The sequence below is a fragment of the Triticum aestivum genome, chromosome 2A (genome assembly GCF_018294505.1).
Source record: "Triticum aestivum cultivar Chinese Spring chromosome 2A, IWGSC CS RefSeq v2.1, whole genome shotgun sequence".
Classification (NCBI taxonomy): domain Eukaryota; kingdom Viridiplantae; phylum Streptophyta; class Magnoliopsida; order Poales; family Poaceae; genus Triticum; species Triticum aestivum.
In genome coordinates this window covers 752,062,314-752,134,402 of record NC_057797.1, presented here as the reverse complement: position 1 = coordinate 752,134,402, position 72,089 = coordinate 752,062,314, and the positions used below count along the sequence as shown (strand labels likewise).

Genomic DNA, 72,089 nt, shown 5'->3' with positions numbered 1-72,089 from the left:
CGGGTGTTCTATCGCAAGCAAACAATAGCATACATAAGTAACAAGCAACGATGCATAAGCAAAACTCAAACAAAAGAGGTTGACCAGAAGTTTCAACTTAAGAACTCCGGTTCGCAAAAAGAGTTAAATCAAATGGAGCAACGAAACTCAAACGGTGAAAGAAAGAAGCTTCGTTTACTAATCTGAAACTAGGTCAAACTTTACAGTAGAGAAAACTTGTTTGAGTTGGTTAAACGGAAAGAGGGTTTCGAGACAAAACTCTAGGTGCTTGAATCGCCTGATTCCGACTAACGAGCGAAAAGAAAAACAAAACCTAAGATCGGATCAGAAATCACGATCAGAGAAAAATCGCGGAATAAATCCGATAAAAGAAAAATCACGAGCAGACTAATGAACGAGCTTTCGTTAGCTGTAACTAACGGGCGAAGAACCGTTCGTTAAAACGAACGTTCGGACGAACGTCCGCTAACTAGAAGAACCGAGAAAAACCGTCGAATCCAAAAAAACGAATCTAGGTATTCTAAAAAAAACAGAACGGTCTTTATAAAAAAACCGGTGGCGGGGCGCGGCGGCTACCTCTGGCGAGAGGTCCGGCGGGGCGGCGGCTTAGGGGCGGCGGCGGTGGCTAGGCGGCGCGGGCGGCGGCGGCGGTGGTGTGGTGTTTGGGCGGGGTGGCGGCGTATATAAAGGGGCGGGGGCGGCGACTTGGAGGAGGGGGCAAGGCGCGGCGGAGGCGGAGTCCAACTCGGACTCCGGTCCGAGTGGCGGCGGCGGCGGTGCGCGCGCTCGCAAGAGGCGTCGGCGGCCTGGCGCGGCTGGGCCTTAGGCCCAGTCGGCGCGGGAACCTTTTTTTTAAATAATTTCGCCGACCGAAATAAAATCCTAAAATATAAAAAAAAATCTAAAAATGCCAAAATAAATTTTCCCCGTCTAAATAAAATATTTAGAACGAGATGAACATTTTCTTGGCCCTAAAATGCAATTTTGAAAAACATGCAATTTTTCTAATGCAAACAAAATTGCAATAACATCCAAATAAACAAATATTTGATTTTAATATTTTCCTCCAATATTTCAGTTATCTTGGAGAAGTCATATTATCTCCTCTCATATATTTTAGTATGAAATATTTTTGGAGAGAAAATAATTAAAACCAAAAATCCTCATTTCAAAATTTGATAAAATCAAATTTGAAAACCGGGTAATCTCCAACTCTCTCCGAGGGTCCTTGAGTTGCTTAGGATTTTGAGGACCGCGAGACGAATTGCGAATAAAATATGATATGCATGGATGACTATGTATAACATTCCATATTTGAAAATTTGGGATGTTACAATAATCATCATCATCACTATAATCAATGACGGGCTCATAGGGTTCAGTGGCATCAACATGTGGAAGGCCACCTTGACGTAATCGGTCAAGCATTGACAGGTCATCCGCAGCAGTAACCTCTCCTTGTTCCAGCTCTTCTTGTTCCTCCTCTGGGGTGATGTCGGATTCACTGTCGCTGTCTACTTCAATGTTTTGGGGTGAAGTATAGTGATTCTTGAAACGCCTTCTGGAAAGACGTGTCTCTTGGAAGAATTCTCCTTCATATGTGTCTGGGTTAATGTGAGGTTCATAATCCTCTTCCTTTGGGGGAGATAGTCTAGCACGTGGCGGCACTTCATAAACGACATCCCAACCTTTCAGATTTGGATTAGTTTGGCAGGCCCACGGTAGATAGAATACTTGGGTCGCCTGTTGAGCCGTAATATAGACATCAGGAACATCTAAATGGGTGCTTTGGTTGATTTCAACTAGCCCTATATGTTCATGAGTCCTTCTAGTCTCCTTCGGCTGAAACCAATAACATTTGAAGACTACGACATTCGGTGGGTTTTCACCATAGAATAGAAGTTCATAAATTGCTTCAACTCTCCCATAATACTTGGTACCTCCTTCGCCGATAGCAGATACACAACAATTTGTAGACTTTTGGTCGGCCATAGATAGCTCTTTGCCATAGGTACGAAAGCGATACCCGTTGATGTCGTATTTGTCAAATGAACGGACCTTATAGTCAAAACCATTAGCGACTTGTCTCAATTCGGCGTCCATAGACTCTGAATTAGCCTACAAGTTTAATACGAAAGGATTGTTGCATTACGCACAAATTAGCGAATGAAATGAAATTGTCTAATAGAAATTACCGTTTGTTTGAACCAAGAGATGAAACCGGGATAGCCGCCTCCTTGCTTTGCGAGAAGCTCATACACTTCGACGGAATCCTTTTGGATCACCGCTCCATACGAGAATATGGCGACATATCGACTGTATGAAATATCCAGGAATAAGAGCAGTTCAAATGAAATAGAGGTTGCGAAACAATGTACCAAGAACTTACTCGATGTACAGCCGCACTTCTATCAGGTTGTTGAAATATACAATGAAATGGTCCGCCATTCTTCGTTATCCAAAGATACTGAATTTGAAACACTGGCTGGTGCGAGATTCCCTTTGAATAGGCTGAGGTTGGATCCACCCTTTTTAGGGTCGTCGGCATTGTACCGAGGCTTCGGATTATGCAAATGACGATTTTTGGCTTCGTAGTGTGCTGTCACGAAGTTTGCCGCCTCCTCAGTGATGAATGACTCAGCCATCGATGCTTCAATTCTACGTTTATTTTTACATTTTTCTCAAAGCGTCTTCTGCATCCTCTCAGTTGGGTAGCACCAACGATTTTGCACGCCCCCCCCCCAATCTGGCCTCGGTCGGGAGATGCAAAATCAAATGCTGCATTGGATTAAAGAAGCCCGGTGGAAAGATCTTCTCTAACTTGCAGATCAACTCTGGCGCCAACTCTTCCATTTCTTCTAGCACGCCAGGCGATAGTTCTTTCGCACAAAGAACATAGAAGAAATAGCTGAGTTCTGCCAGTACTAGCCATTCATCCTCAGGGATGAAGCCACGCGACAGCACCGGCATTACCCGCTCAATCCATATGTGCCAATCATGACTCTTGAGACCAAATATCTTCAATTTTTCAAGACTCGCTCCCCTCTTTAGATTCGCTGCATACCCATCGGGGAACATCAACTGCATTTTCACCCACAAGATAATTTCCCTCATAGCTGGCCTTCCAAGATTGAACCATGCCTTTGGCTTCGTCCAGTTCTGCTTTCCTTTCGGTTCTTTCATGTTTTGTAACGGCTTATCACATAGCGCCTCCAGATCGACTCTAGCCTTAGTATTATCCTTTGACTTCCCATCTATGCCGAACAATGTACCAAAAAGTGCCTCGGCGATATTCTTCTCAGTGTGCATCACGTCGATGTTGTGTGGGCAAAGGAGGTCTTTGAAGTAAGGCAGATCCCATAAGCATGTCTTGTGAGTCCAGGCGTGCTTAGAATTATACCCCTTGAAGTACCCTAGACGCTCTGGATCTGGCTCGAGAGCGTTTAACTGATCCAGGGTCTGTTGGCCTGTCAACACAGGTGGTGCAGAGTTTTTGACAACTCTACCTCTGATGAAGTTCTTCTTGTCTTTCCTGAACTTATGGCGAGGATTCAGGAACTGTCTATGCATGTCGCAGCAAGAAAACTTGCGACCGTCCTGAAGCCAATGAAACTCAAGAGCTCCCTTGCATGTGGGGCACGGGAACCTTCCATGCACACACCAGCCAATGAATAGCGCATACGCCGGCAAGTCATGCGTCGAGTACATGTACCAGACACGCATTATGAAGTTCCATTTGCTATAGGCGTCGTATGTCTTGAACCCATTATCCCAGGCTTCTTGCAATTCATCCTTAAGTGGCTGCATGTACACATTCATATTTTCCCCGGATAGTTGGGCCCTGGAATTATCAACGTTAGGAAAATGTTCTTTCTTTGCATAATCTACCCGGGGGGGGGGGGGGGAATTGAGTGGAAAGACAAATACGGGCCAACAACTGTATTGGGCTGCTGTCATACCAAACACACTGAACCCATCCGTGCTGATGCCGACTCGAGGATGCCTCGGATCTGCCGCTTTGTCAGCATGTAATTCATCAAACTTTTTCCACGCAACACCATCCGATGTGTGTAGCATCATCAGATTCCCATCTGCATCTAGTTCGGTTCTTTTGCCTGTTTTGTGCCATGTCATCTGTCTGGCCGTCTCTTCGACCATGAAAAGACGTTGAGGTCTTGGTACGATTGGCATATACCGAAGAACACTAACGGGAATTTTGGTCTGTGTCTTCTCACCCATATCATTGTCTACCACAACATACCTGGATGACTTGCAAATGGGACAATAGTTCAAGTCCGCATAGTCAAGCCTAAATAAGGCACATCCTTTCTCACATGCATGTATCTTCTCATAGGGCATCTTTAGTGCACGGAGGATTTTGTCCGACTGGTACAGGTTTGCAGGCATTACATGGACTTTGGGTAGAAAGCGTCCAAATACTGTCAGCATTGCGTCGTAGCATTCTCTACTCAAGTTGAACTGAGCCTTCAGATCCATTCCTTGTGAGATGGCATCCAACTGACAAAGCTCAGTGTGCTCCTGGAGCGGACATGTTGAAAACTCCAACATTTCATTGAAGGCCTTTGCAGATTCCTCCATCTCCTCGTCCGAATCCCGAGCATCATCATAGTCTTGCATCATGTTTTCCATCCCGGTACCATGCTCGTCGGTGCGACGACGATCCACCTCAGCTCGGTCACGTTGGGCAGACTCACCATGATATGTCCACACCGTATAATCGGGCGTAAAACCACTCTTCTATAGGTGTTTGCCCATTTCAGCCTCTATCCTCTTTTCCCAATTGCCGCACCGGAAACAGGGGCACCAGGTTTTCCTCTGGCCATTTGCAAATGCGGCTTGCACAAACCCCTTGGTTTTTGTGAACCATTCAGCGCTCCATTTGTTCTGACCAGTGTGAACGGTATACATCCACACACGATCACTCATCTTGACTTTCAGAGCTACTGGACACACAACAAATATATATATATATATATATAATTCACCATGTATATATATTCATCAGTTGATCTACTTTGTCAATTTTATTTCTTCTTCTTCTTTCTACTTCTTTTACTTCTTTTCGTCTTTTTTCTACTTCTTTCTACTTCTTCTTTTTTCATCTTTTTTCTACTTCTTTTCTTCTTCTTCTTCTTCTTCTTTCATCTTTTTTCTACTTCTTTTCTTTTCTTCCTTTCTTCTTCTTCTACTTCTTTTCTTCTTCTTCTTCTTCTTCTTCTTCTTCTTCTTCTTCTTCTTCTTCTTCTTCTTCTTCTTCTTCTTCTTCTTTTTTCATCTTTTTTCTACTTCTTTTCTTCTTCTTCTACTTCTTCAACTTCTACTCCTTCTACTTCTTCTTTTCTTCTACTTCTACTTCTTGTACTTCTAAATCTAACACTAACAATTAAACAACAAAAAATATGAAAAAACAGAAAAAAGAAAAAACTCACTGGAGCAATGGGACGGTCGGGGCAGTGGGGCGGGTGGGCCGGCTACATGGCGGCGCGCCGGGGCAGTGGAGCGGGTGGGCCGGCGACGGGCGGCAGGGGCGGCGTCGGGCGGTGGGATGGTGGGGCGACACCGGGCGGCAGGGGCGGGGGCGGTGGCGGGGGCGGCGCCGGGCGGCCGGGGCGTCGGCGGGTGGGGTGGGGGTGGCGGGGTGGTGGGGCAACGGGGCAAGCGGGGCGGGGGCCGAGGCGAGCGGCGGGGGCGGCGCCGGGCGGCGGGGGCCGCAGTGGGTGGGTCTGGTGGCGGCCGGGCGTCGGGGAGGAGAGAGGGAGAGAAGAGAGAGTAATGGGCGGGGGTGGGGCTCGATCGACCGGGTGTTAGGTTAGTGGGGCCACCGAACCTGTGCCGTCCGTCGAACCTTTGCCGTCCGCTTGCTTTTTATCTTTGCCGTCTGCTAGCGGACGACAAAGAGAGGGGCCGTTAAGTATTTCTAATCGGCTCGTTGGTGGGGGCCACCTCCCTCTTTGCCGTCAGCCGGTTGGCGGCAAAGAAGTAACAGATGGCAAAGACCTTCTTTGCCGTCTGCCAGTTGTTTGTCGTCTGCTTTTTGGTAGCTGATGGCAAAGACCTTCTTTGCCGCCAGCTAGCAGACGACACAGAACCGGCAGACGGCAAAATCCCTGATTCCAGTAGTGCCTCCACCATATTCCACCTCGCTTATATTGTAGTGGTGCTTAGGCGAAGCCCTGCGTCGGTAGTAACATCATCACCGTCATCACGCCGTCGTGTTGACGGAACTCTCCCATGAAGCTCTGCTGGATCGGAGTTCGCGGGACATCATCGAGTTGAACGTGTGCTGAACTCGGAGGTGCCGTATGTTCGGTACTTGGATCGGTCGGATTGTGAAGACGTACGACTACATCAACCGCGTTGTGCTAACGCTTCCGCTTTCGGTCTACGAGGGTACGTGGACACACTCTCCCCTCTTGTTACTATGCATCACCATGATCCTGAGTGTGCGTATGAATTTTTTTGAAATTACTACGTTCCCCAACAGGTTCTGACCGAGAGAGAGGGGGGGGGGGAGGTGAGAGGAACTTGACAAGGGGGCCCCACCCAGGTCAAAACCGCCGTTGACTAGTTGCCACATTAGCATCGGGTGGAGAAAAACCAGTCTGGGGGTGTTTTGTCCGGTTTAGGTTTGTTTGGGGGGGGGGGGGTAAAAGAAGTTAAAAAATAGATTAAGGGTAAAGTGAACCACCCATTTTATTCAAGATAGTAAAATGAACTTTTTCCTTCGCAATGTAACTGTATGGATTTTTGTTAAATTTATAGGTGGAAATTTGGAATTATATGAGCACATTTTTTTATAATTTTCTTAATTTATATGTACATTATTTATAATTAGGATTTGCATGTAGGGTAGCTAGCTGAACGTGCGAGACGACCCGTTAGGAGCTTTTCCCTGTGAAAAAGGTAATAATTGAGGGTGATTTAGCAAACAAAAAATGCCACAAGCTTGGTCTACACCGTCCGATCACTGACAATGGGCCCCACACCATCCTGTCATATGTCTCGTCAGCATTTTATGCGTATTCAAACGAGTTTTGCACCGTATTTGCACGCTCGAGTCAAGTTGTAACATCAGTTCAATGTATGCCGCAAGTTTAGGCACTAAAATGACCTATCTCGCCAAGTTCAGCATCGATGGTGTAATTGACTCTTTAGTTATAGCACAAAGTTGTTTTGTCCGTTGTAACCAGACCAAATCGAAAAAAAAAGATATAGATCGCTATGGCAAGATTTATAAGCATAACTGAATTAGCTTTTGCAAAATGTACAATGCATTTCTGTCTAGCTTCGTTTTCTTCTTGGTGCTTGTGGAATTTAAGTCATGTGAATTAACTATTGAGTTTCTTCTCGGTTCACGACGGTGCGCGTCCGCTGGGATGGTACTTAGGAGTGAGAGTGGTAAGTTGATCTTCGCTGCCTACAGATACATCTTCAACTGTAATGACGCCTTAGAAGCAGAGATCCATGCGTTGATGCAAGGTATGGCCTTGGCTATTCAGCACTCGGACAAGCCTATCATTGTCCAATCAGATTCTGGCCACTTATGGAGGAAACACTTTGGTTAGATCGGCCTACGGTCACTTAGATGCTGAGATTAAAGCTCTTATGGTTAATCGAGAGTTTGTTCCACTTAAGATTACTAGAGATCAAAATAGGGTAGCACATCAACTCGGTTTTTATAGCCGTACCATGGCTTGTACTGCGGTATGGTTGAATTCGACTCCTCCGTGTTGTGAGGATTTGGTGGCTCGAGATTGTAACCCTATCATTATGGAATGAAACTCTTTTTTACCCCGCAAAAAAACTATAGAGTTTCTTCACATTAAAGACCAAATTCCACTGCTTATCCACAACGACCAGATGGGAGGTATTTATGCAAAACCACCACATTTCAGGATGGAGTAACAACTTCGAGCATTTACAATGGCATCTAACTAATTTGACCCCTCAAACATCCGCGGATACGCCCGAACGCATCCGTTTTGACCCCTTATTTTTCCTGCAAAATAACCACACCCCCTACTTTGAACCTCCACTTTTGTTTCTACATGCGAACATCGAATACTCTGTGTGCGACACTGTCGGGGCAAGTTGAGAGCACACACAATAACAACATCACCTCAAGAAGGCATTGCAGCTCACACGGTTAGCCAGCCAGCGCGGCTACAACCACGCGGCGGCGGCCAGCCATCCAGTGCACTCAGCGGCTCGCCATCCCGTCGGAAGAACATAGAGCAGCGGCGACCAGCGGCTGGCTAGCTAGCATGCAAGGAGAACGACCATCATGCGTGCTTGCTCCTAGGCGCCCAGGCGTGGCAGCCATGTCGTGCTCTGGCACGAGCGCGGTGCGGCGGGCACAGGAGCCGGCTGCACGCGGCGCTCACGCACGACGGCTGAACTGCGGCACCAACGTGACTCAGCACGCCCGCCGCGCATGCACGACGGCTAGCACGGGGCAGCTGCATAGCGGCCCAGCCTGCGTGAACCCCAGCACGACACAACTTTTTTGAATTTGATCAATTAATATATATATGTTTTGAATTCAAAAAAATGTTCACCACACATAAAAATATATTTATACAATATGTTCTTCAATGGACTCGACGCAGATCAGGAGCGGGGCCTACGCAACATCCTCAAGAAGAAGCTCCTTGGCTTATGCTCGTTAGAGCGCCCGGATACTCCAACTGAAAGAAGGGGAAGCCAATACGGCCTTGTTCCACCGCCAGGCAAGCCACAGGCAAAATGAAAAACGTGATCCTTTCCATCGCCTCAGAGGGGAAGGTGCGCACGAGACATGAAAGTATTGCAATGTGGTGGACGCGTATTACATGAAGCTACTTGGATCGGCCACCGAACGGACACAAGCCCTAAATATGGAGCTGCTCCAGCTGCCAGTTCGAGACTTGGCACACCTAGAGGAGCCGTTCTCAGAGCAAGAGGTGGAACGGGTGATCAAGAATATGCCCCTGGATAAGGCGCCAGGGCCAGACGGATTCACAGGGCGTTTCTATGCTATCTGCTGGTATATCATCAGGGAGGATTTCATGAGGGCCCTGCACGAGTTCCATGGTGGAGATATACGTGGGCTACATGCAATAAACAGGGCCACGGTCACGTTGCTACAAAAGAAAACCGGGGCGGTGGACATTCGCGATTTCAGACCGGTGAGCCTCAACCATGGTGCAATCAAGATCTTTGACAAGATACTTGCCACGTGGCTTGCTGATGATCTCCCACATCTGGTCAGCAACCACCATATTGCTTTTATCCGGGGCCGCACTCTACACAACAACTTCATGCTCGTTCAAGGCACGACACGCAGACTACATGCACTAAAGGACCCAACGGTCCTCTTCAAATTGGACATCTCGAAGGCTTTCTATACTGTTCAATGGCCGTTTTTGGTGGAGGTACTTTTGACGCTGGGTTTTGGACCAAAATGGCTCTCCTGGATCTGTGGACTATTGGCAACCTCGACTACCAGAATCGTCGTCAACAGAATAGCAGGGGACACGATCTTCAATTGCCAGGGCATGAGACAAGGCATCCCTCTCTCCCCATGCTATTCATTCTCTACATGGAACCAGTGTATCACCTGTTCGAGTGTGCGGCCACGACCGGACTCCTCACCCCACTGGCCAGGACAGGGCTGCAGCAGCGAGTATCCATGTACGCCGACGACGTCAAGGTATTCTTAAAACTAACAGAGGGGGACCTGAGGGCCTGCGTCGCCGTGCTGGACCTGTTTGGTCACGCGTCAGGCCTACATATAAACCTATAGAAAAGATCAGCCCTGCCAATTCGGTGCACGCAGGATCATATGCAGCTGGTGACTGGGCTGCTGGGCTATACATGTGGCGTTTTCCCTTGCCGGTACCTCAGACTCCCTCTTTCGTTAAGGAAGCAAACAACTGCGCAGTTTCAGGAGTTGGTCGACCAAATGGCGGCGCGCCTGCCTACCTGGAAGGCCGCGACTCTGCCCAAGAGCCGCCTGTTTCTGGTCCAATCAGTTCTGAGCGCTATCCCGGTGCACTCTATGCTCGCTATGGGATTGCCGCCGAAGACTATCAAGGCGATGATCAAAATCTGCAGGGGCTTCCTATGGTGTGGAAAGGAAGATGCTGGTGGCGGCAAATGTGTTGTGGCATGGGAATCGTTGAGTCGGCCGAAGTGGGCAGGAGGGCTTGGAGTGCTCAATCTAAGGTGGATGAATGTTGCCCTACAGACTAAGTGGCTATGGCTACAGCGAGCGGATCAGTCCAGGCCATGGGTGGAATTCAAGTTAAACATCCCCGAGGAGGCCAGATGGCTCTTTCGGGCGGCTGCGAGGATGGTGATCAGTGATGGATGCACCGCTCTCTTCTGGGAGGACCGGTGGCTGTGTGGGTACCGCATATAGGAGCTCGCTCCATCTACGTATGAGAGAATACCCAAACGAACAAAGCAATCACGAACTGTTGCCGGGGCCCTAGCGGAGGCCACTTGGGCCCGGGGCATCGGGCCTGACATGGACGGAAATGCGCAGACCCAGTTCCTCAGGTTGTGGCCTCAGGTGGAGGACGTGAGACTAGACGACCACACACCAAATTGACATGGTCATGGGAGAAGGACAGGGCTTTCTCGGCACGCTCGGCCTATTGGCCAAAAGTCGCAACACTTCAGGCTTCTCCCACGACAGGCCTATGGTCATCGCATGCACCCCTATGATGTCGCTTCTTTGCATGGTTGGCCCTTCGAGATCGGGTGTGGACCTCGGATAGACTCGCGAGGAGGGGTCTTCGACACCATGCCCACTGCCCGTTTTGTGATCAAGGTGATGAAAACATCAACCACCTATTGATCTAGTGCGTGTTTGCTAGAGAGGTCTGGGCCAGGATATGCCAGTCTTTGGGCACAATTGAAGATGCTCCAACGGCGGAGGAGGACCTACTGGCTTGGACTGCGAGGCCTGCATTAGCCGGAAGACACGCCGAATCTCTACGTGCACTACACCTCTTGGTCATGTGAGAGTTGTGGAAACATAGGAATTCGATAGTGTTCGAGGGGATGACACCGGACGTGCAAGTACTCCTACGGAAAATAGCCTCCGAGTGCGCGGTGTGGACGAAGGCCGGGATCATCCATAGTGATTTTGAGCCCTTGGCGGCCGGGATAGGAGTGTGGGCAGCTAGTGAGTAGTCCATGTATTTTTCGGGTGGAGTGCGTTTACTTCTGTAAAATGCGTATGTAAACCGTGGATGGGGCTTCTTTCCCCCTCTCTTCTTCAATATATGATACGTACACTCGTACGTATTCAAGAAAAAAACTTTCAAAAATGTGGATAGCATTCAAAATAAAATATTTTTCACATTTTAAAAATATGCATGCAATGAAAAAAATGTTATTTACATTTATAAAAAGTGTTTATACACTATAAAAAGCATTCGTGTAATTTAAAAAATATTTCTTACCATTCAAAGAAATGGTAGTCACATTTCAAAAATAATGTTCACGTATTTCACAAAATATGTTCCTAAATAATTTTTTAAAATGTATACAATGTAAGAGAATGTTCGTGTAATTTTAAAACTTGCTTCATACCATTTGAAATTTTTATAACTATTTGATTTGGACATCAAAAAAATCTTAATTGTGCCTTTTCATATTATTGGTGACGGTATAACAAAGGCACAAATGTTTCAACTATGAAAAAGATTTTTTAACTTTGGAATGCGCAAAAGATTTAAAAGTGAAATATTCTGGACAAGGAAATATTTCCATATGTTGGAGAGGATAATTTTCACGGTGACGAATTATGAGTAATGAAACTTTAGCATCTTTGAACGGTGTACATATTCCTGATGTGAAAATATGCACATTTTATTAGAGGTGGCTAAACTGAGCTCGAACTCATGTGATCTCAGATGAACAGTAAAATAATAGTACAAAATAACAAATCTGATATTTTGTACCAAACATTGACAAAAAAATTGAGCATTGATTTTTTTCTGGCCATGTTTTCCATGAATGTCATTCCATAATGACACTTTGAAAGCAAATAAAACATTTGTCAATGTTTGATGCAAATGAAAATTCTGATTTTTTTTATTTTACTGTCCACTCGAGCTCATGTGTGCTTGAGCTTAGAAAAGCAATTTCGCATTTTATTGTTTCTCTGAGAACAATTACTATTGCTCCAACACAATACATAAGGTGTAAAGGTCAAATTTCCATATTAAGTTAATCATTTGTCTTCTCTTTAATGCTCTCAATAATATCTCATTGAATGATCATCCACCATCCATCGCATGTGAATGAAATGTTGTATTTTTAAGCAACACATTTACTTTTTTGCAACATGGTGTTATACAAACCTAAAAAGTTAATCTGGGTGGCTAGGATGGCATGTATGAATACCTTTGTAGGATCAGCAACTTTATAACACAACATATCTCCGCGTAAAAACAACATATCATTCAACATGTGCACTGCGAGGAAGTCAAGTTTTGTAAAAGTTTAACTGTGACATAAATAATTGTATAAATTCCATGGGTAATACATTTGAATTATTACATAATAAAAACATTTAAAATAGTCTTAGTAGGGACACATTTTGTTTCTAATTCGAATCGGTGTTGGTACAATACGAAGAGGCACGACCTTGGTAAGTGATAGGCCAAACTTTTCTTCCATATCAATCCCATCCCTTTCAAGCTCAATAGGGAGACTCCACTTAAATTGATTTAACAACGAAGAGAGGACCAAATGCACCATCCTAATAGCCAATGGCATTCCAGGGTAGATCCGACATCCGGCACCAAATGGAAGGAGCTCAAAATCGGCACCCTTAAAATCAACTGCTGAACCCAAGAATCTCTCTGGCATAAACTTCTCAGGTTCAGTCCATACATCATTATCTCGACCTATCGCCCATATGTTTATGAGCACGCGTGAATCTTTAGGTATTGTGTAACCTGCTATTTGCAATGTTCTCTCGGGTTTGCGTGGCAACAAGAGCGGGCCAGGAGGATGAATTCTAAAAGTCTCTTTTATAACAGCTTGGAGATAGGGCAACCGAACAATATCATCTTCGGCAATGTTTATTTTGGATCCTATAACTTCTGCAAGCTCGTTGCAAGCTCTAGACATTGATGATGGGTTTTGGAGAAGCTCCATGATTGCCCATTCCACCGTGCTAGAGCTTGTGTCACTACTAGCAGAGAACAAATCCTAACATGCAAATATAATGTCACGTCAATTGTCTAGTCAATATAGCTATTTAGATACACTAAACAAACACAACAAAGAGAGTACAAATGATTGTTTTCTATAGAAGAACTTAAATTCTCTTTGAACTACACATAGAGGTACTGTTTGGATGAACTATATAAGAAACAACTCATTGATTTGTGTTATAAGATTTTATACTCATTTCATTGCAGTATAGTAAAAAATACAAAAAACATGGTTTGAAACAAAGGAAAAACATAGGAATTCTTGTTTTAAATGATTCAGTTCTTATATAGACGAAAATTCTAGTGTACTCTTTGTAACACATGAGTAGCCTACCATGCATGATTCTTGTAAAAATATTATGTGTGACTATTCTGTCTGAATTTTAGAGGCATAAACATGATTACATGAGTATCCAAATGGTACTTTCGATGATATCACTATTAGTGTTCCTATAGCATCAATAGAGTGGATAGTAGTACTGCAAAATTTCACCAAAATGTTGTCCATACATAGGGAAATAACAAAAAGTCTGATACTCCCTCTGATCCATATTACTTCACTAGTAGAAAAAGGGGCTTTCGTTCGGGCCTGGCCAGCCCATTAGTCCTGATTCTGCCACGATCGAGGACCAATGGATGCATTCGTCCTGGTTCGTGAGCCCAGGGGCCGGCCGGGGCCTCGTGTGCATTGGTCCCGGTTCGTCTTGGCCCATTTGTCCTGGTTCTTTGCACGAACCGGGACCAATGGGCCTCGCTCCTGGCCCACAAACATAGGTCCCGGTTCTTGGCTCGAACCAGGACAGAAGGCTGGGCTTTAGCCCTGGTTCCAGCCACGAACCAGGAGCAATGAGTTTCCTATACATACCCCACTGCCGGCGAGCAGAGCACTCCACAGTGCTCTGTTTTTTGCTAGCCGACGAGGAAGGGCATTTGGGTGCTCTAGCTCACCTCTTATGCATGTGAGGTGTTCGATGAAATGCCCGAGCCACATTAGTTAAGCTTTCTCCTCTTGAATCTCGACCTCGGAGCTCCATTTTTTCCGAGATTTGTCTAGGTTTAGCGGTCCGTCACGCCCCATCTTCGTCTTCACCGCCGTCAATCGCCCGCGCCGATCTTGTTGCCGGTACCACCGTGGTGAGCCTCTTGTTCTTATCTTCTTTCTGAAAGAAAAAAATCTTACTTTAGATAGATACTTGTCTAATTTTCTTACTTTTGACACACATAATTATATATAATGCACGCAGATGAACCCGTAATGGATGTACGGTGACAGACACACCTCCGTGTACATTAAGGGCGTCCGTAAATTTCTTGAAGTGGCTGAGGCAAACAAGCATAATGGTTTTATGTGTTGTTCATGCCCTGATTGTGGGAATACGAGGTCTTAATCTGACAAGAAAATTCTTCACACCCACTTGCTTTATAAGGGTTTCATGCCACACTATAATGTTTGGACCAAGCACGGAGAAATAGGGGTTATGATGGAAGACAACGAAGAAGAAGAGGACGATGACAACTATGTGCCCCCTGAATACAGTGATGCTGCAACGGGGGAAGCTGAAGATCAAGAGGAACCAGACGATGTGCACGATGATGATCTCCGCCGGGTCATTGTTGATGCAAGGCAAAAGTGCGAAAGTGAAAAGGAGAAGCTGAAGTTCGATCGCATGTTAGAGGATCACAAAAAAGGGTTGTATCCCAATTGCGAAGATGACAACACAAAGCTCGGTACTGTACTGGAATTGCTGCAGTGGAAGGCAGAGAATGATGTTCCTGACAAAGGATTTGAGAAGCTACTGAAAATATTGAAGAAGAAGCTTCCAAAGGATAACGAATTGCCTGACAGTACGTACGCAGCAAGGAAGGTCGTATGCCCTCTAGGATTGGAGGTGGAGAAGATACATGCATGCCCTAATGACTGCATCCTCTAGCGCGATGCGTACAAGGATTTGAACGCATGCCCGGTATGTGGTGCATTGCGGTATAAGATCAGACGAGATGACCCTGGTGATGTTGAGGGCGAGCCCCACAGGAAGAGGGTTCCTGCGAAGGTGATGTCGTCTGCTCCTATAATACCACGGTTGAAACGACTGTTCAGAAACGAAGAGCATGCCAAGTTGATGCGATGGCACAGTGAGGACCGTAAGAAAGACGGGAAGTTGAGAGCACCCGCTGATGGGTCGCAGTGGAGAAAAATCGAGAGAAAGTACTGGGCTCAGTTTGCAGGTGACCCAAGGAACATATGGTTTGGTTTAATCGCGGATGGCATTAATCCTTTCGGGGAGCAGAGCAGCAATCACAGCAGCTGGCCCGTGACTCTATGTATGTATAACCTTCCTCCTTGCATGTGCATGAAGCGGAAGTTCATTATGATGCCAATTCTCATCCAAGGCCCTAAGCAACCCGGCAACGACATTGATGTGTACCTAAGGCCATTTGTTGAAGAACTTTTACAGCTGTGGAATGGAAACGGTGTACGTGCGTGGGATGAGCACAAACAGGTGGAATTTAACCTGCATGCGTTGTTGTTTGTAACCATCAAGGATTGGCCCGCTCTTAGTAACCTTTCAGGACAGACAAACAAGGGATACCACTCATGCATGCACTGTTTAGCTGACACCGAAAGTATATACCTGGATAGATGCAGGAAGAATGTGTATCTGGGCCATTGTCGATTTCTCCCGACCAACCATCAATGTCGAAAGAAAGGCAAGCATTTCAAAGGCGAGGCAGATCACCGGTAGAATCCCGCCATGCGTACCGGTGATCACGTACTTGATATGGTCTCTGATTTACATGTAATATTTGGAAAGGGTCCCGGCGGACTAGCTGTTCCAAATGACGCTGAGGGACGCGCACCCATGTGGAAGAAGAAATCTATATTTTGGGACCTACCCTACTGGAAAGAGCTAGAGGTACGCTCTTCAATCGACGTGATGCACGTGACGAAGAATCTTTGCGTGAACCTGTTAGGCTTCTTGGGCGTGTATGGGAAGGCAAAAGATACAACTGAGGCACGGGAGGACCTGCAATGTTTGCACGAAAAAGACGGCATGCCACCAAAGCAGTATGAAGGTCCTACCAGCTATGCTCTTACCAAAGAAGAGAAGGAAATCTTTTTTGAATGCCTGCTCAGTATGAAGGTCCGGATTGGCTTCTCGTCGAATATAAAGGGAATAATAAATATTCCAGAGAAAAAGTTCCAGAACCTAAAGTCTCATGACTGCCACGTCATTATGACGCAACTACTTCTGGTTGCATTGAGGGGGCTTCTACCGGAAAACGTCTGATTAGCCATTGTGAAGCTATGTGCATTCCTCAATGCAATCTCTCAGAAGGTGATCGATCCAGATAACATACCAAGGCTAAGGAGTGATGTGGCGCAATGTCTTGTCAGTTTCGAGCTGGTGTTCCCACCATCCTTCTTCAATATCATGACGCACGTCTGATACGTCTCCAACATATCTATAATTTTTGATTGCTCCATGCTATATTATCTAATGTTTTGGACATTATTAGGCTTTATTATCCACTTTTATATTATTTTTGGGACTAACCTATTAACCGGAGGCCCAGCCCAGAATTGCTGTTTTTTTGCCTGTTTTAGGGTTTCGAAGAAAAGGAATATCAAACGGAGTCCAAACGGAATGAAACCTTCGGAAACGTGATTTTCTCAACGAACAAGACCCAGGAAACTTGGACCCTATGTCAAGACACAAAAGAGGAGGCCACGAGGTAGGGGGCGCGCCTACCACCCCCAGGCGTGCCCTCCACCCTCGTGGGCCCCCTGTTGCTCCACCGACATACTTCTTTCTCCTATATATACCTATGTACCCCCAAACGATCAGATACGAAGCCAAAACCCTAATTCCACCGCCGCAACTTTCTGTATCCACGAGATCCCATCTTGGGGCCTGTTCTGGAGCTCCGCCGGAGGGGGCATCGATCACGGAGGTCTTCTACATCAACACCATAGCCCCTCCAATGAAGTGTGAGTAGTTCACCTCATACCTACGGGTCCATAGTTAGAAGCTAGATGGCTTCTTCTCTCTTTTTGGATCTCAATACAATATTCTCCCCCTCTCTTGTGGAGATCTATTTGATGTAATCTTGTTTTTGCGGTGTGTTTGTTGAGACCGATGAATTGTGGGTTTATGATCAAGTCTATCTATGAAATTTGAATCTTCTCTGAATTCTTTTATGTATGATTGGTTATCTTTGCAAGTCTCTTCAAATTATCGGTTTGGTTTGGCCTACTAGATTGATCTTTCTTGCAATGGGAGAAGTGCTTAGCTTATCTTGCTTAAGGCGTTACTCTGTTTTCATTAACTTAATACTCTAGATGCATGCTGGATAGAGGTCGATGAGTGGAGTAATAGTAGTAGATGCAGGCAGGAGTCGGTCTACTTGTCTCGGACGTGATGCCTATATACATGATCATACCTAGATATTCTCATAACTATGCTCAATTCTGTCAATTGCTCAACAGTAATTTGTTCACCCACCGTAGAATACTTATGCTCTCGAGAGAAGCCACTAGTGAAACCTATGGCCCCCGGGTCTATCTTCATCATATCAATCTCCTACTACTTAGTTATTTCCTTTGCTTTTTACTTTGCTTTTATTTTACTTTGCATCTTTATCACAAAAATACCAAAAATATTATCTTATCATATCTATCAGATCTCACTCTCGTAAGTGGCCGTGTAGGGATTGACAACCCCTTATCGCGTTGGTTGCGAGGATTTATTTGTTTTGTGCAGGTGCGAGGGACTCACGCGTAGCCTCCTACTGGATTGATACCTTGGTTCTCAAAAACTAAGGGAAATACTAACGCTACTTTGCCGCATCATCCCTTCCTCTTCGGGGAAAACCAACGCGGTGCTCAAGAGGTAGCAAGAAGGATTTCTGGCGCCGTTACCGGGGAGGCCTACGCAAAAGTCAATATACCAAGTTCCCATCACATACCCTTATCTCCCGCATTACATTATTTGCCATTTGCCTCTCATTTTCCTCTCGCCCACTTCACCCTTGCCGTTTTAATCGCCCCCTCTCTCTATCCTCCCTATCTTTCTCTATTTGCCTCTTTTTTGCCCGCTTGCTTTTTGTTTGCTTGTGTGTTAGTTTGCTTGTTTGTCACGATGGCTCAAGATAACACTAAATTGTGTGACTTCACCAATACCAACAACAATGATTTTATTAGCACTCCGATTGCTCCTCTTACCGATGCTGAATCTTGTGAAATTAATACTGCTTTGCTGAATCTTGTCAAGAAAGATCCATTTTCCGGCCTTCCTAGTGAAGATGCCGCTACCCATCTAAATAGCTTCATTGATTTGTGTGATATGCAAAAGAAGAAAGACATGGATAATGATATTGTTAAATTGAAGCTATTTCCTTTTTCGCTTAGAGATCGTGCTAAAGCTTGGTTTTCGTCTTTGCCTAAAAATAGTATTGATTCATGGAACAAGTGCAAAGATGCTTTTATCACTAAGTATTTTCCTCCCGCTAAGATCATCTCTCTTAGAAACGATATTATGAATTTTAAGCAACTTGATCATGAACATGTTGCACAAGCTTGGGAGAGAATGAAACTAATGATACGTAATTGCCCTACTCATGGTTTAAATTTGTGGATGATTATACAAAAATTTTATGTCGGATTGAATTTTGCTTCTAGAAATCTTTTAGATTCGGCCGCGAGAGGCACTTTCATGGAAATCACTTGAGGAGAAGCTACTAAACTCCTAGATAATATTATGGTTAATTATTCTCAGTGGCATACTGAAGGATCTACTAATAAAAAGGTGCATGCGATAGAAGAAATTAATGTTTTGAGTGGAAAGATGGATGAACTTATGAAATTATTTTTTAGTAAGAGTGTTTCTTCTGATCCTAATGATATGCCCTTGTCTACTTTGATTGAGAATAATAATGAATCTATGGATGTGAATTTTATTGGTATGAACAATTTTGGTAACAACGCATATAGAGGAAATTTCAATCCTAGGCCTTATCCTAGTAACCCCTCTGATAATTATGGTAATTCCTACAACAATTCTTATGGAAATTATAATAATATCCCCTCTGATTTTGAATCTAATATTAAAGAATTTATTACTTCGCAAAAGAATTTTAATGCTTTGTTTGAAGAAAAATTGCTTAAGATTGATGAGTTGGCTAGGAACGTTGATAGAATTTCTCTTGATGTTGATTCCTTGAAACTTAGATCTATTCCACCTAAGCATGATATCAATGAGTCTCTCAAAGCCATGAGAATTTCCATTGATGAGTGCAAAGAAAGAATCTCTAGGATGCGTGCTAAGAAAGATGCCTTTATAAGAGCGTGTTCTTCTAGTTCCTATGAAAATAAAGATGAAGATCTAAAAGTTATTGATGTGTCCCATATTAAATCTTTGTTTTGCAATATGAATATTGATAATGATGGGACTTAATATGATCCACCTTTACCTAGTAGGCGTTCCAAGAATTCAGAATTTTTTGATCTTGATGCTAAAATTGATAAAAGTGGGATTGAAGAAATTAAAACCCTAGATGTTGCTAAACCCACTATTATAGATTTCAAGGAATTTAACTATGAAAATTGCTCTTTGATTGATTGTATTTCCTTGTTGCAATCCATGCTAAATTCTCCTCACGCTTATAGTCAAAATAAAGCGTTTACTAAACATATCGTTGATGCCTTGATGCAATCTTATGAATAAAAACTTGAATTGGAAGTTTCTATCCCTAGAAAACTTTATGATTAGTGGGAACCAACTATTAAAATTAAAATTAAAGATCATGAATGCTATGATTTATGTGATTTGGGTGCTAGTGTTTCCATGATTCCAAAGACTTTGTGTGATTTGTTAGGTTTTCATGATTTTGATGATTGTTCTCTAAACTTGCACCTTGCGGATTCCACTATTAAGAAACCTATGGGAACAAAATAATGATGTTATTATTGTTGCAAATAGGAATTATGTGCCCGTAGATTTTATTGTTCTTGACATAGATTGCAATCCTTCATGTCCTATTATTCTTGGTAGACCTTTCCTTAGAACGATTAGTGCAATTATTGATATGAAGAAAGGAAATATTAGATTCCAATTTCCATTAAGGAAAGGTATGGAACACTTTCCTAGAAAGAAATTTAAATTACCTTATGAATCTATTATGAGAGCCACTTATGGATTGCCTACCAAAGATGGCAATACCTAGATCTATCCTTGCTTGTTATGCCTAGCTAGGGGCGTTAAAAAATAGCGCTTGTTGGGAGGCAACCCAATTTTATTTTTATTCCTTGCTTTTTGCTCCTGTTTAGTAATAAATAATTTATCTAGCCTCTGTTTTGGTTGTGTTTTTGTGTTTAATTAGTGTTTTTGCCAAGTAGAACCGTTGGGAAGACTTGGGGAAAGTCTTGTTACACTTGCTGTAACAACAGAAACTTTAGCACTCACGAGAACTGATGCCATTTTTATTTTGAAGGTTCTATTTAGTTAATTCGTTTTTCAGATGATTAATAGATAAATTCCTCAAGTCAAGAAATTTATTTTAGAATTTTTGGGGTTCCATATCTTGCGCTAGCTACAGATTACTACAGACTGTTCTGTTTTTGACAGATTCTGTTTTTCGTGTGTTGTTTACTTATTTCGATGAATCTATGGCTAGTAAAATAGTTTATAAACCATAGAGAAGTTGGAATAAATTAGGTTTAACACCAATATAAATAAAGAATGAATACATTACAGTACCTTGAAGTAGTCTTTTATTTTCTTTCGCTAACGGAGCTCATGAAATTTTCTACTTTAAGTTTTGTGTTGTGAAGTTTTCAAGTTTTGGGTAAAGATTTGATGGATTATGGAACAAGGAGGGGCAAGATCCTAAGCTTGGGGATGCCCATGGAAGCCCCAAGATAATCTAAGGACACCTAAAAGCCAAAGATTGGGGATGCCCCGGAAGGCATCCCCTCTTTTCGTCTACTTCTATCGGTAACTTTACATGGAGCTATATTTTTATTCACCACATGATATGTGTTTTGCTTGGAGCGTGTTGTGTGATTTGAGTCTTTATTTTTTTAGTTTACCACAATCATCCATGCTGTACACACCTTTTGCGAGAGCCATACATTATTTGGAATTTGTTAGAATACTCTATGTGCTTCGTTTATATCATTCGAGTTATATAGTTTTCCTCTTGTACTTCACTTATATATTTTTAGAGCACGGTGGTGGATTTGTTTTATAGAAACTATTGATATCTCATGCTTCACTTAGATTATTTTGAGAGTCTTAAATAACATGGTAATTTACATAAATAATCCTAATATGCTTGGTATTCAAGAATAATAAAAGAACTTCCTTATGAGTGTGTTGAATGCTATGAGAAGTTTGATACTTGATAATTGTTTTGAGAAATGAAGATGGTGATATTAAAGTTATGCTAGTTGAGTAGTTGTGAATTTGAGAAATACTTGTGTTAAAGTTTGTGATTCCCGTAGCATGCACGTATGGTGAACCGTTATGTGATGAAGTCGGAGCATGATTTATTTTTTGATTATCTTCCTTATGAGTGGCGGTCGGGGACGAGCGATGTTCTTTTCCTACCAATCTATCCCCCTAGGAGCATGCGCGTAATATTTTGCTTTGATAACTTGTAGATTTTTGCAATAAGTATATGAGTTCTTTATGACTATTGTTGAGTCCATGGATTATACACACTTTTCTCACCCTTCCACCTTTGCTAGCCTCTCTAATACCGCGCACCTTTCGCCGGTATCATACACCCACCATATACCTTCCTCAAAACAGCCACCTTACCTACCTATTATGGCATTTCCATAGCCATTCCGAGATATATTGCCATGCAACTTTCCACCGTTCCGTTTATTATGACACACTCCATCATTGTCATATTGCTTAGCATGATCATGTAGTTGACATCGTATTTGTGGCAAAGCCACCATTAATAATTCTTTCATACATGTCACTCTTGATTCATTGCATATCCCGGTACACCGCTGGAGGCATTCATATAGAGTCATATTTTGTTCTAAGTATCGAGTTGTAATTGTTGAGTTGTAAGAAAAATAAAAGTGTGATGATCATCATTATTAGAGCATTGTCCCAGTGAGGAAAGGATGATGGAGACTATGATTCCCCCACAAGTCGGGATGAGACTCCGGAGGAAAAATAAAAAAGAGAGAAAGAAAATAGGCCATAAAAAAGAGAAAAGGACCAAATAAAAAATAAAAAAAATGAGAGAAAAAGAGAGAAGGGACAATGTTACTATCCTTTTACCACACTTGTGCTTCAAAGTAGCACCATGATATTCATGATAGAGAGTCTCCTATGTTATCACTTTCATATACTAGTGGGAACCTTTCATTATAGAACTTGGCTTGTATATTCCAATGATGAGCTTTCTCAAAATGCCCTAGGTCTTCATGAGAAAGCAAGTTCGATGCACACCCACTTAGTTTCTTTTGTTGAGCTTTGATATACTTATAGCTCTAGTGCATCCGTTGCATGGCAATCCCTACTCACTCACATTGATATCTATTGATAGGCATCTCCATAGCCCGTTGATACGCCTAGTTGATGTGAGACTATCTTCTCCCTTTTTTCCTTCCCCACAACCACCATTCTATTCCACTTATAGTGCTATATCCATGGCTCACGCTCATGTATTGCGTGAAGATTGAAAAAGTTTGAGAACACCAAAAGTATGAAACAATTGCCTGGCTTGTCATCGGGGTTGTGCATGATTTAAATATTTTGTGTGGTGAAGATAGAGCATAGCCAGACTCTATGATTTTGTAGGGATAACTTTCTTTGGCCATATTATTTCGAGAAGACATGATTGCTTTGTTAGTATGCTTGAAGTATTATTATTTATATGTCAATATTAAACTTTTATCTTGAATCTTTCGGACCTGAATATTCATACCACAATTAAGAAGAATTACATTAAAATTATGCCAAGTAGCACTCCGCATCAAAAATTATGTTTTTATCGTTTACTTACTCAAGGACGAGCAGGAATTAAGCTTGGGGATGCTTGATACGTCTCCAACGTATCTATAATTTTTTATTGCCCCATGCTATATTATCTACTGTTTTGGACATTATTGGGCTTTATTATCCACTTTTATATTATTTTTGGGACTAACCTATTAGCCGGAGGCCCAGCCCAGAATTGTTGTTTTTTGCCTGTTTTAGGGTTTCGAAGAAAAGAAATATCAAACGGAGTCCAAACGGAATGAAACCTTCGGGAATGTGATTTCCTCAACAACCACAAAAGAGGAGGCCACAAGGTAGGGGGCGCGCCTACCCCCCCAGGCGCGCCCTCCACCCTCGTGGGCCCCCTGTTGCTCCACCGATGTACTCCTTTCTCCTATATATACCTACGTACCCCCAAACGATCAGATACGGAGCCAAAACCCTAATTCCACCGCCGCAACTTTCTGTATCCACGAGATCCCATCTTGGGGCCTGTTCCGGAGCTCCGCCGGAGGGGGCATCGATCACGGAGGGCTTATACATCAACACCATAGCCCCTCCAATGAAGTGTGAGTAGTTCACCTCAGACCTACGGGTCCATAGTTAGTAGCTAGATGGCTTCTTCTCTCTTTTTGGATCTCAATACAATGTTCTCCCCTTCTCTTGTGGAGATCTATTCGATGTAATCTTCTTTTTGCGGTGTGTTTGTTGAGACCGATGAATTGTGGGTTTACGATCAAGTATATCTATGAACAATATTTGAATCTTCTCTGAATTCTTTTATGTATGATTGGTTATCTTTGCAAGTCTCTTCGAATTATCAGTTCGGTTTGGCCTACTAGATTGATCTTTCTTGCAATGGGAGAAGTGCTTAGCTTTGGGTTCAATCTTGCGGTGTCCTTTCCCAGTGACAGTAGGGGCAGCAAGGCACGCATTGTATTTTTGCCAATGAGGATAACAAGATGGGGTTTTCATCATATCGCATGAGTTTATCCCTCTACATCATGTCATCTTGCTCAGGGCGTTACTCTGTTTTCATTAACTTAATACTCTAGATGCATGCTGGATAGCGGTCGATGAGTGGAGTAATAGTAGTAGATGCAGGCAGGAGTCGGTCTACTTGTCTCGGACATGATGCCTATATACATGATCATACCTAGATATTCTCATAACTATGCTCAATTCTGTCAATTGCTCAACAGTAATTTGTTCACCCACCGTAGAATACTTATGCTCTCGAGAGAAGCCACTAGTGAAACCTATGGCCCCCGGGTCTATCTTTATCATATTAATCTCCTACTACTTAGTTATTTCCTTTGCTATTTACTTTGCTTTTATTTTACTTTGCATCTTTATCACAAAAATACCAAAAATATTATCTTATCATATCTATCAGATCTCACTCTCGTAAGTGGACGTGTAGGGATTGACAAACCCTTACCGCGTTGGTTGCGAGGATTTATTTGTTTTGTGCAGCTGCGAGGGACTCGCGCGTAGCCTCCTACTGGATTGATACCTTGGTTCTCAGAAACTGAGGGAAATACTTACGCTACTTTGCTGCATCATCCCTTCCTCTTCGGGGAAAACCAACGCAGTGCTCAAGAGGTAGCAACATCCTAGTTCATCTTGTCGACGAGATTGTCATTCTGGGCCCCGTATTTCTACACAATATGTTCCCCTTTGAGAGGTTCATGGGAGTCCTAAAGAAATATGTTTGTAACCGTGCTAGGCCAGAAGGAAGCATCTCCATGGGCCATCAAACAGAGGATGGCATTGGGTTTTGTGTTGACTTCATTCCTGGGCTTAAGAAGATAGGTCTCCCTAAATCGCGGTATGATGGGAGACTGACTGGAAAAGGCACGCTAGGAGCGGACTCAATAATATGCAAGGACGGGCATTCTTGGTCTCAAGCACACTACACAGTTCTATAGAACTCTACCTTGGTGACCCCGTATATCGATGAACACAAGAACAGTCTACGCTCCAAACACCCGGAGCAGTGTGACGACTGGATTACATGTAAACACATCATGACTTTCAGCAGTTGGTTGGAAACACGTCTCAGAGGTGACAACACTGTTTGTGATGAGCTGTACTCGTTATCCAGGGACCATCTTCGACTGTATTGACTTACAAAGGATAGGAGATAAATGGGAATACATTTTACACAATCGCCCAAGATCAAAAGAGTACAAACCAAAACAGCGGTGTCCGCTTTGATGCAGCAACTGAGAGGGGAAAGGACACATATTATGGTTACATAGTGGACATATGGGAACTGGACTACGGGCATAATTTTAAGGTCCCTTTGTTTAAGTGCAAATGGGTCAATCTGTCAGGAGGCGGGGTACAGGTAGACCCACAGTACGGAATGTCAACAGTGGATCTGAACAATCTTGGGTACACTGATGAACCGTTCGTCCTAGCCAATGATGTGGCACAGGTTATCTATGTGAAGGACATGTCTACCAAACCAAGAAAAAGAAAATATAAAGAAGTGAATACATCATACGATGAGCCAAAGCGCCACATTGTTCTTTCAGGAAAAAGGGACATCGTGGGAGTGGAGGGCAAGACAGACATGTCCGAAGATTATGAAAAGTTTCATGAAATTCCTCCCTTCAAAGTCAAGGCTGACCCAAGCATCCTGATAAACGATGAAGATTATCCATGGTTAACGCGCAATAAGCAAAGCACACAAGCGAAGAAAAAGTGAAGACTTTCTGTCCACAACTATTATGATGATACCATGCCAACTTTCAACCTTTTCCTAGTTCATTTGAAATGCATGTTGTAACAGACGAGTTTCCGTATGAAACCCTGATATCTCGAAACAGATTGTCCGTTTTGTTGAAATGCTTTGAATGTTTTGTTGAAATGCTTTGAATGTTGCATTTTATAAACCTCTAGTATTATTGAAACTAAAATTATATAGAATTTATGCAACTAAAATTATATAGAATTTTCATAAAGAACTTTTTTGTTACAAACTTTAATAGCAAAAAGAATTATCATAAAATAAATTAAATAAGTAATTAGAAACAAAATAATATAAACATTAATAAAATATATAAGTAGAAACAAAAAAAATAAACTTTAATAACATAAATAAAATTTATGAAACTAAAATTATCAAAGTATTTTTTGTTCAAAACATTATAAGCAACCTCTAGTATTATTGAAACTAAAATTATCAAAGTATTTTCTGTTCAAAATCATTAAAAGCAAAAAGAATTTTCATAAAGAACTTTTTTTGTTAGAAACTTTAATAGCAAAATAAAATAAAATAAGTTTTTTGTTGTAAGTAGAAACAAAACAAAATAAATAAAGCAAAAAAGAAAACAAAAAAACAGGGAAAAAATAAAAAAAATATGCCACCTACTCGGCCTCCACGGCCTGAATACGACTAGAAACCCATCCATGGGCCAGGATTCAGGCCTGCAGAAGGCCTAGTAGGCCCATCGGGCATACCAGTGACAATTAGGCCCGAAAGCTTGCAATGGAGAGGAGCTCGAGAGGGGTGCGGCAGTGGGGCTTATAAGCCACTGCGCGCCCCTCTCAGCTAGCGAGGTGGGACTAAACATTTGGGCACGGGCAGAACGAGGCCTTTGGTCCGGGTTGGTGCCACCAACCGGGACTAAAGGGGGGCATTGGAACCGGTTCGTGGCACCAACCGGTACAAATGCCCCCGTTTGGTACCGGTTGGTGCCACGAACCGGGACCAAAGGCAGCCTCTTCCCGCCTTTTGGGCTGCCGAAAACTGACCTTTGGTCCCGGCTTGTGGCACCAACCGTGACTAAAGGGGGCATTGGTCCCGGTTTGTGCCACGAACCGGGATCAATGCCTCATCTATATAAGCAGGACTTGTAAATTTTTCGTTCAGTTCCTCATTCCCCCGCCGCGACGCCGCCAGGCTGCCTCCCTGTCTCGTCGTTGCCGTTGTTGCCCCTGCCTGCGACGCGCCGCCCTAATGTCGTCCCGCCCTGGACCGACGCCGTCGCCGCCCCGCGCCACCCCTGCCCCGACGCCGCCGGCCCTGCCTCCTCGTCGCCGTCGCCGCGCACCCTGTGAGTGATGCCCGTCGATCCCCTCCTCCTCCTCCCTATAATGGCCACCGCCGCCACCACCGCTGCCGCTGCGCCGCCATGCCCCCTATATATAGATGTTGTAATTTAGTTGTATTAATTTGGATATGTTGTTTAGATGTGTAGTTAATTTAGTTGTATTAATTTAGATGTGTACTTTAGATTTTTTTGGTGATATTATTGTTGAATATGCAAATGTTTGTATGTTCATATGCAAAGAATATGTCAATTTTTTCATAGAATTTTTCTGATTTTTTCTGTTGTAATTTTGTTCATAGAATTTTTATGATTTTTTTCTGTTGTATTTTTGTTCATAGAATTTTTATGATTTCTTTTGTTCATAGAATTTTCTTTGTCAATCTATGTATATGTTCATATTGTGTATGTATAGGAAAATTGTGTATGAACAAAGTTATTTATGTATATGTTCATATTTAGAAGAAAAAGGAGAGAAAAAAGGAAAATAAGAAGAGGAAGAAGGAGAAGAAGAAGAAGAAGAAGGGGAGAGGAAGAAGAGGAGAAATAAATAAGAAGATGAAAAAGAAGAAAAAAAGAGGAGAAGAAGAAGGAATAGAGGATCTTCTTCTTCTTCTCCTCTATACCTTCTTCTTCTCCTCTTTTTTTCCTTTTTTTTCTTCGATCTCCTCCTCTATTCCTTTCTTCTTCTCCTCTTTTTTTCTTCTTCTTCCTCTTCTTATTTTCTATCGGGTATGTCGTTGTCGATATACCCCCCCCTCCCCGATAACTTTTAGTAAGTACTACTTAGAAAGTGCTTAATTAATTAGTAGTTGAACTAGTTGATTTAATAAAACTACTTTATGTTACTATATGTAGAAGTAGTTTATTTTTAGTAAGTACTACTTTATTCTATTTATAGTAAGTGCTTAGTAGTTGAACTACTTGATTTAATAAAACTAGTTTATTTTACTATCGAAGTAGTTTATTTTTAGCAAGAAAATTAATAGAACTAGTTTATTTTTTTAGTTAAAGCAATTATTCCCGCATCGACGTCGACAATGCCTATCTCGCATCCTCGTCGTCGACTTGGCGGAGGAGGCCGACTTGATCAGAGGGGCCATGTCCGGGACTGGGCTCCGCCGGGATGGTTTTGGGATGTGCTACCTTCGGGGGGCGTAGGTTGGTGAGGAGCCAGCCCGTCGTTGACCCGATCCTTGTTTGTTGGCGGTCGCTGGGGCCAGTGACAGTGCTGAGGCTTCCGGACACCGCGGAGGTGGTACGTCACCGTGTCAGTGAGGAGGACGAGCACGTCCTTCGCTACATGGTTGCGTTGGAGGGCAGGTTCGACAATACCTGGCAGGTTCTTCAGGGATCTCACTGGAGCGATCCTGTGATGGTTCCTTCTCTTTGGGTGTTCACCGCCCATGCCGATACCCGTCGGGTGCTACGGTTCTAGCTGTACTAGCGATGTTATTTGTATGATAGTATTCGAGGTGTATTAGTGATAATATTTGATGATGTACGGACGCAACAGATGATGTAGTTTTGCTTATAATTGAATGCATCCTAATTTTAATACTACTTTATTTTGAGATTTGATTTTGCTTATTGAATGCTCAAATTGGAAAACTACTCCTACTTTGAATGCTAAAATTGGAGAGCACTGTGCAAGGCGTATGCATATGATTAGTTGATAGCTTATAGGGTTTTTGTTTTCGCAGAAATCTAGGAGCCCCCCTCCATCATCCCCGCCATCATCCCCGTCACCGACCCCCTCCGACCTCGAGGTGAGACCAGCCAAATCCTTTTTTAGAAAGATAATTAAACGATATTTTAGGTTGACTTTAAGTCTGTTGAGTCTCCACCATATATGAGAGGACGAAGAAGCCCGACTGTTGTGGTGGGGGTCGTTTCTCCTTCTTCTCCGGGTGCTAGACCTTTGTTATGCACTAGGGGAAGAAGGAGTAACGACCATCACCGATGGTCGCAAATGTCAGAGAGCAATCAGTGAGGGAGAGTTCCACCATATAAATGAGAGGACGAAGAATCCTGACTTTTGTCGTGGGGGTCGCTTCTCCTTCGTTCCCGCGTGCTAGACATTTTGGTGTAATGCACTCGGGGACAAAGTGAGGAGCGACCATCACCGAGAGTCGAATATATACACCACGTGAGCTGAGAGTTTTCAAGAAAAGACTCGACAAACCGATAGTCAACCCATGATGAATAATAATGATCTAATTTAGTTTTTGTAGTACATATATTTAATTGTACAAGTTTAATCTTTGAATTATGAACATAGAAATGTCATCATCAGACGACGAAACTCTCCCGGGGGAGTGCAGCTGGTGCCACGACGATCGAGGTCTGTGCGACATGCCTCACCTGGACGATGATCGGCGCTTCAGCATTAAGCTCGAGGAGACCTTTGATGTTGAAACAGTACGCAATGACGACAAGTGTTTTTTCGTAATTAAGCATGACTACAACTATTTCAACGTGTAATTTTCATCTTTTACAATTCGAGTAGCTTATCCCATGCCATGCAAGGCTCTATGTCTTCGAGAGGATGGGTTTTGAAGACCATGAAAGTTTTGAAACAAAGAAAATTCACCTAAGGACTCATCATGATGTGCATTTTGAAGTAAAGTTGTACAATTCTAAGAGCGTAACCCATTTTGGTTGCAAAAAATGGGAAGCACTTTGCAAGATGTATGGTTTTGATGAGGGTATTGATGTCTACTACACAACCTTCTTCTTGTAGACGTTATTGGGCCTCCAAGTGCAGAGGTTTGTAGGACAGTAGCAAATTTCCCTCAAGTGGATGACCTAAGGTTTATCAATCCGTAGGAGGCGTAGGATGAAGATGGTCTCTCTCAAGCAACCCTGCAACCAAATAACAAAGAGTCTCTTGTGTCCCCAACACACCCAATACAATGGTAAATTGTATAGGTGCACTAGTTCAGCGAAGAGATGGTGATACAAGTGGTATATGGATAGTAGATAATAGTTTTTTTAATCTGAAAATATAAAAACAGCAAGGTAACTAATGATAAAAGTGAGCGTAAATGGTATTGCAATGCGTTGAAACAAGGCCTAGGGTTCATACTTTCGCTAGTGCAAGTTCCCTCAACAATAATAACATAATTGGATCACATAACTATCCCTCAACATGCAACAAAGAGTCACTCCAAAGTCACTAATAGCGGAGAACAAACAAAGAGATTATGGTAGGGTATGAAACCACCTCAAAGTTATTCTTTCCAATCAATCCGTTGGGCTATTCCTATAAGTGTCACAAACAGCCCTAGACTTCGTACTAGAATAACACCTTAAGACACAAATCAACCAAAACCCTAATGTCACCTAGATACTCCAATGTCACCTCAAGTATCTGTGGGTATGATTATACGATATGCATCACACAATCTCAGATTCATCTATTCAACCAACGCATAGAACCTCAAAGACTGCCCCAAAGTTTCTACTAGAGAATCACGACGAAAACGTGTGCCAACCCCTATGCATAGGTTCATGGGCGGAACCCGCAAGTTGATCACCAAAACATACATCAAGTGAATCACGTGATATCCCATTGTCACCACAGATACGCACAGCAAGACATACATCAAGTGTTCTCAAATCTTTAAAGACTCAATCCGATAAGATAACTTCAAAGGGGAAACTCAATCCATTACAAGAGAGTAGAGGGGGGAGAAAACATCATAAGATCCAACTATAATAGTAAAGCTCGCGATACATCAAGATCGTACCACCTCAAGAATAGGGATGGCAATGGGTAGGGTATGGGCGGGTACAACCTCCTTCTACCCAAACCCATACCCATAGAAACTTTTTATACCCACCCACTTCAATACCCTTGGGTATAAACTGACACCCATGCCCATACCCAGTGGGTATCCTATACCCAATGGGTATCCATTGTGTACAATATATAGCATTCAAATTCTTAAGAGGTAGAGAAATGAGTTCAAAATTCAAGTGATCATGGTAGAGTAGTATAGCACGTATGTGGCCTCCTCCAGTGGGTGGCCTCTTGGAGGCATCAGGGGAGTGTGAGCAGCGGTTGGTGGAAGGCCGACGTAGTGGAAGGCGGTGGTTGGACTTTGGGATCGCTGGATCGAGTGTTCGACAAGAGTCTGGTAGCTAAGAGTCGATATTTCATCTTTTGAGGAGTCACATAGGACGTATGAGGAGTGGCGAGCAGGTGATTATGAGCCTATGAGCTATGACTTGTTTAAGGAATACGAGATTTAGGGTTGGACCATATGAGTTGGATGTTAACCCCACATGTTATAGGAGTTATTTTCATTTATTAATTTTCTGGGTATCCATTGGGTTACCCATGGGCACAATTTCTTACCCATGCCCTACCCATATATTTTGCGGGTATGGGTACCCATTACCCATGGGTAGAAAATCTCTTCAAGTCTTGCCCATACCCATTGTTTTCGGGTAGGGTACCCGCGGGTACCCATACTACTCAAGAACACGAGAGAGAGAGAGAGATCAAACACATAGCTACTGGTAAATACCCTCAGCCCCGAGGGAGAACTACTCCCTCCTCGTCATGGAGAGCACCGGGATGATGAAGATGGCCACCGAAGAGGGATTCCCCCTCCAGCAGGGTGCTAGAACGGGTCTAGATTGGTGTTCGGTGGCTAAGGAGGCTTCTGGCAGCGGAACTCCCGATCTATTGTGCTCTTCGATAGTTTTAGGGTATATGGATATATATATATAGGCGGAAGAAATACATCAGGGGAGCCACGAGGGGCCCACGAGGGTGAAGGGCGCGCCCAGGGGGTGGGCACGCCCCCTGCCTCGTGGCTTCCTCGTTGATCCCCTGACGTGCACTCCAAGTCTCCTGTATTGCTTTCTTTCCAAAAATAACTTTTCCGAAGGTTTCATTCCGTTTGGACTCCGTTTGATATTCCTTTTCTGCGAAACACTGAAACAAGGGAAAAAGAGAAACTGGCACTGGGCTCTGGGTTAACAGGTTAGTCCCAAAAATCATATAAAATAGCATATAAATGCATATAAAACATCTAAGGTTGATAATATAATAGCATGGAACAATCAAAAATTATAGATACGTTGGAGACGTATCAGCATCCCCAAGCTTAATTCCTGCTCGTCCTCGAGTAGGTAAATGATAAAAACAGGATTTTTGATGTGGAATGCTACCTAACATATTTATCCAGTTCTCTTCATTTTGGCATGAATGTTCAGATCCATAAGATTCAAGACAAAAGTTTAATATTGACATAAAAATAATAATACTTCAAGCATACTAACTAAGAAATCATGTCTTCTCAAAATAACATGGCCAAAGAAAGTTCATCCCTACAAAATCATATAGTTTGGTCATGCTCCATTTTCGTCACACAAGAATGCTCTCATCATGCACAACCCCCGATGATAAGCCAAGCAATTGTTTCACACTTTAGTAATCTCAAACTTTTTAAACCTTCACGCAATACATGAGCGCGAGCCATGGATATAGCACTATGGGTGGAATAGAATACGATGATGGGGGTTATGTGAAGAAGACAAAAAGGAGAAAGTCTCACATCAATGAGGCTAGTCAATGAGCTATGGAAATGCCCATCGATTTTTGTTAATGCAAGGAGTAGGGATTGCCATGCAACGGATGCACTAGAGCTATAAATGTATGAAAGCTCAAGAAAAGAAACTAAGTGGGTGTGCATCCAACTTGCTTGCTCACGAAGACCTAGGGCACTTGAGGAGGCCCATTGTTGGAATATACAAGCCAAGTTCTATAATGAAAAATTCCACTAGTATATGAAAGTGACAAAACAAGAGACTCTCTATCATGAGGATTATGGTGCTACTTTGAAGCACAAGTGTGGCAAAGGATAGTAGCATTGTCCCTTCTCTCTTTTTTCTCTCATTTTTTTGGGCCTTCTCTTCCTTTTTTATGGCCTTTCTCTCCCCCTTTTTTTAATTCCTCACTTGGGACAATGCTCTAGAAAATGATGATCATCGCACTTCTATTTATTTACAACTCAATGATTACAACTCGATGCTAGAACAAAAGATGACTCTATATGAATGCCTCCGGCGGTTGCTACCTCTTGAGCACTGCGTTGGTTTTCCCTAAAGAGGAAGGGATGATGCAGCAAAGTAGCGTAAGTATTTCCCTCAGTTTTTGAGAACCAAGGTATCAATCCAGTAGGAGGCTACGCGCGAGTCCCTCGTACCTACACAAAAAAAAATCCTCGCAACCAACGCGAATAGGGGTTGTCAATCCCTACACGACCACTTACGAGAGTGAGATCTGATAGATATGACAAGATAATATTTTTGGTATTTTTGTGATAAAGATGCAAAGTAAAATAAAGTTAAAGTAAAAAGCAAGGAAATAACTAAGTAGTAGGAGATCAATATGATAAAGATAGACTCGGGGGCCATAGGTTTCACTAGTGGCTTCTCTCGAGAGCATAAGTATTCTACGGTGGGTGAACAAATTACTGTTGAGCAATTGACAGAATTGAGCATAGTTATGAGAATATCTAGGTATGATCATGTATATAGGCATCACGTCCGAGACAAGTAGACCGACTCCTGCCTGCATCTAATACTATTACTCCACTCATCGACCGCTATCCAGCATGCATCTAGAGTATTAAGTTAAACACAGAGTAATGCCTTACGCAAGATGACATGATGTAGAGGGATAGACTCATGCAATATGAATAAAACCCTATCTTGTTATCCTCGATGGCGACAATACAATACGTGCCTTGATGCCCTTACTATCACTGGGAAAGGACACCGCAAGATTGAACCCAAAGCTAAGCACTTCTCCCATTGCAAGAAAGATCAATCTAGTAGGCCAAACCAAACTGATAATTCGAAGAGACTTGCAAAGATAACCAATCATACATAAAAGAATTCAGAGAAGATTCAATTATTATTCATAGATAGACTTGATCATAAACCCACAATTCATCGGTCTCAACAAACACACCACAAAAAGAAGATTACATCGAATAGATCTCCACGAGAGAGGGGGAGAACATTGTATTGAGATCCAAAAAGAGAGAATAAGACATCTAGCTACTAACTATGGACCCGTAGGTCTGAGGTAAACTACTCACACTTCATCGAAAGGGCTATGGTGTTGATGTAGAAGCCCTCCGTGATCGACGCCCCCTCCGGCGGAGCTCCAGAACAGGCCCAAGATGGGATCTCGTGGATATATAAAGTTGCAGCGGTGGAATTAGGTTTTGGCTCCCTATGTGATCGTTTGGGGGTACGTAGGTATATATAGGAGGAAGGAGTATGTCGGTGGATCAACAGGGGGCCCACGAGGGTGGAGGGCGCGCCTGGTGGGGGTGGGCGCGCCCCCCTACCTCGTGGCCTCCTCTTCCGTGTCTTGACGTAGGGTCCAAGTCTCCCGGGTCTTGTTTGTTGAGAAAATCACGTTCCCGAAGGTTTCATTCCGTTTGGACTCCGTTTCATATTCCTTTTCTTCGAAACCCTAAAACAGGCAAAACAAACAGCAATTCTGGGCTGGGCCTCCGGTTAATAGGTTAGTCCCAAAAATAATATAGAAGTGGATAATAAAGCCCAATAATGTCCAAAACAGTAGATAATATAGCATCGAGCAATAAAAAATTATAGATACGTTGGAGACGTATCAAGCATCCCCAAGCTTAATTCCTGCTCGTCCTCGAGTAGGTAAATGATAAAAACAGAATTTTTGATGCGGAGTGCTACTTGGCATAATTTTAATGTAATTCTTCTTAATTGTGGTATGAATATTCATATCCGAAAGATTCAAGACAAAAGTTTAATATTGACATAAAAATAATAATACTTCAAGCATACTAATTCAGAAATTATGTTTTCTCAAAATAACATGGCTAAAGAAAGTTATCCCTACAAAATCATATAGTATGGCTATGCTCCATCTTCACCACACAAAATATTTAAATCATGCACAACCCCGATGACAAGCCAAGCAATTGTTTCATACTTTTGACATTCTCTAACTTTTTCAATCTTCATGCAATACATGAACGTGAGACATGGATATAGCACTATAGGTGGAATAGAATGGTGGTTGTGGAGAAGACAAAAAGGGAGAAGATAGTCTCACATCAACGAGGCGTATCAACGGGCTATGGAGATGCCCATCAATAGATATCAATGTGAGTGAGTAGGGATTGCCATGCAACGGATGCACTAGAGCTATAAGTATATTAAAGCTCAAAAAGAAACTAAGTGGGTGTGCATGCAACTTGCTTGCTCATGAAGACCTAGGGCATTTTGAGGAAGCCCATCATTGGAATATACAAGCCAAGTTCTATAATGAAAAATTCCCACTAGTGTATGAAAGTGATAACATGAGAGACTCTCTACTATGAATATCTTGGTGCTACTTTGAAGCACAAGTGTGGTAAAAGGATAGTAACATTGTCCCTTCTCTCTTTTTCTCTCTTTTTTGGGCCTTTTCTCTCTCTTTTTTATGGCCTCTTTTCTTTCTTTTTTTTATTTTTTCGTCCGGAGTCTCTTCCCGACTTGTGGGGGAATCATAATCTCCATCATCCTTTCCTCACTGGGAAAATGCTCTAATAATGATGATCATCACACATTTATTTTTCTTACAACTCAACAATTACAACTCGATACTTAGAACAAGATATGACTCTATATGAATGCCTCCGGTGGTGTACAAGGATATGCAATGATGCATGAGTGACACGTATGAAATAATTATGAATGGTGGCTTTGCCACAAATAAGACGCCAACTACATGATCATGCTAAGCAATATGACAATGATGGGGTGTGTCATAATAAATGGAACGGTGGAAAGTTGCATGGCAATATATCTCGGAATGGCTATGGAAATGCCATAATAGGTAGGTATGGTGGCTGTTTTGAGTAAGGTATATGGTGGGTGTATGATACCGGCGAAAGGTGCGCGATATTAGAGAGGCTAGCAAAGGTGGAAGGGTGAGAGTGCGTATAATCCATGGACTCAACATTAGTCATAAAGAACTCATATACTTATTGCAAAAATCTACAAGTTATCAAAGCAAAGTATTACGCGCATGCTCCTAGGGGGATAGATTGGTAGGAAAAGACCATTGCTCGTCCCCGACCGCCACTCATAAGGACGACAATCAATAAATAAATCATGCTCCGACTTTGTCACATAACGGTTCACCATATGTGCATGCTACGGGAATCACAAACCTTAGCACAAGTATTTCTCAAATTCACAACTACTCAATTAGCACAACTTTAATATCACCATCTTTATATCTCAAAACAATTATCAAGTAGCAAACTTCTCATAGTATTCAACACACTCATAAGAAAGTTCTATTATTAATCTTGTATACCAAGCATATTAGGATTTTAAGCAAATTACCATGCTATTTAAGACTCTCAAAATAATCTAAGTGAATCATGAGAGATCAATAGTTTCTATAAAACAAATCCACCACCGTGCTCGAAAAGATATAAGTGAAGTACTAGAGCAAAACTACATAGCTCAAAAGATATAAGCGAAGCACATAGAGTATTCTAACAAATTCCAAATCATGTATGGCTCTCTCAAAAGGTGAGTACAGCAAGGATGATTGTGTTAAACTAAAACATAAAGACTCAAATCATACAAGACGCTCCAAGCAAAACACATATCATGTGGTGAATAAAAATATAGCTCCAAGTAAAGTTACCGATAGAAGTAGACGAAAGAGGGGATGCCTTCCGGGGCATCCCCAAGCTTTGGCTTTTAGGTGTCCTTAGATTATCTTGGGGGTGCCATGGGCATCCCCAAGCTTAGGCTCTTGCCACTCCTTGTTCCATAATCCATCAAATCTTTACCCAAAACTTGAAAACTTCACAACACAAAACTCAAAGTAGAAAATCTCATGAGCTCCGTTAGCGAAAGAAAACAAAAGACCACTTCAAGGTACTGTAATGAACTCATTATTTATTTAAATTGGTGTTATACCTACTGTATTAAAATTTATCTATGGTTTATAAACTATTTTACTAGCCATAGATTCATCAAAATAAGCAAACAACACGCGAAAAAAAGAATCTGTCAAAAACAGAACAGTTTGTAGTAATCTGTAGCTAGCGCAAGCTCTGGAACCCCAAAAATTCTAAACTAAATTTCTGGACGTGAGGAATTTATCTATTAATCATATGAAAAAAGAATTAACTAAATATCACTTTCCAAATAAAAATTGCAGCAGTTCTCGTGAGCGCTAAAGTTTCTGTTTTTTACAGCAAGTGTAACAAGACTTTCCCCAAGTCTTCCCAACTGTTCTACTTGGCACAAACACTAATTAAACACAAAAACACAACCAAAACAGAGGCTAGATAAATTATTTATTACTAAACAGGAACAAAAATCAAGCAATAAAAATAAAATTGGGTTGCCTCCCAACAAGCGCTATCGTTTAACGCCCCTAGCTAGGCATAACAAGCAAAGATAGATCTAGGTATTGCCATATTTGGTAGGCAATCCATAAGTGGCTCTCATAATAGATTCATAAGGTAATTTATTTTATTTCTAGGAAAGTGTTCCATGCCTTTCCTTAACGAAAATTGGAATCTAATATTTCCTTCCTTCATATCAATAATTGCACCAATCGTTCTAAGGAAAGGTCTACCAAGAATAATAGGACATGAAGGATTGCAATCTATGTCAAGAACAATAAAATCTACGGGTGCATAATTCCTATTTTCAACAATAAGAACATCATTAATTATTCCCATATGTTTCTTAGTAGTGGAATCCGCAAGGTGCAAGTTTAGAGAGCAATCATCAAAATCACGGAAACCTAACAAATCACACAAAGTCTTTGGAATCGTGGAAACACTAGCACCCAAATCACATAAAGCATAGCATTCATGATCTTTAATTCTAATTTTAATAGTTGGTTCCCACTCATCATAAAGTTTTCTAGGGATAGAAACTTCCAATTCAAGTTTTTCTTCATAAGTTGCATCAAGGCATCAACGATATGTTTAGTAAACGCTTTATTGTGACTATAAGCATGAGGAGAATTTAGCACGGATTGCAACAAGGAAATACAATCAATCAAAGAGCAATTTTCATAGTTAAATTCCTTGAAATCCATAATAGTGGGTTTAGCAACATCTAGGGTTTAAATTTCTTCAATCCCACTTTTATCAATTTTAGCATCAAGATCAACAAATTCTAAATTCTTGGAACGCCTGCTAGGTAAAGGTGGATCATATTCAGTCCCATCATTATCAAGATTCATATTGCAAAACAAATATGTAATAGGGGAGACATCAATAACTTTTAGGTCTTCATCTTTATTTTCGTAGGAACTAGAAGAACACGCTCTTATAAAGGCATCTTTCTTAGCACGCATCCTAGCGGTTCTTTCTTTGCACTCATCAATGGAAATTCTCATGGATTTGAGAGACTCATTGATATCATGCTTAGGTGGAATAGATCTAAGTTTCAAAGAATCAACATCAAGAGAAATTCTATCAACGTTCCTAGCCAACTCATCAATCTTAAGCAATTTTTCTTCAATCAAAGCATTAAAATTCTTTTGCGAAGTAATAAATTCTTTAATATTAGATACAAAATCAGAGGGCATCTTATTATAATTTCCATAAGAATTGTGGTAGGAATTACCATAATTATTAGAGGGATTACTAGGATAAGGCCTAGGATTAAAATTTCCTCTATATGCGTTGTTACCAAAATTGTTCCTACCAACAAAATTCACATCCATAGATTCATTATTTTTCTCAATCAAAGTAGACAAGGGCATATCATTAGGATCAGAAGAAACACTCTTATTAGCAAATAATTTCATAAGTTCATCCATCTTTCCACTCAAAACATTAATTTCTTCTATCGCATGCACCTTTTTATTAGTAGATCTTTCAGTATGCCATTGAGAATAATTAACCATGATATTATCTAGAAGTTTAGTAGCTTCTCCTAAAGTGATTTCCATAAAGTGCCTCCCGCGGCCGAATCTAAAAGATTTCTAGAAGCAAAATTCAAGCCGGCATAAAAAATTTGTATAATCATCCACAAATTTAAAACCATGAGTAGGGCAATTACGTATCATTAGTTTCATCCTCTCCCAAGCTTGTGCAACATGTTCATGATCAAGTTTCTTAAAATTCATAATATCGTTTCTAAGATAGATGATCTTAGTGGGAGGAAAATACTTAGAGATAAAAGCATCTTTGCACTTATTCCATGAATCAAGTACTATTTTTAGGCAAAGACGAAAACCAAGCTTTAGCACGATCTCTAAGCGAAAAAGGAAATAGCTTCAATTTAACAATATCATTATCCACATCTTTCTTCTATTGCATGTCACACAAATCAACGAAGCTATTTAGATGGGTAGCGGCATCTTCACTAGGAAGGCCGGAAAATGGATCTTTCATGACAAGATTCAGCAAAGCAGTATTAATTTCACAAGATTTAGCATCGGTAAGAGGAGCAATCGAAGTACTAATCAAATCATTGTTGTTGGTATTGGTGAAGTCACACAATACAGTATTATCTTGAGCCATCGCGACAAGCAAGCAAACTAACACACAAGCAAACAAAAAACAAGCGGGCAAAAAGAGGCAAATAGAGAAAGAGAGGGAGGATAGAGAGAGAGAGGGCGAATAAAACAGAAAGGGTGAAGTGGGGGAGAGGAAAACGAGAGGCAAATGGCAAATAATGTAATGCGAGAGATAAGGGTATGTGATGGGTACTTGGTATGTTGACTTTTGCATAGACCTCCCCGGCAACGGCGCTAGAAATCCTTCTTGCTACCTCTTGAGCACTGCGTTGGTAGGGATGATGCAGCAAAGTAGCATAAGTATTTCCCTCAGTTTTTGAGAACCAAGGTATCAATCCAGTAGGAGGCTACGCGCGAGTCCCTCGTACCTACACAAAACAAATAAATCCTCGCAACCAACGCGAATAGGGGTTGTCAATCCCTACATGGCCACTTACGAGAGTGAGATCTGATAGATATGATAAGATAATATTTTTGATATTTTTGTGATAAAGATGCAAAGTAAAATAAAGGTAAAGTAAAAAAGCAAGGAAATAACTAAGTAGTAGGAGATCAATATGATAAAGATAGACCCAGGGGCCATAGTTTTCACTAGTGGCTTCTCTCGAGAGCATAAGTATTCTGCGGTGGGTGAACAAATTACTGTTGAGCAATTGACGGAATTGAGCATAGTTATGAGAATATCTAGGTATGATCATGTATATAGGCATCACGTCCAAGACAAGTAGACCGACTCCTGCCTGCATCTACTACTATTACTCCACTCATCGACCGCTAAGCAGCATGCATCTAGAGTATTAAGTTAAAAACAGAGTAACGCCTTAAGCAAGATGACATGATGTAGAGGGATAGACTCATGAATATGAACAAAACCCCATCTTGTTATCCTCGATGGCAACAATACAATACGTGCCTTGCTGCCCCTACTGTCACTGGGAAAGGACACCGCAAGATTGAACCCAAAGCTAAGCACTTCTCCCATTGCAAGAAAGATCAATCTAGTAGGACAAACCAAACTGATAATTCGAAGAGACTTGCAAAGATAACCAATCATACATAAAATAATTCAGAGAAGATTCAAATATTATTCTTAGATAGACTTGATCATAAGCCCACAATTCATGGGTCTCAACAAACACACCGCAAAAAGAAGATTACATCGAATAGATCTCCACAAGAGAGGGGGAGAACATTATATTGAGATCAAAAAAGAAAGAAGAAGCCATCTAGCTACTAACTATGGACTCGTAGGTCTGAGGTAAACTACTCACACTTCATCGGAAGGGCTATGGTGTTGATGTAGAAGCCCTCCGTGATCGATGCCCCCTCCGGCGGAGCTCCGGAACAGGCCCCAAGATGGGATCTCGTGGATACAGAAAGTTGCGGCGGTGGAATTAGGTTTTTGGCTCCGTATCTGATCGTTTGGGGGTACATAGGTATATATAGGAGGAAGGAGTACGTCGGTGGAGCAACAGGGGGCCCACGAGGGTGGAGGGTGCGCCCCCCTACCTCATGGCCTCCTCTTTCGTGTCTTGACGTAGGTTCCAAGTCCCCCGGGTCTTGTTTGTTGAGAAAATCACGTTCCCAAAGGTTTCATTCCGTTTGGACTCCGTTTGATATTCCTTTTCTTCGAAACCCTAAAACAGGCAAAAACATCAATTCTGGGCTGGGCTTCCGGTTAATAGGTTAGTCCCAAAAATAGTATAAAAATGGATAATAAAGCCCAATAATGTCCAAAACAGTAGATAATATAGCATGGAGAAATAAAAAATTATAGATACGTTGGAGACGTATCAGCGGTGTACAGGGATATGCAATGAACCAAGAGTGACATGTATGAAAGAATTATGAACGGTGGCTTTGCCACAAATACTATGTCAACTACATGATCATGCTAAGCAATATGACAATGATGAATGTGTCATGATAAATGGAATGGTGGAAAGTTGCATGGCAATATATCTCGGAATGGCTATGGAAATGCCATAATAGGTAGGTATGGTGGCTGTTTTGAGGAAGATATAAAGAGGTTTATGTGTGATAGAGCGTATCATATCACGAGGTTTGGATGCACTGGCGAAGTTTGCACCAACTCTCAATATGAGAAAGGGCAATGGACGGTACCGAAGAGGCTAGCAATGATGGAAGGTTAAGAGTGTGTATAATCCATGGACTCAACATTAGTCATAAAGAACTCACATACTTATTGCAAAAATCTACAAGTCATCAAAAACCAAGTACTATGCGCATGCTCCTAGGGGGATAGATTGGTATGAAAAGACCATCGCTCGTCCCCGACCGCCACTCATAAGGAAGACAATCAAATAACACCTCATGTTTCAAAGTTGTTACACAACGTTTACCATACGTGCATGCTACGGGACTTGCAAACTTCAACACAAGTATTCCTCAAATTCACAACTACTCAACTAGCACAACTTTGATATCACTATATCCATATCTCAAAACAATCATCAAGTATCAAACTTCTCTTAGTATTCAATGCACTCTATATGAAAGTTTTTATTATATCCCTCTTGGATGCCCATCATATTAGGACTAGTTTCATAACCAAAGCAAACTACCATGCTATTCTAAAGGACTCTCAAAATAATATAAGTGAAGCATGAGAGATCAATTATTTCTTCAAAATAAAACCACCACCGTGCTCTAAAAAGATATAAGTGAAGCACTAGAGCAAATGACAAACTACTCCGAAAGATATAAGTGAAGATCAGTGAGTAGTCGAATAATTATGAAACTATATGAAGACTCTCTAACATTTAATAATTTCAGATCTTGATATTTTATTCAAACAGCAAGCGAAGCAAAAGAAAATAAAATGACTCTCCAAGCAAAACACATATCATGTAGTGAATAAAAATATAGCTCCAAGTAAAGTTACCGATGAACGAAGACGAAAGAGGGGATGCCTTCTGGGGCATCCCCAAGCTTAGGCTTTTGGTTGTCCTCGAATATTACCTTGGGGTGCCTTGGGAATCCCCAAGCTTAGGCTCTTGCCACTCCTTATTCCATAGTCCATTGAATCTTTACCCAAAACTTGAAAACTTCACAACACAAAACTTAACAGAAAACTCGTAAGCTCCGTTAGTATAAGAAAGCAAATCATCATCATAAGGTACTGTACTGAACTCATTCTAAATTCATATTGGTGTAATATCTACTTTATTCCAACTTCTCTATGGTTCATACCCTCCGGTACTACTCATAGGTTCATCAAAATAAGCAAACAACACATAGAAAACAGAATCTGTCAAAAACAGAACAGTCTGTAGTAATCTGAATCAAACGTATACTTATGGAACTCATAAAATTCTCAAATGAATTGCTGGACGTGAGGAATTTATCTATTAATCATCTGCAAAAGAATTAACTAAATAGCACTCTCCAATAAAAAATGGAAGCAATTCTCGTGAGCGCTAAAGTTTCTGTTTTTTACAGCATGATCGCAAAGACTTTCCCCAAGTCTTCCCAAAGGTTCTACTTGGCACAAACACTAATTAAAACATAAAACTACATATAAACATAGGCTAGATGAATTATTTGTTACTAAACAGGAGCAAAAAGTAAAGAACAAGAATAGGATTGGGTTGCCTCCCAACAAGCGCTATCGTTTAATGCCCCTAGCTAGGCATGATGATTTCAATGATGCTCACATAAAGGATAAGAATTGAAACATAAAGAGAGCATCATGAAGAATATGACTAGCACATTTAAGTCTAACCCACTTCCTATGCATAGGGATTTTGTGAGCAAACAACTTATGGGAACAATAATCAACTAGCATAGGAAGGCAAAACAAGCATAACTTTAAAACTTTAAGCACATAGGGAGGGAACTTGATATTATTGCAATTCCTACAAGCATATATTCCTCCCTCATAATAATTTTCAATAGCATCATGAATGAATTCAACAATATAACCAGCACCTAAAGCATTATTTTCATGATGCATAACCATAGAATTTTTATTACTCTCCTCATAAGCAAAATTCTTCTCATTCGGAATAGTGGGAGTATTATAAGAGACTCGAATACTATAAATTGTTTCCAAAATAAAAGAGTAATGTTCAAAAAAGGGGTAATCATAATCATGACAAGTTTTATAAATATAATCACTACTTTTTATAGCATAAGTATCATCACAATAATCATCATAAGTAGGAGGGATGCTATCATCACTATAAATTTGCATATCAAAACTTGGGAGACTAAAAATATCATCTTCATTAAATGTAGCATCCCCAAGCTTGGTACAAACATTAATTGTAGCAAATATATTCTCAAAAACATCATCTTCATCAAACATAGCATCCCCAAGCTTGGGCCTTTTCATATCATAAGCATAATCACTCTCATCATTAATAGTATGGATAGCACCAATAGTATAGCAATTATCATATTCTTCCAAGAAAGTGCCAAAAAGATTTTCACGATCGTAAGAAGTATCATTATCTTCCACAATTACATTTTCATGAGGCACAATAGTAATAGGAGCAGCATTATTTAGGAGAGATATCTTTTTACCTCTCTTCCTTTTTCTTTTCTTCTTCTTCACCACATCATATGTGGGTTCAATCTTCTTTTTGGAGCTCCTTATTAATGAGATTGGTTGAATAGGAGGCTCCTCCTCGTTACCTGATTCATCATAAGAAATAATAGGAGGATATTGGGAAGTCTCTTCCCTTTCATTAGTATTCTCTTCATCCTCTATTTGTTTTCTTTTCTTTACGTAATTAGCAATATAAGAATTTTCAATGCAATTCACCGCACAATACATATAAAGTTCCTCTAGATCAAAACCAAGAAGTTTATAACGGGCAAATTCTGGAAGATGCTTAGTTATACGTTTCATTTCTTCGTAACCCATAAGAAAACTGAGTTCATTATAATGTGCAAGGCAAATCAAGTCATCACAATTTTTGGACACGATTAGATCATGAAACAATTTGCATCGGGTAGCTAAATGATCCTGTTCATTGCAAAGTCCACAAGTACGGCCAAGAAAATTTAAATTTTCAGCACAATCATCTAGCCTTTCTTGCAACAACTTAGTTTCTAAGTACTTATGCCTCTTGCAACATCTATCTTCCGTATTTGGTGTGTACTTACAAACCCAATGCACTCCACAAAAATTGACATGTTTATAGGAGACATTTTCATCATAACTAGTGCAATCATCATTAGTACCATGGATATTTAAAGAGTTCATACTAACAACATTGCAATCATGCTCATCATTCAAAGATTTAGTGCCAAACATTTTAATGCATTCTTCTTCTAATACTTTGGCACAATTTTCCTTTCTATCATACTCACGAAAGATATTAAAAAGATGAAGCGTATGAGGCAAACTCAATTCCATATTTTTTTGTAGTTTTCTTTTTTTTAACTAAACTAGTGATAAAACAAGAAACTAAAAGACTCGATTGCAAGATCTAAAGATATACCTTCAAGCGCTAACCTCCCCGGCAACGGCGCCAGAAAAGAGCTTGATGTCTACTACACAACCTTCTTCTTGTAGACATTGTTGGGCCTCCAAGTGCAGAGGTTTGTAGGACAATAGCAAATTTCCCTCAAGTGGATGACATAAGGTTTATCAATCCGTAGGAGGCGTAGGATGAAAGATGGTCTCTCTCAAGCAACCCTGCAACCAAATAACAAAGAGTCTCTTGTGTCCCCAACACACCCAATACAATGGTAAATTGTATAGGTGCACTAGTTCGGCAAAGAGATGGTGATACAAGTGGTATATGGATAGTAGATAATAGTTTTTGTAATCTGAAAATATAAAAACAGCAAGGTAACTAATGATAAAAGTGAGCGTAAATGGTATTGCAATGCATTGAAACAAGGCCTAGGGTTCATACTTTCGCTAGTGCAAGTTCCCTCAACAATAATAACATAATTGGATCACATAACTATCCCTCAACATGCAACAAAGAGTCACTCCAAAGTCACCAATGGCGGAGAACAAACGAAGAAATTATGGTAGGGTACGAAACCACCTCAAAGTTATTCTTTCCAATCAATCCGTTGGGCTATTCCTATAAGTGTCACAAACAGCCCTAGAGTTTGTACTAGAATAACACCTTAAGACACAAATCAACCAAAACCCTAATGTTACCTAGATACTCCAATGTCACCTCAAGTATCCGTGGGTATGATTATACGATATGCATCACACAATCTCATATTCATCTATTCAACCAACACATAGAACCTCAAAGACTGCCCCAAAGTTTCTACCGGAGAATCACGACGAAAACGTGTGCCAATCCCTATGCATAGGTTCATGGGCGGAACCCGCAAGTTGATCACCAAAACATACATCAAGTGAATCACGTGATATCACATTGTCACCACAGATACGCATGGCAAGACATACATCAAGTGTTCTCAAATCTTTAAAGACTCAATTCGATAAGATAACTTCAAAGGGGAAACTGAATCCATTACAAGAGAGTAGAGGGGGAGAAAACATCATAAGATCCAACTATAATAGCAAAGCTCGCGATACATCAAGATCGTACCACCTCTAGAACACGAGAGAGAGAGAGAGATCAAACACATAGCTACTGGTACATACCCTCAGCCCCGAGGGAGAACTACTCCCTCCTCATCATGGAGAGCACCGGGATGATGAAGATGGCCACCGGAGAGGGATTCCCCCTCCGGCAGGGTGCCGGAACGGGTCTAGATTGGTTTTCGGATGCTACGGAGGCTTCTGGCGGCGGAACTCCCGATCTATTGTGCTCTCCGATAGTTTTAGGGTATTTGGATATATATATATAGGCGGAAGAAATACATCAGGGGAGCCACGAGGGTGGAGGGCGCGCCCCCTGCCTCGTGGCTTCCTCGTTGATCGCCTGACGTGCACTCCAAGTCTCTTGTATTACTTTCTTTCCAAAAATAGCTTTTCCGAAGGTTTCATTCCGTTTGGACTCCGTTTGATATTTCTTTTCTGCAAAACACTGAAACAAGGGAAAACAGAAAGTGGCACTGGGCTCTGGGTTAATAGGTTAGTCCCAAAAATCATATAAAATAGCATATAAATGCATATAAAACATCCAAGGTTGATAATATAATAGTGTGGAACAATCAAAAATTATAGATACGTTGGAGACGTATCAGGTATGCTTGTCACCACGGATCTTGGTGATCCTACAATCGAGCAAGACAATATGGACATTTGGGTCCTTGTTGATACGCCTCCAATTCTACCTCTGTGTGAGTTTAGCTTCTCAAGCATAGTTATTAGCTAATTTATATTGTTTATTTCAAAATAGTTGGCATCTTATTTCCATTGACAGCTTATTTTCATTCTTCAAAGAATGTGCGGGAGATGGTAGACAAAACCCGCTACACCGATGGCTCCGAATTAACTTACAAGGAGAAAAATCATCTGGTCGGATTTTGTACTAACATTGAGAATTACAATATCTACAATCAAACTCCTCAACATTATGGTCAATACATGCCACTAGTGCATGTGTTGAACTACGGTAACTACCATGAAGATACCCTGGTAAGATTTTTTACTATTATGACATCCGTGCATCTTTTGCATACTTTTAAAACTAGTACATCATTGCTAACTATAAAGTTATTAATATGTTTTTCAACAGATAATCCCAGAGAGTTGTGTGCCTCATTTGATGTATCAGAAAGGTAGCCTTAATGTTTTGAACATACAGCCAGGTCATCCTACGAAACTCAACTGTCCATACCAGATTTTTAAAAGGAATGGAGACATGCAAATCAAAGGATGGAAAAAATGTATGGACAGTCGTAAGGAGGTTCTTGGAAGCAAAAGGAAGTGAAGCGCAAGAATTAGAGACATGATGATCTCCATTCTCCATAATGGAGAGTTAGGGTCTATATTGTTTTATGCTATTTTACCTTAAAGATGGTATTTAGGTCCTACCTAATACTGATGATCATGTGCTAAGAACAATTAAGTAGGGTTGGTTCGATGACTATGAGGATGATGATCGTATGACTTGTTATTAATAACGAGTAAAAGTTGTATGATGATGATCAGTAGACTTGTTATTATATATAATGATGCATGATGCGAGTATGAAGAGTTATTATATATCAGCGGGTGAAATGAACATGGATTGGATTGAAGTGAAGGCAACATGCATGTGGTGCATGTCGAAAGTAGTACAATCCAAACTTGATCAAGTTAGGATTAGTATTACTTTCGACATGCGCCACATGTTGCCTCACTTCAATCTAAGTCATGTTTAAAAATAGCAGTAGCAGTAGCACGGAGATAAGAAAGGACACATCTGTCTATTAGCTACCTATACCAACCTAAATTAACCCCCAAAACCCCTAAACCACCTCCTTTCAAAAAAAAACAGACTCTGAAATGCTGACGCGTGGAAGCTTGTTGGTCTCGGTTGGTGCTACCAACCGGGACCAAAGGCCCTCGTGCCTGGGCTCGCCGGAGCGGCCACATGAAGGCCCATCTGTCCCGGTTAGTATAAGAACCGGGACTAAAGATCTAGGGCATTAGTAACGACCCTTTAGTCCCGGTTCCCCAACCGGGACAGATGGGCCTTATGAACCGGGACAAATGACCCTTTTTCTACTAGTGTTTGTCGTCCAAACAGATGTATATAGCACTGAAATACATCTAAATTCATCCATTTAAGCGACAAGTAATATGGTAGTATATACTATCAAACTCTTATGTTTATTTCTTGATAAAAAAAATGAATGTGAAATTTGTGGATATTAGATATCTCGATGCCAACATTTTAAAATATAAATCTCAATCTCCGAGGCTGGCCATGTGCTTTGATCCCGGCAGACTCAGTCGGCAACGCTGACCATTCATGTGCGTGCGGAATTTTGAAGTATATCTTGTGTGTCCTCTCAGACAGAAATTGTGGTTACCGTGAAAAGTGATCGTAGCGTCTGGCGATCCAGCAGGTCCTTGCCGTCCTCACGCGCCGCCACGTCGAGCAGCGCGTCGAGGAAGTCGTTCTTCCTCGGCTGGCCGGCGTCGCGGCAGCGCAGCCTCCCGTCCACCTCGGCGTCGAACACCGCGTGCAGCCGCACGAGCAGCCGCGCCAGCCGCCGGCGCGTGCCCTGCAGGTCGGCCGGCGCGAGCAGCGGGAAGAAGTCCGACACGTTGGGGCTCCCCACGGCCTGCATGATGGCCGTCACCACCTGCTGGAACCCCTCCGAGCGGCCGCGGTCGTCGAGGCTCGTCAGGTCGGCGGAGAAGATGGTGCAGGAGAGGAGGTTCAGGCTCGTCGTGAAGGCCACGCGGCCGACGTTCACCGGGGCGCCCTCGCGCGCCAGCCGCGCGACGTGGTCGACGAGATCCCGTACCTTTTCGCTCCGCAGGTGGCGCAGCGCGTCGAGCCGGTGCGGGGCGAACAGCTCCGTGGCCATCATCTTGCGCAGCGCGCGCCACCGCGGCGCAGGGGGCAGCCAAGCCACGGAGCCCGCCGCGTGCTCGCCGGTGGCGTCGGGCACGGACCTGGCGGCGAACGCGGAGTCGTGCCGCTGCAGGAACTCCCGCGCCATGGCGGGGCAGGAGACGACCACCGTGGTGACCGCGCCGAGGCGCAGGGACATGAGCGGGCCGTGGGCCTTGGCCAGGCGGGCAAGGGAGCGGTGCGGCTTATCGCCGAGGAGGTGGAGGCTGCCGATGAGCGGCAGCGGGTGGGGGCCCGGCGGGAGACCGGAGCGCGCCCGTGCGAGGAGGTTGAGGAGATAGACGGAGAGGAAAGAGGCGACGAGCCATGCTAGCCACGGCACAAGCACAGCCACCGGCGCCATTGCTAAGATGCTTCCTCTCTTTTAAATCGGCGCACGGAGCAGGTGTCTCTAGTGAAACTGCTAGTCACTCGCACAACGCTATTTATATAGTGCATATAGAGAACTGTTTGGGGAACCGGGAATAAAGACCAAATCTAAAGTTGTGTGACCAAATCCATATCCGTCGTGTCACCAACATCACGCGTGACATATTGACATGCATGGCACATGGCACGATTGCCTTGTGCAAAGGTACGTAGGCTCCTTTTCCATGACAGCGAACCCGGCTTGCTCTGCTCTGTTCCGTCGGTGTGGTCAAAGGCCACCTTACTGGGTGGTAGTATTTGTTTGGTCTTGTGAACTCGATCAATCTTTTTTTTAAGGACTGTCTATTTAGCATCCGTCTGAAATTTAATTAAGCTTCAGTCGAATTTTTGTATGTCCATGTACCTGCCGCGCTGTGTGTCTTTTCTTCATGATCCATTGTCACGCTTGGGCCTTATCCGTACGGACGTTCACCGGGTGGCCAAACAAATTCGACCGGCCAGACTAGACCAGCTACAAAAACAAAAAAAACATAAACGAGGGGCAGGGGGAAGCCTACATGCTCAACATCTGAGAAACACTTGAACCAATGGGGCCAAAAAAAAGCCTGCAAGCCTGTTCATAATTTCCAGAGTCAAAGGGGCAAAAAGACCAAAAAAGACATCTACATTTACGTACTTCTCACAAAAGCACAAGGTAAAAACAGCTCTAAAAAACACAAGGTCAAAAGAGATCTCACTGCAAGAACAGCAGAATAGAAATCACACTGTAACAAAAAAAAGTAGAAATTACACTGCAAGTTAATATAAATTACAGTGAACAGGAATAGAAATTACACTGTAAGTTCAGTGTGTTAAAACTGAAACTACTGTATATACAGAATTGCATTGAACCAGAATAGAAATTACAGTGAAGGAGAATAGAAATTACACTGTAAGTTGTATGAGCTAACACTGACACTACTGTATATATATAACTACAGTAAACAAGAATAGAAATTACAGTGAACGAGAATAGAAATTACACTGTAAGTTCAACGAGTTAACACTGAAACTATTGTATACATGTAATTACATTAAACCACAGTCGAAAATACAGTGAACCAGGAATGGAAATTACAGTTAACACTGGAACACATACCGAAAAATGCATCATGGTTATTTTGAAAAAAGTGCATCTGCTAACACATACTAAAACACAAATTCAAAGCTTGATTTGAAATGACTAAGCAAACGAATCAGGAAATTCTGCACACAGGAAGACATGCTATGCTACAGATCAGTAGCATCCTACCGAAACCAGTTGATCGAAACCCACTAAGCATCAGTAGCATCCTACCCAAACAAGCAGATCCAAGCAAAAACAGAAATCAACTGATGGGCAGGGAACAAACCAGCCACAGCAATCCACAGAGGAGAAATTCATCGACACATAGATAAATTAGGACAGAAATCAAACTCAAAAACCAGATACATGGCAAGTGGGACGGCACAAAAAGTGAAGCAATTGACACTGAGCCAAAAGTAGAAAATACACAGTACAATAGACAATGAATGATGTAGATGAGTACAGTAAATTGGGCAACCTTCAGCCAAAAGTACAACTAAAAATGACTGGAAATCATGAATCTCTATCCTGTAAATTTGAAGTAATAAAAACAGAAGTGCTTACATCTGCAAAGAAATCAGTAACTAGAACTTATCCACGCTGTTGAACTCCCTGAAAAACATATCATTAGCATACTTTATCCTTAAGTTGGGTATGTCAGCGCTTGAAAAGTGGTTAGTAACTTGAGTCCTTGTGGTCCACACTTCCATAAACTTGAATGTAAAGACGCCATAATCGTGCCTGATTTCACATGAATAAAGGTAGAAAAACAGAAAAAAAAGGTACCAACAATGTAAATTGAGAACAGTATTTAAAAGGAAATCAGGTCAGCCATACTAAAAACCAAATTACATATTGGTCTTGTTGGGAACAGCTAGGTAGACTACGTCAAATTTTTTGAAATCGATTTGTTTCCTCGTCATGGGAGTAACAAAAGCATCCCAACATCCTATGAAGTTTATAACTCTTTGAATAAAATAAAAAAAATATTAGAGCAAATCTTAAAAGATAACATAGTGCCTTCAAAAAGGAGACTAATGTAGAAACAAATTGATTAGCAATGTACTCCCTCCGGAAAGAAATATAACAGCGTTTAGGTCACTACTTTTAGTGATCTAAACGCTAGTGATCTAAACGCTCTTATATTTCTTTACGGAGGAAGTACTTGCGGATCATGAATCTGCAAGTGAAATTAAGAATGCTCATCAAAAGCTGAATCAATGAAAGAAGGGTCTTTCCTTCAAAGAAGCGATGAAAGAAAACCCATTCTTTCAAATGGTTAAAGGAAAGTCTAGCTACAAAAAGGAAGAATAATAAAAGAATAATATGAAGAAAAATGTATATAGAGGAAATAAGAAATAAAAAGAAAGGGCAACGACAAACACCAAAAAAGAAGGCAGAAATTAAAGTACTTATAGTTGGTCCTCCACATTGGAAATGCACCGTTGGCACCTTCAAAAGCATTCAGATGAGTTCAGGACTGGAATTATTCAAGACGATCTCCTTTAAAAGAGCAAAGAAAAACCACAGTAAGAATCGACCAGGAAGTTGCCTAGATGTCCATTAGGGCACAAAGTACCAAGTGACCGATATGAACAATAGGCCGCATCACATCTCACTGCTTCAAAGTTAAGAAAAAAGACAAGAGAGTATGAGTACAAATGATAAAAAATTACACTGTATATTAGATAGGAAGTTGGCAAAGTTTCAGACACAAAGATAGATTCAGTATATATTGACAGTGTGACTAGATGCAACACAACCCAACAAAGACACTGTGATTGCAGTCTAATTACACTGTAATTTTTACTGAAATTACACTGTAATTGCACTAACGGCAAATACAGTAAATATCCTAGTATCTAAATAACAGTAAAAATATCACTGTAATTACCACTGAAAATTACATTGTAACAACACTGTAAATAGTGAAATTGCAGTAATTACAACAAAATAGCACAGTGATTTTCAGTGTAATTACCCTAAAAATTACACTGTGATTACTCTAAAATTACATTGTAACAATATAACTAAATTGTGATTACTCTATAATTTTAGAGGAAATTATACTGTAAATAAAATAAAATTACAGTTATGAAGTGCTGTAACTTAGATGCAATACCACCCAAACAGAAAGATAAATAAATAAATGGTTATAAATGAATGCAAATACCAGCCAACAAAGACAAACCGCAAAGAAAAAGATTCTAAAATGCTTGTAGACCAAAAAAAATACTTTAATTGCAATGAAAATTTCATTCTGATCTAGTGTACTTACACTAAACATACAGTAACAATAGCACTGTAATTAACCTGAAATTACAGTGTAATTTGAAATTGCAGTGATTGTAAACTAACAATCCCAGAAGTTACAGTCACTCTGATTACCCCTGGAAATTACACTGTAACAACACTGTAATCACAGTGTCACTACACTACAATTTCAGAGGAAACTATATTGTAATTAAATGAAATTATAGTTATGAAGTTGTTGTAACTTAGATGCAATTACTACCGAAAACCACATGCCAAATAGAGAAAAAACAGCAGAATTAGACGCTCAGGCCAGTGATAGAAAATCAACAGGGGAATCAAATCCACAGCTACATCCATGCACCTATCGCTACAACTGCAACGAAATCGCCAGGAAAAATCCTCCGCTACGAGGACACATACACCTATATGTACATCAAACACCAGGGGAATCGAAACAAGCTACTAGACCTAGAAGAAATCCAATGGGGAAAAGAAGAAGACAAGGACAAACAACCGAAACCACAAGGTACTGGAGCAGAAATCTAGCTGAAGAAGATGAGGAGGAGATCAGAATCGCCGTACACAACGAAGAAATCGCAGGAATCGCCACACACACACACCGACATGAGGAAGGGGGACAAAGAGAGAGCCAGGGAATGCGGTAACGGGCTGGCCCGGAAACAAAGTGTGCCCGATAACGCACAGAAAAGAAAATCTCCACGAAAAGGATAGCTCCAGTGCGGATCTCGGCATGAGATCCAACGGCCAAAATATGAATGAAGACTAACTGTAAATCATTCGACTGAAAATTAGCAAAACCGGTAAAATAGCCTAAAATTACACTAAGAATTGCACTGTAATTTCACTTGTAACATAAAGTAAAAACTCTACAATTCACTGTGATCACACTTGTAAGAAAATAGTAAAAACTAAGATTTACAGAGTAAATTCAGTGATACGAAAGGACACTCTGGAGCAAACACACATTTACACAAAGTTCACTACAAACAACCAACTCATACGCCCTGGAACAATAGAGAAAATTCCACTACTAGCACCACTAAAATATACAAAAAGAATCATGCGTACTGCATGGAATTAGAACTAAAACGCCAAACTAAGGTTATATCTTACTACACTATATATTCACTCGATTACATTAAAAAATTGTAGAGAGATTACTTTGAAATTACAACAAAATATTACAGCTAAAGAAGTAATTACAGCAAGAATACTCTGCAATTACATCAAAGATTACACTAGCAATGAAATCCCCTATAGCAGATGAATCCCCTAATATTTTTGCCCTAATACAAACGGCCATATATAGTAGATGAATCCCCTATAGCACATTACTCACTCCTGAAGCCTAATCCAAGCGCACGAACAGGACATATCACATACAACTAAAGGCCGCAGGAGCTATCACATTCAACTACCTAAAACAACAGATTGGAGCGCCCTAACGATACACACATCAACAACAATAACATAAACAAAAATCGATCTGAACTCAAACGATCTGAGGAGCAAGCCAACACATCGAAAATCCAGAAAGGAAAGAAGGGGAGGGGGAGATTGGGAGGGGCTGAGCGCGAGGGGAGCGGGAGGTACACCACACCTCAAGGCGGGAGATGCAGCAGACCTCAGCAGGCAGATGCGGCGGCGAGGGGATCTACAACACCGCCATGACACTATCTCCCTCTATCGGTTGCGTTGCGTGCTAGGAATGAGAAAGGGGGAGGGGAAAAGGGAGACAAAAAGAAAAAATAAAGAGGACCGACGGTTCGGCCAGCGAGGGAATAGAAACGGGTCTCCCTCGAAATTAGCGCCCCGATAAGACAACGCAGAGAACTGAAGCGAGGAAAAAACAAATTAGCATGAATCCCAGAACAGAGATCGGGCGGCTAGAAAAATGAATGAAGCTGAATTGTTTTCATCCAGCTGAAAAATAGCAATTCCGCTTTTTTAACATCAGTATAGACACAAGCGTTTATATACACACGTATACATTCATCCCTATGAACGCACACACGCACACATTATCCAATGAGCACCTTCGAAAGACTAAACTGGCATATCATCTTGAGATTTACGAAGTCACCGTAGGCGCCTTGTCGTCGACGGGAATGTCTCCTCCCACTGAATGTGCATTGCCAGAAATCCTGGAATAAATGCGAGCACTAGGATTTGAACCCTGGTGGGCTGGGGATACCACTGTCTCTTTAACCATCCAACCATAGATTGGTTCGCGTGAACTCGATCAATCCGTAGGTGCGCGACTGCGATAGTGCGGTGCATGGCCAAATCATAATTTGCGTTATCGTCGGCCGGTTCGACCACTCGGTGCGGTGCAGTACTACGTTAGGGCACCTGCAAAACATCGGTATATGTCCAACCGAGCACATTTGTTCATTTTTACAATTCAGCGGGACCTGTATCGGTTTGCAATACTGTCCGGAGTCAAATTCTCGTATTTTGAAGAAAAGCATAAGAGTTTTGTCGGAGTGCGGACATGCACTTGACCAATCACATGCATGTTTCTCTCTTCTCTCTCCTCCCAACTGCACATGCGTGATCCCCCTCTTCTTTCTCCTTCCAACCGGACACTAAACCACAAATATCCTACCACATGCATGGTCACCACCGTGAGGGTTGCCACCGCCTCCCATGGCGGGCACATCGCCCCATGTTTGCATTGCCCGACGTCCATGCCGTGTTCACCTTCGGTTCGGTGCACCAACGGAGGGGTTGCACGTCCGCCACTGTGTTTGGACACCAGTCGGACTGCACCGCCTCTGGTGAAGTAGCACTACCACACCTCGCGGCAGATCCATGCGCCATTTGGACAGACGCAATGAATTCCCGACGAAAGGAGTATGTGCACTGTAGTCGGGTGGCCTCCTCCCGGGAGTGGCGGAGCGCAAACCAGACGGTCATCTCCTCCTCAGGGCCGCGTGGGATGAGCTCGCAGTTGACGGATTTGGAGGTGTAGGACTCGGATCTGCTGTCCGTCATGCCGGAGATCGCCAGACGGGAGCTTGGGGGTGAAGTGGAGTAGAGTGGAGGGGTAGGGAGTGGAGTCGCTAGGGTTTGGTCCAGGGAGCAGATGTGGACGATTATATATGGGGTCGGGTGGGCCAGCGTGGACCGGTTCAGACGTGGCGGACGTGCCTGGTCACGCCCGGGCCTCCCCATTTTTATCTCATATTTGGGCTGGATAAGAGGGGTACCGGTCATCCTAGGTGTTTGAAGCCGGTTTGAGCTGCCGTCTGGATCGGAGTTTTATGCCGGTCACTGACTGGCTCATCCGCCCGGGCGTATGATGGGGGGTTTGGGGCGTCCAGCTGTAGATGCTCTAACACACCTGACTCGGTGGTTCTCAGAGCAGAATTTTCCTTTAGAATTTTAGCCGGTTCAATTGCAGAACCGCCTGTGCCGTTATTTGCATGGCTAGGCATTCATTTATGTTTTAGCAATCACTTGGACTAGTGTGGTTCTCCCTCGTTACCCTAAGTGACTGCCATGAGAAGTGAAAGGGGCTGGACAATCAACCGTATAATTCGAATTCACAGCAAATGATCCTAGGTAGACACCATTCTCATCCCGGCATACAGCTGCAATCACACCCCTATTACCGTTCCTGGCAACTGCCCATCCACATTAAGTTTATGAACTTTGGAATGTGTAGAAGATTTCAATGTGAAATATTTTGGCTGCAAATATTTCCGAACGTTGGAGAGGATACTTCTCATGGTGTCGAATTATGAACAATGAAATTTTAGAATCTTTGAATGGTGTAGATATTCCTATATGAAAATATACATAGCTTATTTCCTTTTTCTGAGAACAATCACTATTGTTCCAACACAATACTTAAGGTGTAAAGGTGACATTGCCAAATTAATCTAATCAATTTTCTTCTCTTTAAGGCTCTCAATACCATATCATCGAATGACCATCCATCACCATTTCCATCGCACGTGAATGAAGTGTTGTATTTTTTTTCGTTGACACATTGAATTTTTTGCAACATGGTGTTACACAAACCTCAAAAGTTAATTTGGATGTCTAGGATGGCATGTATGAATATCTTTGTATGATCAACATCTTAGTAACACAACATATGTCCCCACAAAAAGAAAACAACATATCATTCATCTTATGCAGTGCGAGAAAGTCAAGTTTTCTAGAATACTTATTTAATTATCACATAAATAATGACATAAATTCCATGGTTGATACATTTGAATTACTACATATTGAAAACATCTAAGGCAATCTTACTAGGATACATTTTTATGAATTCAAACCGGTGTTGGTACAATACAAAGAGGCACAACCTTCGTTAGTGATAGGCCAAACTTTTCTTCCATATCAATTCCATCCCTTTCAAGCTCAACAGGGAGACTCCATTTAAACTGGTTTAACAACGAAGCGAGGATCAAATGCACCGTTCTAATAGCCAATGGCATTCCAGGGCAGATCCGACGTCCAGCACCAAATGGAAGGAGCTCAAAATCAGCACCCCTAAAGTCAATTCTTGAACCCAAGAACCTCTCTGGCATAAACTTCTCAGGCTCAGACCATACATCTTTGTCTCGACCTATCGCCCATACGTTTATGAACACACGCGAATCTTTAGGTATTGTGTAACCTGCTATTTCCACTGTCCTCTCAGGTTTCCGTGGCAACAAGAGTGGACCGGGAGGATGAAGTCGAAAAGTCTCTTTTATGACAGCTTGGAGATAGGGCAACCGAACAATATCATCTTCTTCAATGTTTCTTTTGAAGCCAATAACTTCTGCAAGCTCGTTGCAAGCGCTGGACATTGATGATGGGTTTTGGAGCAGCTCTGTCATTGCCCATTCCACTGTGCTAGAGCTTGTGTCACTACCAGCAGAGAACAAATCCTATAACATGAAAATATAATGTCACGTTTATAGTCTCGTAAATATAGCTATTTATATACACTAAACAATCACCACATAGAGTATAATTGATTATTTGCTATAGAAGAACTTAAATTTTCTTTGAACTACACACAGCGGTACTGTTTGGATGAACTATATACGAACAACTCGTTGATTTGCGACATAAGATTTGATAATCATTTCATTGCAGTATAGTAGAAGCCGCTGTTCCTGACCCAATTTCCCATTTTTTCACACGTTGGATGAAGTGCAGTGATACAGAGGGTTATGGTGGAATTGTTGGAAATGCAATAAAATATAACAAGGCTGGTTTTAAACAAAGGAAGAACATTGGAATTTAAGTTTTAGATGATTCAATTCTTGTAGAGGAAAATCCCACTGGTGCTCTTTGTAACACATGAGTAACCTGCCACGATTCCTGTAAAATTTTATGTTTGACTATTCTATTCGAATTTTAGCACATAAACACGAGTATCCAAATGTTACTTTTGATGTATCGTTGTTAATGGTTACTGTAGCATCACTAGAGTGGATATTAGTACATAACTAAGTGTGCCACAAAAATCCACATCAATATTTGATTAAGTGCGCAGGTGCATGGGTGTGAACAGTAAAATCATCTAAATTTTTTTGTCATTGAAGATATTCGAATGTGTAATGTGCGTGCAAAAAATCATGATGTTCGGACATTCGAGGAGGCTGTGGCAAAAAAAATCAATGTCAAAGAAAGTTTGGAAAAGTCCACTATTTGGGCCTAATTTTGTCTTTTTTTCCTAAGAGCTCCCCGAATATCTAAACACCACGAAAGTTAGCATGCTCCTTGCGCACTCGAGCATCTTTGATGCCAAAAAATATTCTGAACTTTTTCTAATTTTTCAATTTACTATTCATTGGATGTAAATGAGCCTGGGCTTTGACGTGAATTACCGAAACTTTTATATTTATTTCTTGATAAAAAACCAAATTTGAATATGAATTTTGTGGGATTGTAAACATCTCGATGCCACCCGCAAAATAGAAACATATCTCGATGCCAGCATTTTAAAATATAAATCTAAATCGCCAAGGCTGGCCATGTGCATTGATCTCGGCTGGTTTGGCAAGGCTATGTCGTGGAATTTTGAAGTGCAGTATTATCTTTTGTCCTTGCAAACAGAAATTGTGGTTACCGTGAAAAGTGAACGTAGCGTCTGGCGGTCCAGCAGGTCCTTCCCATCCTCACGCGCCGCCACATCGAGCAGCACGTCGAGGAAGTCGTTCTTCCTGGGCTGGCCGGCGTCGCGGCCGCGCAGCCTCTGGTCCACCTCGGCGTCGAACACCACATGCAGCCGCGCGAGCAGCCGCGCCAGCCGCCGGTGCGTGCCCTGCAGGTCGGCCGGCGCGAGCAGCGGGAAGAAGTCCGATACGTTGGGGCTCCCCACGGCCTGCATGGTGGCCGTCACCACCTGCTGGAACTCCTCGGACCGGCTGCCGTCGTCGAGGCTCGTCAGGTCGGCGGAGAAGATGGTGCGGGAGAGGAGGTTCAGGCTCGTCGTGAAGGCCACGCGGCCGACGTTCACCGGCGCGCCCTCGCGTGCCAGCCGCGCGACATGGTCCACGAGTTCCCGCACCTTCTCGCTCCGGAGGTGGCGCAGCGCGTCGAGCCGGTGCGGGGCGAACAGCTCCGTGGCCATCATCTTGCGCAGCGCGCGCCACCGCGGCGCGGGGGGTAGCCAGGCCACGGAGCCCGCCGCGTGCTCGCCGGTGGCGTCGGGCACGGACCGGGCGGCGAACGCGGAGTCGTGCCGCTGCAGGAACTCCCGGGCCATGGCGGGGGAGGAGACGACCACCGTGGTGACCGCGCCGAGGCGCAGGGACATGAGCGGGCCGTGGGTCTTGGCCAGGCCGGCGAGGGAGCGGTGTGGCTTGTCACCGAGAAGGTGGAGGCTGCCGATGAGCGGCAGCGGGCGGGGGCCCGGCGGGAGGCCGGAACGCGCGCGAGAGAGGAGGTTGAGGAGGTAGACGGAGAGGAAAGAGACGACGAGCCATGCTAGCCACGGCACAAGCACTGCCACGGGCGCCATTGCTTTGCTTCCTTCAATTTGTGCAGTTCAGCGCACGACAGGAGTCTGGAATGAAACAGCTGATCACTCACACAACGCTATTTATAATACAGTAGAGATCTTTGGACATCACGCATGATGAAATATTGCACCTGCACATGATATGATATTACGGAGGGTTCGTGGAATTGTGCTGAAATTCGCCGCCAGCATAAAGTTGGCAGTTGGTGCATTCGACGCCGTCCGTGCCGAGTACAAGTGCAACTGCATGCATGCATGCCGCCGCTTAATTAGTTTGACTATTCGGGCGTCCACACGTACTACGTACCTAACGCCTGCTCAGGTGCAGGTGCAAGCCGCCGCTCCTGGGCTTGAATATGGGAGACGCTAGTCACGCAAAGTCTTTTCAGCCTTTTTCCTCGTTCTCTTTTCTGTTGGTATAATACACGTGAAAATTACACCCGCCTCTTTGAGGTTCCTGGACTAGAGCCGATTGGAATGCTTCAGAATTTCAGCCGGATGCTGCTTTTTTTGAAGGAAAACATCATTGTTGTATTACCCAACGATATCCAAAGGAAAAAAGCTTGCCTTCAGCTGATGGATCGCACGTGGGCGTCCGCCGCCTCGTCCATGTGACACGTGTCCTGTAGGGCTCAGCTAGTATGATTTATTATGCTTTTGCTACCGAGCCCTTGTTGCAGTTTTCCCACCGCAACAACTTGTATGTTGTAGGATCTGGATCTAGATCCTCGAGCGCAGTTGCCTTCCGCGTTCCTTCCAAGCTCCCATTCTTCCTCTAATTTGTGCAACACCATTTATGTTGCAAAAGTCTTTCCGCAACATCATCCATGTTGCAAAAAGTAAAGACATAAAAAAACTGTAACACTTGAATGTTTCTGCAACATGAACTCTGTTGCAAAGAGGGTTCTGTAACACTGACTTTGTTGCAATAATGACGGCGGGGTTAACCGTTGGTTTGGACCAGATCTAACGGCTGCTGAGTGGGCGGATCTTTTCAGATTATTCGTCGATGGACGCGTAGCACTGTTCAAAGGGATTTTTTTGCGGGTTATTCAAAGCGGTCGTTCCATCATCATGAGGCTCCACGAGCCAAACATGCCTACCTAATAAGTCTAAAGACAGAAAATCACAACCTTCAAGACCTATAGCTTGAGCATTCCTTTAGAGCATCCACAAATGCACTTAAATGTCCGCGGACGGGTCCGGACGGCCCTTCATATTTGCCACCGGGCAACCACACTAATCAGACGCAAACCCTCAAATCCATGCATGTGGATCATATAGCACAAAATTTATCATGATTCTACAGTTCAACAAAGCAACAACAAAAAAATCATAGTTCAACAATCCGGACATGGCAAATGAAATTGAAGCTTGTGGATTACACCCAAGAAGTTGTTGGAGATCTCAATTAATAATCTCCACAAGAAGTTGTCATGGTGAAATCACGGCAGATGCTATGGGATGGCTAAAAGTGGAGGGCTGCATGTGGACGTCGGAGGCGAGGTCAGCGTGCGCAAGTGTGAGACACAATATGTACCCAAGTTCGAGGCCCTCTGCCGAAATTGGATGATATGCACAAGGGCTACAATGGTGCTCCTGGAGCTGTTTGGCGGAGGAGGAAGAAGGAGCTAGATCTCCATTCTTGCCTCTCATGTGTGTGTGTGTGTGTGTGTGTGTGTGAGTGTGTCTTGAACTAAGAGTCAATGCCCTGCATGAAGGGCACCTGGGGGATCTTATAGACCGGGCTCCCAGGGTTACAAAAGCTAAAGTTACATGGGCGCGGGCCCTGGTGTCATCGTCTAAAGCCGACAGTGGGGCCTGCTGGGTGCCCGGGTCTTGCCTGCTGTGTGTTACTGTTGCACGTCTCGCCCTGTGTCATGGAGTGGGTTGACGTCGTGGGGCTACAGTGGTGAGCAGTGCTGATGGTTGCCCCGGCCGGCTGACACGGCCGCACCTGTAGCCACGCTCTCCCGTCGTGGGAGAGGGGCGAGGGGGGGGGGCTTATCTTGTCGTACGGGTGGATGGGACGGCCGCTGACCCGCTGCCTACCGGCAGGCCGGTTGCCGCGTCCGGTATCCAGATGGAGAGCCAGCCGGACTGAGGGGCGCCAGCTGGGCCGATGTTCTGAAAAAGGTGCTTTGGCCTGATCTGGATTCCGGTCCCCCCCACCCCACCCAGAAGTTGTTGTCATTTAGCTATCTAAATACTACGAGATGTAATATATATATATATATATATATATTATGTAACAATAAGTAGAATAAAGTCTTCGGACCACGTATATTATATTGTGTGAATCAGACATAATATTGTAATGTATTTATATTTGAGATTTGTAATATTTGGTGAATATATGAATACAAATAATTTATTCTAAAATATCCTCTCTCTATTTGTAGAAAATTTACGGGAAACAATCCGATGGAGGAAGAATTATGTTTACTGGATAGTGCTACCACTAATACAATTTTAAGGGAAACAAAAAAAAATCACTCTTGCTAAGAGTAAGAAATATGTTATGAACATAACTAGAAGTAGCAAAGCAATTATTGCCTTGGGAAGAGCCACATTCACACTCTCACTATGAGTAATTCAGAATGCACTTTTGTATTTTTTTTGCGGGGAAAATGCACTCTTGTATCGTGAATCTACACGTGCCCTTATAAGTTCCAAAGATGTTTGGTCTAATGATTTCCATCTAAAAACAATAGAGTTGGATAAGAAATAATATTTTCTTTTAACAAAAAGCAACAGATACGAGGAACAAACTCTTCGAAAATTATCCGCATTTTCATCTTGATTATACTTTACATACATCAAACCCGTACCTTGTGTCCCTTCTTTCGTCTCCTTCCTTCGTCCAAACGCAGAAGAAGCGCACGAGGATGATCTTGAGCCACCAACTACTGTCCCCGTTCGGTTGTGCATGTTAGTGGCTCACGCGTGCGTATCCCCGCGCGCACAACTCGGCGTCGCGCCCCCACCATTCCAATACCACGACATGGCTGCGCCTCGCCGTGAAAATCCTGCCTCCTCCCCGAGGTTGTAGCTCGCCACGGCCGCTATTGTAGCCCTGACCTAGGTGGCCACAACTCTTCCCCTGTCTCGATTACAACACGGTGCCACTTGTCGCCTGCAAACAAAACTTGCCGACCGTGATTCACAACATGCCACCCCCATCAACCTCGCAGGGCTCGTCGGCGCACTTGTAGCACCAATGCAGCCATGAAAATGGTTCGTAGCAAATTCCATCGCCTATTGTAACAAAAATCGACTATGGTTGCAGCAAAACATCACCATCGTCGTCATAGGTCGCAGCTAAGACATGGAGTTTGAAGCTTTTTGCAATGCTGGTTGTAGCTTTTGTAACCTCCGTTGCAACTTTTCATTCTATGGTTGAAATGTTGAAACCTTTTTCATCTACGTATGAAGCTTTTCTCGTCATCAGATGAACCTTTTTTTATCACCGGTTGCAACTTTTGGTGCTCGTCCATAGCTTTCGTTGTATACGGGTTGAAACTTTTTTCATCGCCAGTTGAAGCATTTTGTGTTACTGGTTGTAGATTTTTTGGTTGTCCGTTGCAGCACTGGGCATCTCTCCGGGGCAAGCGAGATGTTGCAAGTGTCAGGGATGATGGCGGCGAGCACGCCGGCAAGCTGCGGTCGTCGCCACCAAAGCTACAACGGTCACCACAGGAGCTGCAACCGCATGATGCGGCTGTTGCATGGGCGAAGCTGGTGACGAGGACGGCCGGCGAGGGGCTAGGACCGGCGACTAGGATGGCCTGCGAGGACGTCCGGCGAGGGCAGTGACCAGAAATGAGGACGGCAGACAAAGGACGGCGGCGGGAGAATGCGTGCGGCCGGCGAGAACGAAAAGGACGATGAGATCGATGCAGATGAATTTCCTCGCACGGGTGCTGCGTTGACAAAGACGAGGGGCATCAGACGATTCACGGGAACCAAATTATACGGCTCTGGGCTAACCGGCCCAAATTCGAGTCGGCGCACCGGCGCCTAGCACCCGCCTTTGACCTATGGGAAAAGAGACAAACATTTGACATTAGTATGATTTCAACTGATTAACAAAGAAGCACCAGATGCATGGTACGAGACTGACAAATAAGAAAATGGTAAGTTAGAAAATTTATATGGACGAGACTAGATGGCGTGTGTGCGCTATCAATTTCCAGGCGCACACGTTATTTATGGAATGTTTAACCTTTGTATCACATGACATGTCAAAAAGTCCCCAGAGCATTTGCTCCCGCATGAACAGTAACTCAAACAAATAGTAAAATGTTTTTTAAAAAAAATCTGAATTTCTTTTGGATGTTCGTGTTAGTGTCACTAGCATGTTGGCAGTTTTCATGCAAAACAGAGCAATAGTGTTTCGTCAGTGAAAAAAGACAAATTTGGGGTGACATTTTGGGGTAACATTTAGTGTTCCTTTTTTTCCACAGTCCAAATGTTTAACTTTTTGCCTAAAAATTTGTAGGTAGCATTTGAATGTGATCATGAATACATAAAAAAAATGTTGAGATTTTTTTGACATTTTGAAAATCATTTTCGCGCGCAAGAGCACGTGCTCCCGGGAGCCAAATTGGATTTGCGTCTATCTGGTCCCTTCTCACATGTAAAGACTCTTCAAACAGTCGACACAACCACCCGTGAGCAATACATGTGTACCACCAAAAAAATGATGATGTGAGCACCATGCAAAAGTTATCATGAAAATTAAAGATCACATTAGTTATAAACAGTACATTTGAATTATAATCTGGTTTCACCATTGTGTGTCTCGTCACGAGTCCTTCAAAATTAGACCCCACATGGTCATTGTTTCGAAGAACAATTTTGAAAACAACTTACTATGACAAAAGGCCAGTTCATAGTATAGGCATGCTTTTCTATCGCAAGTAAATATCTTGACCACCCTTTTATATGAAAGTAATGCGCAAAGCAAGCTTTTTTCATGTATATAATCCCTTACCCGTTGTTAAAGGAAGTTTTGGACAAAAAAATTAGCTTGTATTGATAATATTAAAAAGAATATTAGCGTGATAAAAAAAACAAAGTTTGTAACACAAACTTCCATTTTGTCGTACTAATTGCTTTTCAGAAACTAGAATGGGTAAAAACTGTATGGAGGCGATTTAATGGTATAAAAACATCTACATACTACAAGAAACATGCTTTTGTGAGACAAAAATCTTTTTCAAAAAAAAATGTGTCAGAATATGTCCACGTGGGATTTAGTTTCAAAGACCTAGTCGCGAGGAACGATACGGTGGAAGCGGAATTTTTGTAATGGACGGTCCTTTTGAAAGTAGTGTATTTTTGAAGTTCCACAATACATATGCATTTCGCTCGCATCATCTATTTTATCTATACTTGTTGATTTTGCTGCTGTCCATGTGTCGTTCATGTATGCACCTCGGAAAGTGAAAATACATGCATGCTCTGTAGCATTCGGGTTCATCGTAACCATGCTTAAATGCTAATTCCATCCAAAAAGTATATGTATTTCACAACTTCTAAAGCGAGATGTTTTATTGGATGTGTTTTATGGGAGCAGCTACTAGTAGCTAACAAAACTTTCCTCATCCAACGGCAAAGGGAGGGTCCAGGCCTTTTCTCACCCCGAAGATCCTAGTCCTGCCCAATGTTTATACTTGTAACATTACCAATCACACACGAGAACTGAGATATATACTGCCTTTTATTTCAAATATGTCCTCCCACATAGCACATTTTTAATTGGAACAAAAGTTCAATCTGATGGGAGTGGAGGGAGGGTGGCTAGCGAAAGGAGAGGCTGTCATGCATTGCCACTAGTCTGCAGAACCTTCACAATATTTCTTGCACAGAGCGACTGTGAGATAGCACAAATCTGTCACGTCGCAACAGTAGCACTTTCCATTTAAATGGCAAGCGTCAGACGCTTTTTTATAGACGCACAACCCGTTTGATAAGCTGATCTTAGAATTATCGTTCATGCCGTCCATGATTTGACCTGTGGGAAAAGAGTCACACAATTGACATTCGTACTACTCATATGGAGGCTGGGGCAGGTGTCGCGCAAACTCAAGGCAGCTATATCTCAGTCCCCATAACTCAAACACTTCGATTCGCTTCAAATTTAAACGTTCTGGACAATTTGCATGAACTCAGAAATTCATCGTGCTAAACTTGTATCTATGCAGTACTGTCTAAAAAGAATCTCACCGGTGACATGTACAAATCACATGTTTCCGCCGTGTGCATCGTCCCATCCTCCTCTGGCATGCCCATCATTGTGCCCTTCTTCAAGTGTCTTAAAAACAAATAATCAAATATTGTTGCTACGCCGAGAAATCTCGCGCCACCGGATCCATTTGATTCAGATCTAACATGATGAACTGATATTGTGCTCGGCTATGCGTTCATCTCTCAACCTCCCCTGCCATCTTTAATTTGGAGGCTACCCGCCTCCATCTCCTGCTGAATTTGGAGCCTTTGCTTCTACATCTCTTCCTGGCGCCGTCTCCTCTCTTGCATTGCATCCATCTTGTCCTCTTCTCTTGGTGCTTCTTCTCCTCCATCTCTAGCTTTTCTTACTTACTCTTCTCAGTGTACTCGTTTTTATCCTCATCAACTCATCGATCTTCTTTACATTGCCTCCACCTTTCATTTTCTTGAGCCTCAGCTTTTCTAACTTCCTCCTGTTGGGCTAACCCGTGCTAGGCGTCGGGGTGGTACTTCTAGACACCTTTGCCTTTTGCTCTCCATCAGCATCATTTGCCCAATTGCAACATCATCCATCTCCAGGGAGGAATTGGCGCACTTCCCGGCTTTTGGACTGCCATCATCATTCCTCATCTTCCACTTCTCATGCTCTTCGAAGAAATCCCAACAATGTTGTCGACAAATTGCCCTTAAATTTGGACATTTATTTGTACCTCTCTTTGATCTATGCCATCCGAAAACAAACAAATGCACAAATTGATGAGAATGCTCAATGTAATGGAAATGTTGCAATATGAAAACAACAAGATTAATTACATATTGAGCAATGGTGACACCGCGAGGAGCGTGCTTGGCTCGAACATAGAGGTGCAAACACCATCACAATGAAAATGGCAATGGCAAATGAATGATTATTGTAACACATATATGAATCCACTGTAAGGTTTGGTATTACAATGCAATGAGCGAGGTGTCGGTGATGAAGATGCGGATGTTGATGATGATGACGATCTTGATCAAGACATGCTTGTGGATTACACCCAAGATGTTTTTGGAGACCTGAATTAATCTCCATAAGTAGTTCATGCCATTTAGCTATTTAAATACTATGAGATGTTATACATTATATAATAATAAGTATAATAAGTCTTCCGAACTATGTATATTGTATTGTATGAATCAGACATAATGTTGTACTGTATTTATATTTGAGATTTGTAATATATGTACTATGTCCGTAATTTGCTGAAAATATGAATAAAAATAATTTATTCCAAAATATTCTAGTTCTATTTCTAGAAATTTACAGGAAACAATCTGATGGAGGAAGAATTATGTTTAGTGGATAGTGCCACCACTAATACAATTTTAAGGGAAACAAAGTATTTTTACTCTTGCTAGGATAAGAAAGATGTTATGACCATAACAGGAAGTAGAAAAGCAATTAATTATTAGCTCAGGAAGAGCGACATTCACACTATCCCTGTTATCTTGAATAATGTACCCTTGTAAGTTTCAAAGATATTTGATATGCCATTTTTCATCTAAAAATAGAAGAGTTGGATAAGAAAGAATATTTGCTTTTAACAAAAAGCAACGGATATGAGGAACAAACTCTTGAAAAAATGTCTTCATTTTCATCTAGATTATACTTTACATACATCAAACTCGTACCTTATGTTGCGTACAAAATAATTTTTCAAAATCTTGATAAATTCAAGACTTGGCATGATCATCTCGGTCATCCTGGAATAGGCATGATGATAAAAAATATAAGTAATTCTATTGGTCATAATTTACCAATTAGATTTTCCAAATCATCAGATCTTGTATGCACCACATATTCTACTGGGAAATTAATTATTAAGCCATCCGACCTCAAAATTAAAAATGGGCCACTTAATTTTCTTGAAATGATACAATCAGATATATGTGGTCCAATACATCCTCTATCTGGACCTTTTAGGTACTTGATGGTGCTAATAGATGCATCCACTGGATGGTTACATCTTTGTTTATTATCCACATGTGACCATGCTTTGGCCAAATAAATTTCTCAAATTATCAAACTGATGATCATGAACATGAGATAAAAATAATAAGAATGGACGAAGCTAAATTTAGTTCACACGATTTAATGATTATTTTATGGCTTTAGGAGTCCATCTAGAACATTCAGTACTATATGTTCATACTCAATATGGACTAGCTCAATCTTTAATCAAAAGTGTAAAATTAATTGCTGGATCACTACTACAGAATTGCAATTTACCAACCTCTTGTTGGGGACATGCGTTTTTACATGCCGCATACCTGATATAAGTTAGACCAACTGCATATCATGAACCCCCCCCCCCCCCCCCCTTTCAAATAGTAGGTGCCATTCAACAAAGTATTTCTCATATGCGAAAATTTGGTTACGGTGTATATGTATCAATCTCACAGTCCCAACGCCCCACCCCCTAGAAAATTAGGAATATATGTGGGATATAATTCTCCATATCTTTTATCTAATATTAAAGGAAGGAGCTTTTCATAGTTCTCCATACCTCTATTACTTGTTTTCTTTGTGCTCTTTTGTTTTCGATGCGGTTGTATATGTAATTGACTGCGTATTGTGCCTTAAAAATTGTAGGTTCATCGATTGCTTTCTTATTAGTTGAACTTGTTTTTTTAAGTTTGAAGGCAGAGCTACTAATGGTGATGCCGTTTTCACACTCCTTGGACCGGGGTTGACATGTATGGTTTGTTGAGCCCCATGACCCATTTTGTATTTCACAACATAATGGACTTTGATCAATAAAGCTTGGTTTAACCCCTAAAAAACCAGATATGTTCTCCTTCTTGGTTCTTCCTCTCTACTGGAGACGCACCCGACAACAGCTCCATGCGCTTTCGCAGTAAATCAAGTCTAATTTATCTTTTTTATCCAACCCAATCTCCTTTCCCTTCTTACATCCAATTTTTTGACTTTTTGATCCAATTCTTCCTACGCCCGAAACCGTATCCAACACAAACTACTTCCCGCGCCCATGGGGTGTCCGGCAGGGTCTCCTTTGGCTGTTCCATAGGCCGATATACATAGATATATCGAATCTAATCCATGATCTCAAGTCATCCACACACGATCGATGCCGCGTTCTCGGCGGGACGCTTCGAGGAGGTAGTAGCACACTTCGGCGACGCCATCAAGCTCGCTCCTGATAACTACGTCGTCAGGGCACCCACGTCGTACATCCGCCTTCTCTTCCTTCACGAGGCAGAGCCTCCAACGCCTGGATCCGGACTTCGACCGAATCCTTGTCCAACTCGCCCAGATCAAGGCTGTCAGGCTATGGAATCCTCGCTCTGCTCTCCAAGATCGCCGTTCGGGGGTTTCGGTGCCATCCGCCACGGTGTGATTTCGTCCCAGCCTGCTTGATCGAGGCCAAAGGCTTTGGCCGTCCGTCCACGACTGCGACAAGACTCGGGCCTTCAAGGCCACCGGCCGTGCCATCTCATGTGCCGCGTTAGCCACTGTGGCTGGGACCTGCGTGGAAACGCAGCTGAATTTATACGAGTATAATCGACACTGCGGCAGGTACGGTGGAGTCACATTGTGCAGCCTCGGCATCCCAATCAGGGTTCCTTCGAAGGATGCACATATTTTCAGTGTGAGGATGATGATTGTCAGATCACAGGTAGGAAACACACGCGATCACGATGACGACGAGAGAGGCACCCAGCAGAATGACACAGGGAAGCATATGATTTTGTGCCGCGTAACTCCTCGGCTTTTCCTTCTCTTTCCTTTTATTCAACAAAGGAAACAAACTGGGATTGAGATCCTATATAGTTACGCCACAACTCCGAGATGAATCGTGCCATCCCATGACTTGGTGTTGTGGCCCAACAACACATGCACGACCCGGCCAAACGTGTACTCTCACGTCAGCCCATAACTAAGGCATGCAGCACGTCACATGCGCTGTGCCAAGTAAGGTTTTGGTTACCGGTCGAAATTTCGAGATTTCTCATGGTTACCGAGTATTTCCGTGCCCCTCGTTAAATCCCCGTACCGAGGAAAAAATACCAATTTTTTGAATTCAAACGCCCGATTTATAGTAAAGTAGGTAGGATCTAATTAATGCCATGAAAGTTGGTTCTGACGTGTTGGTAGCAACCTAGTTCCTGTTTTGAGAGGTCTTTGGTTCGAATGTTCGTTCATTTACTTATTTGAATTCAAAATTCAACTATAAAATTCGTTCAAAATATTTTTGGTATTTCTCGGTAACCGTTGTAACCACATTTTTACCAGTCCCCCTTGATAAAATTGCCTCGTTCGGTAACCAAAACCATGGTGCCAACTACATGCAAACTCAACACAAAATAGAAAAAAAAACACATGCACGTACAACCTAGCCTACACAACTAGTGCATAGACGTAAAGACTAGAGACCTTTTACAGTAGATATAAAGTTATTTTGGACCGTTTGTTTTTCTGATCTAGTGGACCAGATTTGCTAATACTACACCAGAAAACGGGTAGTATATTCAGGCGTTATGGGCACTTTGGGCAATTCACTTATATTTGGTTGTACTTGAATTTAAGCACACGACCTCAGAGCAAGGGCGTTGGCTAGCACCAGCAAACAAATACTCCATCCGTCCCGAAATACTTGTCCTCAAAATTGATAAAAAGAAATGTATCTAGAACTAAAACACATTTAAATACATCTCCTTTTATTCATTTTGATGACAAGTATTTTTGAACACAGGGAGTACGTACCATCATTTCGTTGATAGTACAATAATACTGAAGTTACGACCTATTATATTATTCTGAATTGAGATCGAACCAAACGGCGCGAGTCGCATTTTAGACGAAAATCAGTACTGCAGCTTACGAACCAGGGCCGGCCCTGGGGCATGGGCAGAGGGGCGGCGGCCCAGGGCCCAGGCCGAAGGGGGGCCCATGATGTGTATACATATAGAGTATAAGCAAAAAATAGATAAGGAAAAAATTGTGTGGAAAAATAAATGAGATGTGCTTGGCCCGTCAAGTAGCTAGGTAGAAAGTCAAAAAAAAAGGTAGCTAGGTAGAGATTAGCGAAGCATCAGCCACGACGGCCGCACAGCGCACGCATATACATGTGAAACAAATCAATCGGAAGATCTGGCTTGTGCCTTCAATCGTCGGTTCATCTTTCGTTGTATCGTCGGCCCGTCGCTCCGCCGCTAAGCACCTTGGCCGCTCGTTGTCGCTGCTGCGCGCGGCAGTCCGGCAGACTGTTGTTGCGCTGTGCGGCCGTGCCGGCAACCCGGCCATCCGGCAATAGGTTAATACGTTATACGTATGTGAGCGTCAGGACAGTATGTATCCACGACTTCTGATCCATTCATCGATCCCTCAATTTCAGTAGTTTCTTTACTAGGTATTTAACTATCCATCTGAAGTTTCAAATTTTTTATGTATACTCTTCTACATAGTATACATTCAACCATCCTAATCTTTAGTCATTCTATGTCCATATCTAGGGTTTCGCTCATCCGATCTATAAATTTCTAATTCTTTGTATAATTTTTACTTTTATAATTTTAGGACACAGCATGCTACGTTGTCTAAGAAGCTTTTTCGGATGATAACTCATCTGATGTTGATCTTGATAGTGCCCTTAATGACTTTGCATCAATGGAGTATTATTGTTGTCGATGGAGTGAGTCGAATTTGTTTCTTTTTTGAGGTAATCATGTCATTTTAGTTTTGTTTTGCTATCTTTTGAGTATTTCTGTCGTAATATGGCA

At 42.4% G+C, this 72,089-nt stretch overlaps 2 protein-coding genes across 2 annotated transcripts; both read right to left on the bottom strand.

The window, feature by feature from the left end:
• Positions 1–12,600: 12,600 nt before the first annotated feature.
• On the bottom strand, positions 12,601–49,726 carry LOC123191987 (geraniol 8-hydroxylase-like). Its single transcript, XM_044604493.1, has 2 exons — positions 48,797–49,726; positions 12,601–13,233 (listed from the first exon to the last, which is right to left on the bottom strand). Exons 1-2 carry the CDS (start codon positions 49,688–49,690, stop codon positions 12,601–12,603), a joined length of 1,527 nt encoding a protein of 508 aa, XP_044460428.1. The 5' UTR covers positions 49,691–49,726.
• A 7,557-nt stretch (positions 49,727–57,283) lies between these two features.
• LOC123186424 (geraniol 8-hydroxylase) lies at positions 57,284–60,137 on the bottom strand. Its single transcript, XM_044598191.1, has 2 exons — positions 59,181–60,137; positions 57,284–57,990 (listed from the first exon to the last, which is right to left on the bottom strand). The coding sequence occupies exons 1-2, from the start codon at positions 60,072–60,074 to the stop codon at positions 57,385–57,387; spliced, it is 1,500 nt and encodes a 499-aa protein (XP_044454126.1). The 5' UTR covers positions 60,075–60,137; the 3' UTR covers positions 57,284–57,384.
• Positions 60,138–72,089: the final 11,952 nt, after the last annotated feature.

Bases quoted from the DNA above. Each gene is read 5' to 3' on its own strand.
- LOC123191987 (XM_044604493.1), bottom strand. From the start codon at position 49,690: ATGGCGCCGGTGGCTGTGCTTGTGCCGTGGCTAGCATGGCTCGTCGCC. The intron at 13,234-48,796 runs GTAACCACAATT...TTTGCATGTTAG, and splicing joins CGCTACGATCACTTTTCACG to GATTTGTTCTCTGCTAGTAG.
- LOC123186424 (XM_044598191.1), bottom strand. From the start codon at position 60,074: ATGGCGCCCGTGGCAGTGCTTGTGCCGTGGCTAGCATGGCTCGTCGTC. The intron at 57,991-59,180 runs GTAACCACAATT...TTCATGTTATAG, and splicing joins CGCTACGTTCACTTTTCACG to GATTTGTTCTCTGCTGGTAG.